This window comes from Silene latifolia, chromosome Y (assembly GCF_048544455.1).
Source record: "Silene latifolia isolate original U9 population chromosome Y, ASM4854445v1, whole genome shotgun sequence".
Taxonomy (NCBI): Eukaryota; Viridiplantae; Streptophyta; class Magnoliopsida; order Caryophyllales; family Caryophyllaceae; genus Silene; species Silene latifolia.
In genome coordinates, this window is record NC_133538.1 from 417,451,489 (window position 1) to 417,523,577 (window position 72,089).

The window sequence follows — 72,089 nt, forward strand, 5'->3', positions numbered from 1 at the left end:
ACCAAAGTGATTCTCATACCGCTTGAAAAACGAATTTGCACTTTTAGATCACTGTGTTGTTCTTAATATGCAGCCCATGTGAAGGTCACGATGGTAGGCAGGAATCTAATGGTTTCGGTCAGTGAACATTGTACATAACCAGTCATTATCTTCCAGTGGAAAATCTGAAATAAGTTTCTACCACTTCTCTTCAAACTCAAAAGGTTCCAATCAGAGTCCCAAACGACAGCGTTGAAGCGAGAAATAAAGTCGGTGTCTTTGCAGAGTGCTGAACCCACTTTGTCTGGGATCTTTTGCGTTATATGCCACATGCAATAACGATGCCGAGCTTGGTTGAAGATAGAGGGGAAGGCCTTTTTTATACCAGGGCATTGATCCGTGATGAGGAATTGGGGCTCCTTTTGACCCATAGCATTCAAGAAATGCTAAAAGGTCCATTTGAACGATTCTTCATCTTCGTGTGACAGTAAACGAGCAGCGAAAAAGACCGACTTTCTGTGGTGATTAACACCCGTGAATGGTGTAAAAACCATATCATACTTATTTGTGCCATAGGTGGGGTCAAAGCTTACAGCATCCCCAAAGAATTAGGGGGCGTTTGGTTCGAAGGGAAGGAATGGAATGATTTGGAATCTCATACCATTGTGGTATGGATTCTAAACCCCATACTTGGTCTATATTGTTTGGTTGAACCTTGGAATGGAATGAAATGTTAAACATTATGGAATGGAGTTAGAATATTGCGTTAAAGGTTGGGTATGAGATTAGAGGGGGTTGGAATGGATTTAGAATCCATCCGGATTCTAACTCCATTCCAAAATGACTAAACCAAACACTAGAATGGATTAAATCCATTCCATCCATTCCAACTTCCCCAACCAAACACCCCCTTAGTAGTTTCTAATGGATGTGGAATCTTCCCAAAAAACCTTCGTGAGACAGTTACACGCGTCAACATCATAGACAAAGTAAAACCGGGGTTGGGTGGCTTTGAGCTTTTCAAGACGATCAAGGAAAAGGTCAGCATCTCTTTCCCTTATATAACACTTTATATCTCTTTGAAAGTTTTCAAAGTCCACCAATCTAGCACCTATATTTTCATACCCATGTAAAAGTTCCTTAACCTGCCTGAAAGTCTTCCCAACCCCGATGTTCAACTTGGAATTGTCCAATATAAGCTGTTTGTGAAACATGTCAAAGGATCTCGAAATCTTTTCGAGATCTCGATTACAAACAGAGGTAAGATGATTGTTATGAAACTCAGAAAAGTCGTCAATTATAGTTGGTCCCTCAATCCCATTAAGAAGGGCAAATCTACCGTAAGCTCTGTAGCCAATTCTTGTGATTTTAACTCGCCTTTTAGATATTTCAACTATGGAAGATCTGTCACCATTATTATGCTCATGGAAAGGACTGTAACGCAGTTTTCGTTTATTTCCTCTAAACCCTTGACGATTGCAAACTATAAATTTTTTGTGTGCTATGCCACCTCGAAGTTTTTTGGCAGTGTATTTCCTGGGAGTAAAACCACATGTGCGTGCGTAAACCCTGTAGAATTCAATTCCTGCCTCAAGTGTGTAATGCCAAGGTTTTCTAAGTCTGTTACTCGGCCGAATATGGCTTACTCGGCCGAGTAAGTGTGTCGTGTGTTTCTAGACAGTTTACTGCCCAAGAATACTCGACCGAGTAGAGGATAATCGGCCGAGTAGAGCATACTCGACCGAGTATCCGGTCTGACGGGTATTATTTCCGCGGTTTGATTTAGAAAGGATTAGAGTTATTTAAGACGCGATTTACAGCTTCTAATCATTTTAACAAAACATAAGCTGTGCAACGTAACTTTAATCCTCTCTAAATCTCTCTCTCATTAGCATGGATCGTTCGTGAGTCTAGTTCATCTTTCCTTGCGTCGATGGTGTCGGTAAGCCTCTGATTTCATAAGTTTCATTAATTTGTCTTTTAGGGTTTTGCCCTAATTTGTGATATGGGAGAAAGGGGTTGTGGCATGTGGTAATTGAATTATGTGATTATAGTGTGTAGGTGACGGTGTCATGGGGAATTGCTATTGATTGCTTGTGTGTGCTTGAATTGAGAAAAAGTAGGGTTTCCCTACTCGATTTACTGTTTAATTGATAAGATTGTGTTGTAATTGTTTGTACGATTGATATCATGATTATCTTCTATTGTTGGATTGGAATTTGGTGGTGGTGTTGTGATGGTTGTTGGTGATGTTCGCGAGGTGCGTCCTCGGCTGAGTGGAGTCACTTGCGGGAGTGGCTTCACGCTCTAGTTTCGCCCTCTGTGGAACCCGCCACAGGAGGGGATGTGCACATTAATGGACAGGGTTATCGCTCGTTGATGAGCGGGGGCTTAGGTGGGTATGGATGCGATCCCCTACTAGCAGGGCTACACACTTTAGTGTGTAGTCAGTTACATGTTGTGATTGGGAGTTGAAGGTGGATGATGATCAGCTGTTTATCTTATCGTACTTGTCTTATTTTGATTATGCAGTAAACTGACCCCGTTGTTGTTTTATAAAATCTGTGGTGATCCATTTGGGGATGGTGAGTAGATTGTACAGGTGATGATGATTATTAGCTTTGGGGACAAGATGGGGAGTCATCACTCGAGTCTAGCTTCCGCTGTCATGAGATTTATCTTAATAGTTTCAGTTGTCTGAGTACTAGTGAACATTGTTTTTGGAATTGGTTTTGGAACATGTAAGCATTAATTCGTTATACCTTAATAATTGTTGTTTTGGAATGGTAACTTTAATATACTAGCCTCGGGAAAAACCGAGATGGTAGCAGTCTCCCATTCTAGGGTGGTCTTGGTCAGGCACCTTGGTATGTGAAGGTGTTACAAAGTTGTATCAGAGAGATAATTCTGGAACCTAAAACCAATGAACCTAATAAACATAGCGAGTCTAAATAAAATGAATCTGGGGAGAGTTGTTTGGAGCTAACGCAAAGACTTGGGAGACGTCCCGAAGTCGCATTGAGGCCCTTACAATTTCTAGCCGGTTAACATGGGGGTGTCTTGGGAGTTGTTATGTGTTTGGAGTAATGTGTATTGTACTTGTAGCAGTGATTTTGTGAAATTGTTGGATAAAATGAGAAAGTAATGTGTGTTGTACTTGTACCTTTAAGTATATGTTGGATGAAGTATATTGTTGGGTTAAATGGAAGTGATTGGAGTATATGTAATTTAATGTGGGGTACGTCTATATGATCATGATGACGTTAATGTTTGGTATGTTGGTAGTAGCATGTGATTAAGGCCATGCGTCTATACATATATAAATGTTGTGTGTAATTTACATATGGTTATGATAAAAGTTCACCTATATACTGGTTTTTTTTTTCAGAAGTATTGAGTTGTTATAGTTTGCCTTATTCATGTTCAAGTTATTTTCTTAAGAAAAATTGATTTGTATGAAGACCGATTATGGAAGGGTTGTCTTAAAACTGTCATAAGTTAATTTCTATAAATGATATTGCAGTAATTCTAATTGGAGATGATAGCTTGTCCTCTTACGACTCTAATGATAGGTCACACGCCCAAAATGACCAAGTAACGAGTGAGATATGACTGTTTTACGAAAACTGGACGTTGCTGAGAACTATGCCGATACTCGACCGAGTAGGCCCTACTCGGTCGAGTGTCCTGTACTCGCTCGAGTATGTCATGTACTCGACTGAGTATCTCTTTGGGCGGTTGTTTTGAGTCGACGGCTACGTTTTTACACATGTCTTGAGTAGTAGGTTATGTGCACATGTATGTTTTGGGTCTTAAAGCATTATTTTATATATATGTGACGGTTTTGATACGTAAGTTACCAGATGCTATGATATGGAGAATGCCGGCTTATGAGGGGTATGTGTTGGATAGGGAGGACATGTGTTATATGTGGTTGTGAGGGATAGTGGAAAAAGAAAGGGAAGATTGATGAGCTAATCGAGGCAAGGGGCATGTTTTGTGAGATATGGTGAGTGATATAGTTGCGTGTCGAGTAATATAAAAGTAAGTGTATATGGGCAAGAGTGATGTAAGTGTAAAGAAACGTGAGAATGAAAAATTGAAAGGAAGGATGTGAATAGTGACAACTTGAGAGGTGTAAGGATTTATAGAGGGAGATGGTTAGGATTGTGTTAGTTAAGAATATATATGTAATGAAAGTTGTTGTAGAGGGATAGAGAAGAGGGGTATATAGTGAACTTAGATGGAGTTATGTCGCAACGTGGATTTGTAGATAATGACTGAGTTTGGGAATTTGGATTATCAAGAGGTGAGCCTAGTGTATAATTCATTGGGCAATAAACGGTATGAGGTGAATGGTTGGTTTTCTAGGGACACGAAGGGGAGATACAACTAATTAAAGGGTAACCGTTAGTTGTGGGGACTGATGACAAGCGTGAGTGAGTCGTATAATGGGAGAGGATTAGTGATAAGAAAGAATGAGAAGATAATGATATAAATTAATGGAATTTGAGTTATGGAGCAGCAAGAAGGTAATCGGATTACTAAGGAGTTAGGTAGAAGAAGGAAGGAGATGAATTATTAATTGGTATTATTAGATGGAAGTAAGTTGGGAGAACGTTGACCAAAGTTACGGAACATGAAAGTAAGAAATCATGGAAATGCACGATAGCATTATGAGAGGGTGTGAGTTAATGGTTATATAGGAGTTCAGGACGACATGATTAACCGTGAGTTTCGAGGTATTAAGGGAGTAAGAAGCTGGTAGAGTGTTTGCAAAACATGAGATTTTGGTGGAGAGTTAGGTGACGATACGATAAAGGATAGAATTGGAAAGAATGTTGAGGTAAATTTTGTTGGCGGATTTGATGTTCGTTATAGGGATGACAACCAAAGAGAGGAAACGATTGTTCTATTAAGAAGTGATAGTGAGAGAGTAGTCACGTGAAGGATGGTGGTATCGTAGTGTTGTCACTAGTGGTTGAGGATGATTTTATATAGGGAAGTTAGTTGTTCTAAAGAGGTTGATTTTGTGGAGGCCTGATTGGTATGTAGGGATGTGAGGGATGTGAGGGAGTATAATATGTGGAGATAGGAGGTGTTTGCTAGTAATTGGGTACTTATGATATGGTTACGTTTGTCGGATGGTGATAATTGTGCGGATGGGAGGACATGTTATGAAAGGCATGTGAGTTAATCTCGGGTGAAAGATATCCTATACCAAGTGGTAACTTACGTGATCAAGATTGGATAGTTAGATTTGTTTATGGGTCCATGATATGTGTAAATGTTTGTGTGAGGTTCTGACCTCACGAGTAATGGTATGGTGTGATAGTTATAAGTAGTTATACGTTATTCCGTGTAATATGTTACGTTGTGATCTAGTAAAGCGGTTTTGAGAAAGTCTTTTGGTCAAGGAAGTTGTACTGAGTCACTGTTATGGGATTGTAAAAGTTGCGATGACTATCGATATAGTTGTTGTGCCTCGAGTGGCAATCCGGGCACGGTTATATAGATTGTTGTTTATTTACTGATAAGACGAACTTTCGAAAGTATATATCAGTTATATAGATTGTGGTTTGTTTACTACTGTTTGCTGTCAGTGTCGGTCTGGGCATATAGAGTGTTGTTTTGTTTATTAATGTTTCTTACTAGTTTCGACTTGGGAGTGAGGGTAGAGTAGCATATGGAAGAAAGTTGCGTATGTTTCCGTTGTTGTCATGGTATAATGATATTCTGTTATTGGGACATAGTTGTGGCAAGAGTTTTGTGGAATGGGTGTGTGCTGAGCTGGAAGCGGCAAGTGGTTCGTGATCTTTATTCGGACAGTGAGTATAAGGTGTTGGGAACTAGTATTATTTTGAGCTATGGATGAGTTTTACGGCAATAAACAGGAGAACTTGAGGATCTAGTGTGAGTGTTTATAACAATCCTGGATCGTGTTATGATTGTGGAAATAAGTGCATGTATAAAGAAGTATATCATTTGGCGGTAATGTTGAAGAGATGGAGTAGTACCGAGGATGTTATGATATAGGTTAGATGGAGTGCAGAATGATTGGAGGCACGAGAACTGTTAGAGAAAGAGAGCCTTGGATATAGGAATGATTGTAGGTATTGAGGTTATAGTGGGTTATCGTTGACATGCGGTGGTAATGAGGATTATGGGAGGTATAGCAAAGGACCTAGTATTAGTGAGTTACGAGGACGTAACATTTATCTTAAGAGGAGTAGGATGCGACAAGATAGTTTGATGGTCATACAGGTTGCAATTGGAAGTTTGAGTGTTGGTGTTGAATAAGGATGGATTTGTGTGATGGTCGATTTTATTACAGGTAATGGCAGTGCTTGTAGTAGTATGATGTTTAGGAGTGTGAGTAAACTTCGATAGTGTTAACAGATTGGGTGATGATGTTTATGTGTGTGAGTAAACTTCGAGGACAAAGTTCGTTTTAAGGGTGGTAGAATGTAACATTGCGTTTTGGTGGTTGATCTTGTCTGGTGGATTATCTTGGTATTGAGTTGCTAGTGAGCGTTATAGAGGTAAGATAGAGTTGGAAACACTTATGTTGTGGGTATTCGATAGTACTATGGAGTTAGTATTGAGAGACTATGCTGTAGTTGAGACGATATCGTGAGCCATATTATGGAAGTAATCGTGGTTGGTGGAGTTAGTGTTAGGTATACATGTTTTATAGTTTGGGTTGGAACTTCGGGGACGAAGTTATTTTTAAGGAGGGAAGACTGTAATACCACGGTTTTCTAAGTCTGTTACTCGGCTGAATATGGCTTACTCGGCCGAGTAAGTGTGTCGCGTGTTTCTGGACAGTTTACTGCCCAAGAATACTCGGCCGAGTATGGGAATACTCGACCGATTAGAAGATACTCGACCGAGTATACTCTATACTCGACCGAGTATCCGGTCTGACGGGTATTAATTCCGCGGTTTGATTTAGAAAGGATTAGAGTTATTTAAGACGCAATTTACAGTTTCTAATCATTTTAACAAAACCTAAGCAGTACAACGTAACTCTAATCTTCTCCAAATATCTCTCTCTCATTTGCGTGGATCGTTCGTGAGTCTCGTTCATCTTTCCTTGCGTCAATGGTGTCGGTAAGCCTCTGATTTCATAAGTTTCATTAATTTGTCTTTTAGGGTTTTGCCCTAATTTGTGTTTTGGGGGAAAGGGGTTGTGGCATGTGGTAATTGGAATTATGTGATTATTGTGTGTAGGTGACGGTGTCATGGGGAATTGTTATTGATTGCTTATGTGTGCTTGGATTGAGAAATGGTAGGGTTTCCCTACTCGGTTTACTGTTTAATTGATTTAAGATTGTGGTGTAATTGTTTGTACGATTGATATCATGATTATCTGTTGTTGTTGTTGGATTGGAGTTTGGTGGTGGTGTTGTGATGGTTGTTGGTGATGTTCGCGAGGTGCGTCCTCGGCTGAGTGGAGTCACTTACGGGAGTGGCTTCACGCCCTAGTTTCGCCCTCTGTGGAACCCGCCACAGGAGAGGATGTGCACATTAATGGACAGGGTTATCGCTCGTTGATGAGCGGGGGTTTAGGTGGGTACGACTACGGTCCCCCACTGGCAGGGTTACACACTTTAGTGTGTAGTCAGTTACATGTTGTGATTGGTAGTTGGAGGTGGATGATGATCAACTGTTTATCTTATCGTACTTGTCTTATTTTGATTATGCAGTAAACTGACCCCGTTGTTGTTTTGTAAAATCTGTGGTGATCCATTCGGGAATGGTGAGTAGATTATGACAAGTGATGATGATTATTAGCTTTGGGGACGAGATGGGGAGTCATCACTCGAGTCTAGCATCCGCTGTCATGAGATTTATCTTTATAGTTTCAGTTGTTTGAGTACTTGTAATACTACGGATTTTATAGGCTGGTACTCGACCGAGTATGGCCTACTTGGTCGAGTAAAGTGTGTTGGGTATTCTGTTTGGCTTCTGCCCAAGAATACTCGGCCGAGTATGGATAATACTCGACCGAGTAGAGGATACTCGGCCAAGTATACCCTATACTCGACCGAGTATCCGGCCTGACGGGTATTATTTCCGCGATTTTGGTTAAAATGATTAGAGGTTATATATAATCGTTCGTCAGTTTCAAAAATCATTTCTCCCCAAAAACATAAACTACGTTCATTCTTCTCTAATCATCTTCATCAATTCCAAGTCAAAGGTCGTCGATTGTGGGTTCTAGCATCTCATTCCGTGTCAATCGTCGTAGTAAGTGTCTTATCCTTGTTCATCTATTGTCATTCTTATAAGTTAACAAACCCTAATTTGGTTAATTTGGGGGTTTAGGGTTTTGGTCATCATATGTTGTTGATTGTTGATTATCGTTGTTGTAGGTGATAATGTGTTACTAGTTGTGCATTTATTTGATTGATTGCAGCGTAGCGGATTGCGAAAAGGGAGGGTTTTCCTACTCAGTTCTGTCTAATTGATTTAAGATGTTTGTGTATTGTGTATGATTGTTGTCTGCTGATCATCGGAGTGTTGGTGTGGTGGTGGTTGTGACGATGTTGTGATGATTGTGGTGGAGTCACTTGTGGGAGTGGCTTCACACCCTCGTTCGCCCTCCGTGGAACCCGTCACGGGAGGGGATGTGCACATTAAGGGACAGGGATTGTTAGTCACTCGTTGATGAGCTGGACTAGGTGAGGATGGGCTGCGGTCACCCACTGGCGGCAAGGATTACCTGTTGCGATGGGTAATCTGGCTGGGCTACACACTTCGGTGTGTAGTCGGTTACTGTGTGAGATCGGGAGACCGGGGATGGAGGATGATCAACCGGTTACATTGTTTGTTTGTCTTATCTTGATTGAACGGTACTGACTCCGTTGTTGTTGTTTTGTAAAACCTGCGGTGATCCATTCGGGGATGGTGAGCAGATTATGACAGATAATGCAGATGATTAGCTATGGGACAGTCATGGGGAGTCATCACTCAAGTCTAGCTTCCGCCGTCAAGAGACTTAGCTTGCATTCTTTGTAGTTGTTAGACCTTTCACAGTTAAACTTTGGTTTAGTGTTGGAAACATGTAATCACTAACTCTTTATACTTTAATAAAGGTTGTTTGGAATTGGTAACTTTGATATACTAACCTCGGGAAACCGAGATGGTAACAGCCTTTCATGCTAGGGTAGTCCTTGGTAAGGTACCTTGGTATGAGGGGGTGTTACAAAGTGGTATCAGAGCCGAAGATTCCGGCACTTGAAACAAATGAACCCAATGAACTTAGGGAGTCTAAATAAAATGAACCCGGGGAGAGTTGTTTGGAGCTACCGCAAAGACTTGGGAGACGTCCCGGAGTCGCACTAAGTCCCTTACGATCTCAAACCGGTCACATGGGGGGAAATTTTGTATGTTTGAGTCATGTGTGTGTAATATTTGTAACTTGAGCCTTTTATAGTTGTTGGATGAAATGAAAGGATCTGACCATGGTGGTATATGGTAAAGGAATTGCGTAGTTGTGTGTGACAGAACCTGAAGCATGTTATGTGGTTACTGCTTGGCTTTTGAAACGGGGTGTGGAGTGTCATATATAGATGGAAAATCTTGTTTAATTGTGTTAACGAAATATGAAATTGGAGTATATGTAATGTGAGGTAGGATGTGTCTATATGATCATGATGATGTTAATGTTTGGTTTGTTGGTAGTAGCATGTGATTAAGGGCATGTGTCTATATATATATATGAATGTTATGTTTACATTTGCATGTGGGTATGATAAGAGTTCAATTATGTACTTGTTTCTTGAAATATTTTGTTGTTGTCATTGCCTTATGCATGTTCAAATTTTTTTGGTGTAGGAAATTTGATTTGTATGATGATCGATTATGGAAGGGTTGTCTTAAAACTGTCATAATTTGAGTTTTAGAAATGATATTGCTGTAATTCTAAGTTGAGGTGATAGCTTGTCTTCTTACGATTCTAACGATAGGTCACACGCCCAAAACAACCAAGTAACGAGTGAGATATGACTGTTTCTGAAAACCGGACGATCTTTGAGAATTGTGTTGGTACTCGACCGAGTAAAGTAATACTCGACCGAGTAAGGGCTACTCGGCCGAGTATTCCCAATACTCGACCGAGTAATACTCTGTGATAATTACGTTCGCTTCTGGGGTTGAAAACTCGGCCGAGTAATATAGTTACTCGACCGAGTATCCTGTACTCGACCTAGTATGCTATGTACTCGACCGAGTACCTCAGTGGGCGGCTATTTTGAGTCGGTGGCTATATTTTCGCCTTAAATTGTGAGTCGGTAACTATGCTCTTACATTGTTTTGAGTTCTAGGGTATGTACACATGTACGTTTTGAGTCTTAACGCATTCTTTCGTATATGTGACGGTCTTAATACGTAAGTTACCCAATGTTATGATAGGGAGAATGCCGGCTTGTAAGGAATACGTGTTGGATAGAAAGGACATGAGTTATATGTGGTCGTGAGGGATAGTGGAAACAAAAGAGAGGGAAGATTGATGAGTTAATCGAGGTAAAGAGCATGTTTTGTGAGGTATGGTGAGTAAGATAGTCATGTGTTAAGTAATATAGAAGTAAGTACATATATGGGCAAAAGTGATGTAAGTTTAAAGAAACGTGAGAATTAAAGATTGAGATGAGGGATACGACTAATGGCATATTGGGATGTGTAAGGATTTATGGAGGGAAACGATTAGAATTGTGTTGGTTAGGATTATATGTGATGAAAGGTCGTTATAGAGGGACGAAAACGAATGATGCGTAATGAGATCGAGTTATGCCGCGTTGTGTAGATAGTGGTCAAGTTTGGGAATTTGGAATATCTAGAGGTGTGCCTAGTGTGTAATTCCTTGGACAATTATCGGTATGAGGTGAACTTTGGGTTCTAGAGATACGAAAGGGAGATACGATCAATTGAAGAGTAACCGTTGGTGTGTGGACTTGTTGGTGACAAGGGAGTGTGAGAAGCGAGATGAAAGGGGATAAGTGATAAAAAAGAATGAGAAGAAATTGATATGAATTAATGGAATGTGAGTCGTGGAGTAACAAGAAGGTAATCATATTACTAAAGGGTTAGGTAGGAGAAGGAATGAGATGAATTATTAATCGTTATTATTGGATGGAAGTAAGTGAGGGAACGTTGACCAAAGTTATGGGACATGAAAGTAAGGAATCATGGAAATGCACGATAGAACTATGAGAGAAGGTGAGTTAATATTTATATAGGAGTTCAGGACAACATGTTGGCCGTCGAGTTTGAGGTATTAAGGGAGTATGAAGTTGGCACGGTGTTTTCACAATATGAGATTTGAGTTAGGTGACGATACGATAAAGGATCAAATTTGAAAGAATGTTGAAGTAAAATTTTGTTGATGGAGATGGTGTTCGTTATTTGGGATGACAACCAAAGAGAGGAAATGGATTGTTATATTAAGAAGTGATAGTGAGAGAGTAGTCACTTGAGGGATGTTGGTGTCATAGTACTGTCACTAGTGGTTGAGGATGATGTTACTTTAGGGAAGTTAGTTGTTCTAATGAGGTTGATCTTGTGGAGGTGATTAGTATGTTTGGGTGTGAGGGAGTATAAGATGTGGATATATGAGGTGTTCGCTTGTAGTTGGGTACTGATGATATGTTACGTTCGCCGGTGTTGATAACTGGGTGTAGGAGAGGATATGTTATGAAGGGCACCTGAGTTAAGTCCGGATGAGACATAGTCATTGTCAAGTGGTAACTTACGTGATCAGGATTGGCTTCTTAAACTCGATTATGGGTCCATGAGGTGTGTAAAGCTTTGTGTGAGGTCCTGGCCTCACGAGTAATGGTGTGGCGTGATAGTTACGAGTCGTTATATGTGTGTTCCGCGTCATATGTTATACTTATATGTGTATGTATGATATCTGTAAGTAATGGTGTGAGGTTCCGGCCTCAAGAGTCATGGTATTGATAATATTCATAAGGTTGGTATTTGTGATCCCGTCTATTATGTTGCGTCGTGATCTCGTAGAACAAGTTTAAGAAAGTCTTCTGGTCTAGGAAGTGGTACTCAGTCAGCGTTACGAGATTGTAAAAGTTGTGATGGTTATTGATATGGTTGTTGTGCTTCGAGTGGTGATCGGGGCACGGTAATTCGTGTTGTGATACGAGTATTTTCGTGTTATCATAAATTGTTGTTTGTTTACTGTTGTTACTTGTCAGTGTCGGCCGGGGCATATAGACCGTTGTTTTTGTTCCCGATGTGTCTTACCAGTGTCGGTATGGGTATTGTTCTGTTGGTTTTCATAGAATATGATATGAAAAAAAAAAGAGTTGGGTATGGTTCTATTGTGGTCATGGTATAGTAGAAATCTGTTCGTGGGACACAGTTATGGGAGGTTGTTAGAGTACTTTTGAACTTGTTTTAGATGAGGCATTGGTGGACATAGTTGTGGCAAGAGAATTGTGGAGCATGTGTGATATTGAACTGAAACTACATGTGGTTTAACACCTTTTCTTGGGGCAGCGAGTACGGAGTTTTGGGACTTAGTATGATGTTCAATCAAGGGTGAGTTTGTGGTAATAAAGAAGATGAACTTGAGAAGCTAATGTAAGTATGTGTAACACTTGAGGATTGTGAGATAATATTGTGGAGATGAGTGTATATGTATATAGAAGAATATCATGTTGTGGTAATGTAGAAGAGATGGAGTAGTGGCTATACTGAGGATTTTATGATATATGTTATGGGAGTACCGAATAATTGAGGCACGAGAACTGTTAAAGAAAGAGAGTCATGGTCATAGGAATGGTTGTAGGTGTTGAGGTTATAGTGGGTGATCGTTGACATGCGGTGGTAATGAGGTTCATGGGAGGCATAGCAAAGGGCCTAGTATTAGCGAATTACGAGGGTGTAACACTTATCTTAAGAGGGTAGGAGGAGACAAGAGAGTTGATGGTCATACGGTTGCAATTGGAAGTTTGAGTGTTGGTGTAGAGTAAATGATGGATTCGTGATGTGGTTGATTTTATTACAGGTTATGGCGGTGTTCGTAGTAGTATGATGTTAGGAGTGAGTAAACTTCGAGGACGAAGTTCGTTTTAAGGGTGGTAGAATGTAACATTCCGTTTTGATGGTTAATCTTCTTTTGTGGATTGTCTTGGTATTGAGTGCTATTGAGTGTTATGGAAGTGAGACAAGGTTGGCAACATTATATTGTGGTTATTCGATAATATTATAGAGTCAATATCGAGAGGATATGTTATCTAGTAAGCGTGGTTAGTGGAGTTGGTGTTAGGTGTCCATGTTTTATAGGTTGGGTTGGAACTTCGGGGACGAAGTTCTTTTTAAGGGGGGAAGACTGTAATACTACGGATTTTATAGGTTGGTACTCGACCGAGTATGGCCTACTCGGTCCAGTAAAGTGTGTTGGGTATTCTGTTTGGCTTACGCTTCAGAATACTCGGCAGTATATGGGTAATACTCGACCGAGTAGAGGATACTCGGCCGAGTATACCCTATACTCGACCGAGTATCCGGCCTGACGGGTATTTTTCCGCGGTTTTGGTTAAAATGATTAGAGGTTATATATAATCGTTCGTCAGTTTCTAAAATCATTTCTCCCCAAAAACATAAACTACGTTCATTCTTCTCTAATCATCTTCATCAATTCCAAGTAAAAGGTCGTCGATTGTGGGTTCTATCATCTCATTCCGTGTCAATCGCCGTAGTAAGTGTCTTATCCTTGTTCATCTATTGTCATTCTTATAAGTTAACAAACCCTAATTTGGTTAATTTGGGGGTTTAGGGTTTTGGTCATCATATGTTGTTGATTGTTGATTATCGTTGTTGTAGGTTATGATGTGTTACTAGTTGTGCATTTGTATGATTGATTGCAGCGTAGCGGATTGCGAAAAGGTAGGGTTTTCCTACTCAGTTCTGTCTAATTGATTTAAGATGTTTGTGTATTGTGTATGATTATTGTCTGCTGATCATCGGAGTGTTGGTGTGGTGGTGGTTGTGACAATGTTGTGATGGTAGTGGTGGAGTCACTTGCGGGAGTGGCTTCACACCCTCGTTCGCCCTCCGTGGAACCCGTCACGGGAGGGGATGTGCACATTAAGGGACAGGGATTGTTAGTCGCTCGTTGATGAGCTGAACTAGGTGGGGGATGGGCTGCGGTCACCCACTGGCGGCGAGGATTACCTGTTGCGATGGGTAATCTGGCAGGGCTACACACTTCGGTGTGTAGTCGGTTACTGTGTGAGATCGGGAGACCGGGGATGGAGGATGATCAGCCGGTTACATTGTTTATTTCTCTTATCTTGATTGAACGGTACTGACCCCGTTGTTGTTGTTTTGTAAAACCTGGGGTGATCCATTCGGGGATGGTGAGCAGATTATGACAGGTAATGCAGATGTTTAGCTATGGGACAGTCATGGGGAGTCATCACTCAAGTCTAGCTTCCGCCGTCAAGAGACTTAGCTTGCATTCTTTGTAGTTTTTAGACTTTTCACAGTTATACTTTGGTTTAGTGTTGGAAACATGTAATCACTACCTCTTTATACTTTAATAAAGGTTGTTTGGAATTGGTAACTTTGATATACTAACCTCGGGAAACCGAGATGGTAACAGCCTTTCATGCTAGGGTAGTCCTTGGTAAGGTACCTTGGTATGAGGGGGTGTTACAGTACTAGTGAACATTGTTTTTGGAATTGGTTTTGGAACATGTAAGCATTAATTCGTTATACCTTAAAAATTGTTGTTTTGGAATGGTAACTTTGATATACTAGCCTCGGAAAACCGAGATGGTAGCAGTCTCCCATGCTAGGGTGGTCTTGGTCAGGCACCTTGGTATGTGAGGGTGTTACAAAGTGAGCTGAAAACTATATCAATTGTTGGTATGAACTTGCTCTCAACTACACGAATCCACCGGTCGCTTCCATTTGGTGTATGAGACAAAACAAGCTGATTATTTGGTTGAGCATTAGAGTGATGTTGTGCGATTGGCGTAGAATGGACCGGATTGACAATACTAGATTCTGTAATATGAAAGGGAAAGGGGAGTATTATTGATATAAATAGACGAGCAAGACTGCAAAAGGAAGTAATGTTACAGTAACACTGTTACTGTCACAATATAAGTGCACAAGAATTGACACCAGAACAGAAATATGGCGTCTATTAACAGTAACAGACTCTGCAATTTTAAAGTGGGAATAACACTATTATTCAGCTAAAACTTCATCAAAAGAAGGTAGTGACAGAGTTATATAGTAACACTGTTCCACAATGATTTCAAATAAAGTGCTGACAGCAAGTGTTAATGTTATATAATGCAAGTACAGTAACAAGTGACGAATATGTAACGTACGCTAATTTAATCCACAGAATTACTACAGTTTTCATGAAAGCAAATAAAGGTTTGAATGTGACTATGTCAGAACTCTGTATTTTTTTTTTTTTGAGAAACACCCAGAACACATATAATCTAAATCCCTCTAAATTCATTGACCTGAGATTCAGTTGATGTTTAAAAATTAATGTGAAATAGGAGACAAATTACAAGTCAGAGAAACTCGCATGAGAAATTGAAAATCATAATTGCAATTAAGTTGTATACCTACATCAATTCAATCCAAACATTGCATACGAGCAGGCAAAAAATCTATATCTGGTGCGAATAAGCGAATAAGCGTAATCTCGAGTTTAAATAACAGAATTCAACACGATGTCGCACGATTGTTGATGATAAGTGAAACGTAATAGTAGCTATAAAAAGTATCGACAGAAACTGCATTGCGAAATCAATTTAACATCATTGAAACATGAAATCGAAGAACGAAAAACTTAAAAAGCAAAGGATTCATGAAATTACCTGCGCGCATGTTGTTCTCTGTAGAATCGGAATCCATAATAGCAACAAAAAAGCCAAAAACAAGCAAAAAGGAATTGTATGAGCGGACTGAATTCGAAAAGAAAGTGAAAATCAAAATTAGGTTGATTGAATTGAACGATATGACAGAAAATTGATTGAAATGTTGAATAAGAATTGTTGAATAGGAATTGATTCGTGAATTTGTTGGATTTTTGTTTACGTGAGAACAAAGAAAGGAAACAGAGAAATTCGTAGAGAGAGGAAGAGAGTGAATGAAGAGACAGAAAGTGAACGCGTGATTATGACTGTCATTGCTAATAACGTAGGTTATATACTTGGTTCTACATTAATCTCAGCCGCTAATTTAATCACAAATCTAATGGTGGATAATCACGGGACAGATTCGCCTAATATACATAGACTCACCGGTTGCATATATATATATATATATATATATATATATATATATATATATATATATATACACGAGTATATATTATGATTGATTGATGGATTAATATCTTAATATTATTACTGTAAATAAAACTATTGCCATGTGAGGCGATGGAATCATCTGTGACCATGTTGGATGAAGATAAATCGAGTTGTATTATCAATAACTCTTACCGTAGTACTAGCAAGTAGCAACTAGCAACACATGAAACACGTGAATAAAGAAACAAAACTGGTCCGAGTGAAGTGCGTCGTTTCAAGTCAATTCATCAAATAATAATGATAAAAAAATGAAAGGAAATCAATCCTTCCTGTATATAAAAGACACAGTCCCTCTCATTCCCAGGTATTTATTTCATTTGAAGCTACAAATCTTTTGGATAAACCAACTTGCAAAAAATAATACACAAACAAAAAGCCTAGTAAACCTTAATAGAGAGATACTAGTTTTAAACCCGTGCAAAATTGCACGGGTATGTATTTGGGCCAGTATTAATGTTTTTTTTTTTTTTTTTGAGGTGAAAACCCGAAGGTTTTACTATAATGACGATAAATCAAAAGATACAGCATTGTTCGCGATCGGCGGTAGTATATCCGACCACATGACTCTCCCAACGACTCTAGGACTAACATGAGCTAAAGCATGAGCTACACTATTGTTTATCCGACTCGTAAACGACCACATTACTGAATCAAAAAAATTACATTCATGAAAAATATCATCTAACACTAGAGCTAGCATACTCCTTCCTTTCGACTTCCGTTTCAGAGCCTCAATCACCGGTGCACAGTCGCTTTCCACAATTATGCGTGTATGGCCTCTCCTCCTCGCTTCCTTGACCCCTTCGAGAATCGCCACCGCCTCCGCCACTGACACTTCCCATAATTGTTCCTGCACATAAGACAAACCCCACAAAACCCGGCCATTCCCTTCCCTGCATACAATCCCAAGACTCACGCCCTCACCCTCCTTCACCCCGGCATCTGCATTGATCTTCACGTGCCCATCCCTTGGCGCCGTCCAGCCCGAGCTCCTCTCCCTGCCCCCTCCTCGTTCCCCTCCTCCACCTTCTCGCCTTTGAATCACACCTCCATTATCGATCTCGTCCAACACGTCCATGGCCCGCTTAATGATTCCCCTCGGGTCCGTCTCCCTTTGTTCAAAAACAACCTTATTCCTGTGCTCCCACAATGCCCAACACCCCACCATAAACTTCGCCTGCTCCCTCAACCCGTACTCCCTCCACCTCGCTTCCACCCAATCCCTAAGACCCCCTCCTTCATCCTCCTCACCATCGAGCCCAAGCCCCTCCCAAACCCTCTTGGCAATGTGACAATCACGAAATAAATGAACACTGGTTTCATGAGAAGAAGAACAAAAAGAGCAAAAAGAAATCTCACCTCGCACCCGAGTGGCGATGTTCGCTCTAGTCGCTAACGCTTCGCTGCACAGCTGCCAGAAGAAGAGCTTCACTCGAGGCCATACCGGGACATTCCACAACCTATTCCATAACCATTTCTCCCTTTCCCAATCCGACGCTTCTCCCCATTCAAGAGCATCCTTCTCCCCTGCCAAAGCTCTATAGGCGGATTTAACCGAATACATGCCATCCTTCTCTCGACACCAATACCACGCATCACACGGCCTATTCCCGCTGAGCCTAATGCTACGGATCCGTTCTCTTTCGAAAGGCAAGAAAAACGCTGTTAACATATCCTCCCTCCAACCGTTACTATCAATTAATTCCGCCACCAAAAGATTTTCACGCCCAGGACTGCAAGGAGAAATCACCCTTCCTGATTGCGAGCCCGGAATCCAAGCATCCGACCAAATCCTCGTTGACAACCCATCCCCCACTCGCCTCCTCAACCCACCCTCAATAGCAGCTCGTGCCTCAATAATACCTCTCCAGGTGTAGCTCGGGTTGTACCCCAGCCCCGCCGTGGCAAATGACCCGTTTGGGTAATAACGAGCTCGCATAATTCTTGCCCACAATCCTTCAGTCTCCGTCGTCAGCCGCCACACTTGCTTCCCAAGCAAAGCCAAGTTAAACAAGTGGAAATCTCTGAAACCCAGCCCACCCATCCCCTTCGGTAGGCACATACGTCGCCAGGCCACCCAACTTATACCTCTCTTGCCTTCCTCATGCCCCCACCAGAATCGGGAGATCAAAGACCGCAGCTCATCACAAAAGTTGACGGGAATTTTAAAAATACTCAGTACATAGGTAGGGAGTGAATTGGCCACTGCCTTTATGAGAACCTCCTTACCAGCCCTAGACAAAGTCTTTCCACGCCAACCGCTGAGTCGCTTGCTTAACTTGTCTCGAAGAATATCCGTTAAGCATTTCTTTGATCTTCCTACCACCGTAGGAAGCCCCAAGTACCTGGAGTGTTCCTCAACCTCAGTAATGCACAGCCGGGTAGCAAGATTACTCCTCTGTTGTATCGGCACACCCTTGCTAAAGGACACCGTCGACTTATTCGATCGACAAGTGGCCCGATGCCTCCTCATAATTGCGCAGTATAGAGTTGATCGTGTCAGCCTCACCCAAATTCGCTCTCGCAAAGAAAATGCTGTCATCAGCAAATAAGAGATGCGAAACAGCCGGCGCATCATGCGTAACCCGAATACCGTGAAGGCTCCCTTCTTCCACCGCTTTCCTCATCAGCCCGGATAGCACTTCAGCGCACAAGATAAAAAGATATGGCGATAATGGGTCTCCTTGTCGTAATCCTCTTGTTGGCCGAAAACTGTGAGATGGGGTACCATTAATAAGCACCGAAAAAGAAACCGTCGTAACACAAGCCATAACCCGGTCCACCCAATTTCGCTCAAAACCCATCGTGTTCAAAACCTTCTCCAAAAAACTCCATTCAATCCTATCGTATGCCTTAGCCATGTCAAGTTTGATAGCCATGAACCCCTCCCTATTTTTCGAGTTTTTCATAAAGTGAAACAATTCGAACGCAGTAAGCACATTATCCGAGATAAATCTTCCTGGAGTAAAGGCGCTCTGGTTTTCCGAGACAATGTCCCCAAGAAATAATTTCAGTCGATTTGCTAAAACCTTGGACACCAATTTATAGATAACATTGCAAAGACTTATCGGTCGAAAATCGCTCACTTTATCCGGGGCTTTCTTTTTGGGAATTAACACGATATTGGTTTTATTGAACTCCGTTGGCATCCTATTCCCACGCAAAATGTCAAGAACTGTACTCACCACCACCGAACCCACTGAACCCCAATAAGTTTGGAAGAATAACCCATTCATACCGTCCGGTCCCGGCGCTTTTAACGGGTGCATTTGATTCAATGCCTCGATCACATCCTCTTCTTTATATTCCTGCCTCAACATATTATTCATATCCTGCGACACCCGCTGCCCCAAGCTCTCCAAGACCTCAAAATTTCGCGGGTTAGACGACGTAAACAGGGACTGAAAATAAGCCATAGCCACGCTCGAAATATCCTCATCTCCTGTGTGAACATTCCCGTCATCATCAACTAGCCTGTGAATGGTATTTTTCCTCCTCCTTTCTCCAGCTCGGGTATGAAAAAATTTCGTATTCCGGTCACCATCTTTCAGCCAAAGAGCACGAGATCTCTGACGCCAATATTGTTCTTCTTTCCTACGGAGCTCGGCCAATTCCGCAACTAACTTCCTCCTTTTCCGAACATTATCCTCCGTCCTCTCACCTTCATTCACTCTAGCCAATTGTTTACATTTCCTCCCAATGTCCCGCCCAATGTCAGATATCCGCACCCCTTTCCACTTCCCCAACTCCCTTGCGCACTCAGACAGGACACGACCTGCATCCTGCCCTCCCCTCTCTATCCCACGTTCAATAGCCTCACTACAACCCTCATCACCCACCCACGCCTGTTCGAACCTGAAAATTCGTGCAGCAGCTCCACGGACCTCCCTTCTATCGAGATAAAGTTTAATCGGCGCATGATCCGACCATTCTCTATCTAAATAAACAAGCCTTGCGTAAGGGAACATATCAATCCACTGCGACGAACACATAGCCCGATCGAGCATACATTGTCTATTATCCTCACCCACTTGACCATTATCCCACGAAAAATTATAACCTTCCCATGGTACATCTCGAAGCCCGCAATCATCAATAGCATTCCGGAAATTATTCATTTGCCACTGTTGACGCTGTCCTCCTTTCATTTCAGTTGAGAAAAGGACCTCATTGAAATCCCCAATACACACCCACGGCAACGTCGATTGTCTTCCAAGTAAACGAAGAAGCTCCCAAGATAGATGACGATCCGCCACATTGGGCCAACCGTAGAACCCCGTTAGTCTCCAACCCCCTCCTTCACTTCGGATTTCACAGTCCAAGTGATGTAAAGACGATGATTTAAACGTACAATCGACTTCTTTCTTCCACAACAAAGCTAACCCGCCAGCTCTCCCTGCACTATCCACCTCCAGACCGTGATACCCATCTATCCTCTCCCTCACCCTCCTCATCTCACGACCACTGAGTTTCGTTTCGCACAAAAACACAACGGCCGGGGCCTCCTTCCGTACCAAGGTACGGAGCGCAAGAACCGTGTCGGGGTGGCCCAAGCCCCGACAGTTTAGGCTTAAGATATTCATTGGGCCTGGCGGGGTTGACCACTGTCAACCTCCGCCTCAGGTATTAAGACGCCCCCGTCTATCGTAACTTTCATCCTCTTCTTCTGCCCTACACCACAAGAGTTATCTTCCCTACCTCGTTTCTCCCCAAGCCCCTGCCCAAGCTGCTCCCCCCCGTTGTCCTTCTCCTCTCCCTCCGCACGCAATAGTCTTCTCCAACTCCCACTGCCCTCGACACCACCCGTCACTTTGCTCCTCCCTTCACCCCCATCTTCTATTCCACTCACGATCTCATCCCCCTCTTTGTCGAGCTCCATAGTTTGAACCCAACTGCTTCTCCTGTCCGTAATCTTCCCTTCCTCAGAAGGCTCAATCTCATTAAATTGGACAAGCTGTCGCCCTGTATCATCCCCCACCTCTCTCCTTTCAGACTCACCCCCCTTCCCTGCACCTTCTCCATCAGATCTCGTTCTAGCCTCCGCTTTTTTATGCTTTAGGTTGATAGCAATTGCTTGCAATTTACTTATCATGGCTGCAATTGCACTCTCCGAATCAACTTCCTTCCTAGCTTCGGCCTCAAACTTTGGTCGTAGATCCCTCGCCGCCTTTCCCACCCCCTCCTTCACAGTTTTGATTACTTTCCAAGGCGACGCTCGTAACCAATCCCCGAACTTGAGATCATCTTCCTCGTACGGCCCCTCTTCGCAATCTTTCTCCCCATGTCCTATGAGACCACACCCATAGCAATATGTCGGAAGCCGTTCGTATTTAACCGAGAAATTAACAGTTGCACCATTCTTCATACGGACTGGAATAGCAGCTTTCAGAGGTACGTTTATATCATATAACACACGAACCCTAATTGCCCTATCCAGCGCAGCATTAGGACCATGTTCAAAAGCGACGAATTTACCCAAACAATTTCCTAATCTCTGCGCATTTGTCAAGCTCGTCCTACCCCCAATTGGCAAATCGTAAATCCTCGTCCAAATCGGAAAAAGAGACAAAGGGACATCCGTGATTTTACCTGAATCATTCGGCTCATTGAAACACCACATGAATTTCTCGAAATGCCATGGTTGGCCTTCGAGGACTCTAGCCTTATCTCGTTCTGCCCCAAACCGGAAAACGAACGTCTTCTCCTTTGCGTCGACAACATTTCCCATTATTTCCTTCGATGGATTCCATAATTTGATCATAGTCTCGATGGCTGCCTTCACATTGATTGCCCTAGATGCCCACAATTTCCCTACAAGAATCAACTCGTTCAACTCCGCCGTTTCCTCCTCATCGTCATCCCATTCCACAGAACCACCGTCACCACCCATAGGTTGCTTCCCTTCCCGGTGATGGCCCCTAGATCCGTTCGACATCTGACACCTGCACAAGAAACAAAAAAAACGAAAAGAAACGAAAACCAGAAAACGAATCTCGCGATAAAATCACGAGATAAGCCTCGAGCGAGAGGAGAAAATCGAAGAAAATTAGACAGGAACCCTAGGAACCCTAGACATCAATAATTTATATGTATAATCCTTCCAGTATTAATGTTTTTGGATGTATATTTGTTTTTGCATTTCTAAAAACAACATATTTTAAAGTTTTTCGACCGTTAACTTATTGTGTTGTTATTATTAAAAAAATATTTATTACAACAATTGTGAATTATTTATTAAAAAAAAATTATTACAAAATTTTTAATCACTTGTAAATTAAATTAAAATTTATTTGTTTTTTTAGAGTAAAAAAAATTAAAATTTGCTTTAAATGCTAGTTGAAGACTAAATAAACTCGGTTGCCTATCATTGTCACCTACCATTTTCGGTGTGCGCGGCTGATAGTTAAGTTGCCGAGTTTTATATTCGAAGTAAATACTCCGTCGTGATTGATTTTTTAAACAAAATATTTTTACCATGTAGTTTTAAAAAATTATGTTGTTATGTTGTTGCTGCATGGTACAATAATAATAACCAAAATACATGAATATTTTATACGCCAAGTAAATACTCCGTTAAGAATTATTTTTTAAACAAAAATTATTGTACCATGTAGTTTTAAAAAATTATGTATGTAATTCATTTGCGTTTTATGTTCTATCCCGTATATAAATGTAATTCCTTCTCATAATTATGTAATTTTATTATAATTTAATTTTGTTTTAAAAATTATGTAATTCAATTTCATTTACTCCCATTTGTAATTCATTCTGCGTATATGTTATTAATTTTATTTACACGGAATGTATAAAATTATTTCATAATATTAATTCATAGAATTTTTTCATAATATTACTTCATAGAATTTGTTGCAAGACGGAATTTATCGCATGTTTGAAAAGACGGAAATCTGAAGAAATAAATACATTGCACACTAACGGGTCCCACCATAACATGAATTTCCAGAAAAAAAAAAAAAAAAAAAGGTTGCATTAATGACGTGGCGCGCTGAAGATTGAGTATTGTCTTTTGTATTAATATAGATAAGATGGCATCCATCCCCAACTCTAAGGTATAATTTTCTTCATTGCTAATAACTGCTTTTAATTTTAGGCTAAAATGTAGAAACACCTTGATTATAATCTTATAAAGAGTAATTAATTACTTCCTCGGTCACGGTCCTTTGCTTACTTAATTATTGCATTTTTTAGTGTCTTATTCTTTTCTTTACCTTTCTATATTAAAAATATTTTGATCACAAATTCTCATTGAAGACGGGCACTATCCGTCACAAGCTCAAGACGGATAACACCTCTCTCACAATATGCAAGTGGCACTATCCATAGGGCGCTCCATTTCCCCCCACTTGCCCTCCCACTTGTCTTATTCTGAGAGAAGCAATATCCGTCACAAGCTTGCGATGGATAGTGTACGTCACAAGTTTGTGATGGACGCTTTGTATTTTGATAGGTAATTTGATGATCATACATATTTATTATGAGCCACATTATCATCCACCAACAACCACCACAAAAATTACCGGAATGGATGGAGTAAAAAGTTAGAGGGTGTTATATAAGTTCACTTTCTTCCCCTAAAGTTAGGGAGTACTAATTTAGATGCTAAATAAGGTTTTAAATAACTGAATTACAAGCTAACTTATTGCTCTTTACAAAGTATTACATGTCAATAATTCAATCCATCCAAATGACATATATTAAATCTCTAATTTTGTTGTTTGTTGAGTATTAAATCTCTTTCTTTCCAGATTTTTTTTGCCTTGTCCTAGTTTTTTTCCTTTTCTTTTTTTTTTTTTTTTTTTTTTTTTTTTTTACAGTAAGAGAACTGGGGTGAGTCTCTAGAGATTAGAGGAGCAACTACTTTCGCCTTCGTTCTCGGATGAAAGCTTGAAAGGCAAGTAGTGAAAGGCTATAACTATATATTAAACCACCTCGAAAAATTAGGACACCTGAGTCGAAAATGGCCATAAAATTAAACTAGCCAACTTATTTGGCCTTGTGATGCCGTAAACAAATACTCCCTCTGTACCATACAAATGGTAACGTAGTAAAAAATAGGGTTTTTAAGAAAAGAAGGTAAAAGAAGGGGTAAAGAGGGAAGAAAATAGGTGGGGTATGTAATTGTGAGTTTAATTGTGAGTTGGTAGGTGAAGTATGTAGTGACATTTTATGTAAATATCAAATGAATATAAGGATAATTTGGTAATGTTGCGGACCAAATAAGGAATGTTACCATTGGTATGGTACGGGCATATTAGGTAAGTGTTATCATTGGTCTGGTACGGAGAGAGTAATTAATTGAGATCGGATGTAGTATTCAACTTGAGTTACAATTTTAATTAGCTAAACATAACTTGCCATTTTAATCCTTGATAATTTGCAGTTGTCGGGTATATCAAATTTAAAAACACGTACATCTCGTGACTCAGTTCAACTAGCTTCGTCATTGTACTTGCATTGTGACAAACTCACAAGCGTGTCCGTTTGTCCTTGACTTTCTTTTTTTTTTTTTTTTTCTTCACAAATTCTCATTGATGACGAGCACTATCCGTCACAAGCTGAAGACGGATAGTGCCCCTTTCACAAAAAGCAAGTGGCATTATTAATGGGTGCTCCATTTCCTACCCACTTGCCTTCCCACTTGCTTTATTGTGAGAGGAGGAGTATCCGTCTTCAGCTTGTGACGGATATAGTACGTCACAAGCAAGACGCTTTGTTTTTTTGGGATATTTTCTCGTGTACCCCTGAACTTTCTTGTTTTCTAAGGTATACCCCTCGTTTTTCACAAAAAAAACTTTGACCGACAATAATTCTCTGTTACGAGTTCCGAAAATGGTAAATTTTTTTTCAAACAAATTATCTCGTCAAGGCCTTGAATTTGAAAAAAAAAATCACCGCATTTTGAACTCATAGCCGGTAGTTATGGTTGGTCAAACATTTTTTAACGAATAAACTTTGACCGATCTTAATTCCCGACTACGAGTTGAGACGTCGGTGAATTTTTTTTCTCAAACTGAAGATCTCTTAAAGACGGTCAATGTGGAAAAAAAATTATCGTATTCTGAATTTGTAGCCAAGAGTTATTGACGGTCAAAGTTCTTTTGCATGAAAAGAGGGGTATATCATAGAAAATGAAAAGGTTAAGGGGTACACGAGAGAATATCCTTTTTTTTTCTTTTATCGTTTGGTTGGTTTGTCTGACCATTTTTTAGTTATGGAGTACTCCGTATTTATTTATCTTTTATCGTTTGGTTGGTTTGTCTGACCATTTTTTAGTTCACAAATTCTTATTTGTGACGGAGGGTATCCGTCACAAATAAGAGACGGGTACCATATTGTCTCACAAAAAACCCATAGGAGATGAGAGAAGGAGCACATGGGGTGGGTGCCCACCTTGTCCCCTCTACCCATTTTCACTCACAAAATATCCGTCGCAAGATCCGACCCGTCACAAGCAAGACTTATTGTTTTTAGTTATGGAGTACTCCGTATTTATTTATGTACCGTGACAAAGTCACTTGATTAGCAAGTTTTCAACATTGTTCGCCGTTTTTAGCATTAGCAATTACGGAGTAGCAGCGATAGTCCAAATAGAGCTGGTATAATAAACCCAACAATAACAACATCAACAACATTAGAGCCTTAGAGTATCCATATTGAAAAGGATGATGCATCCTTTTAACACCTTTTTTTTTTTTAAAAAAGATGTCCTTTTCAATGTGGAATCAATTTGGATATCCTCTTTAAAAGGAGAAAGAGGAAGACTTCTTCTATTTTTAGAGGAAGTATAACCTGGGCCCTTGTACCCACTAGTCATCCCTCATCTACCAATCTACCATGTGTCACATAATTTGTTTCTGTTTTATTTTTTAGTCATCAAAAATTTGAGAGAGGATGATTAACATGATCATCTTTTTTTTTTTTTTTTGGTGCGAATAAGAAGATCATCTTTGAGGTGGGAAAAAAATAGAAGAAAAGTTAGGAGGAGGATGGAGATAGTGGGAAAAAAGATAGAAGGAAAAAGAGGAAATAAAAGGAAGACGACATACTCTACAATGTGTATGTAATCCCAAAATGATTTGGGGTTGGCTGACATGAATATTAGAATATGAAAATATTCTTTAGAATATCTAAATATTCCCTGCCCATATTTGTTATCTATTAACCTTAATAAGTTATCAATTAGCAATATAATTCTTTCATGGTATCAGGTTCAACGACGATCCTCTAAAAACCTTGCTTCCTTCTCCTTTCTTCTACTCTCCTACCTTCTTTTCTCTTCCTTTTTCGCATCCCACCATGTCTCCCTGTGCCGAGTCCTCAAAAACGACCCATTTCCATCCTGCTTTCTCCGTCTCCAATATCAAGAACTATGTTCAAATCACTTTGGAAACCGAGAATGTCCACTATGAATCGTGGGCTGAGTTGTTCCTCAACACAGCTCGTGCCGTCGACGTTGCTGATCATGTTGCTCCTCCCAAAGAAGAATGAGCAATGGGACCGTCTCGACGCCATTGTAAAGCAATGGATTTACAACACCATCTCTCTCGATCTCCTTCATACTATCTCACTACAACGAAAACGCGAAAAACTGACAGACAAAATCTGTGAGTAAAGGGCAAAATCCGTCAGTAAAACAAAATTCCTGACGGAGTTTCCGTCGGTATGGTACGTCAGCGTTTATCGTCAGTAAAATACCTCTCCTGACGAAATTTCCGTCAGTAAACAGAAATAATGACGGATAACTGACGGAATAACCGTCGTCTAATACCAGCATACAACTGACGGCATTTCCATCAGTATTCGGATTTCCTGGCGGAATTTCCGCCACAGGCTTGACACGTGGCATATTTGGCGGGTTTTCAAAAATTCTGTAAAAATGGGCCCTGACGGACATTCCGTCAATATTTTGGTCAATCCTGATGGAATTTCCGTCAGTAGACTGGACACGTGGCAGTAAACTGTGATTTCTGGAAAATCTGGAAAAAAAGCCTTGACGGAAATTCCGTCGGTATTTTGGTCAATCCTGACGGAATTTTCGTCAGTTTTATTAAAAAACAGGGGCCGGAAAAAACAGCTTGCTGCCCAGCCACGATGCGTTTTTGCATCGTTTCAAATACAACCACGATGCCTATTTGCATTGTTTCAAATACAACCAAAACCTGCAAAACACATATAGAATCGTCGACCGCCAAGCGGGAATCCATTTTCACGTCAACCGCTATTACGGGAATCAAGAGAGGCAACCAAAGAGAATTGAACGCAAATTTTTTACATATAAAGTCGGTCAAATTCGTATATTGTCTTACTAATTAAACACAAATCACCAATGTTTTTTCATACTCCCTACTAGACGACAATACTAACCTAACTAAAGGCTATAACCTACAGGGGAAATAAAACTACCACCTCCAAACCCGTGTCCATCATCCGCAAAGTCGTCCCGCCTTTGTGGATTAAATTGTGAACACGTGTTTGGGGGTTGGGATGCTTGCATATCAGCACAAGCCTTTTGCATTGCCGCCATTTGTTCGACCTGTTCACGAACGGTTTTTTCAAGAGCAATTCGAACGGCTCGCTCATCATTCATTTGGGTGGAAAGCTGTGAAATCATGATAGGAGCATAAGAGAAAGACCGACGACCAGCTTTGTTAGTAGGAGGATTATACCATATTTCGGCCCCTTTATCTCCGGTCCCAAATATCCGGTTTTTCTCGTCAAAGCCCTTGACAGTCTTGTAGTACGCCCGGATGTCCCAATTATTTAACAGCTGTTCTGCATAACGCTGTGTATGAGAGTCATCTGACGGGAATTCCGTCAGTAATAGCATAATATTGACGGAATTTCCGTCAAATGTTTTTTAGCGCCATTGACTTAGTCAACGCGCCAATTATAGCTGACGGAATCTCCGTCAGGAAACAGAAATTCAGTCAGAAATCCATCAGTTTCCCGTGTTTTCTGACGGCTTGTTTTTTCCGTCAGTATGTCCGTCACTATGCCGCGTTTTCGTTGTAGTGTCTTGGAACCAAGGCAACGGCTCAAGGCGCGTGGGATCGTCTCAAGGACATCTTCAATGACAACACAAACTCAATGGGTGTATTCCTTGAACAACAATTTTCTCAAACTCATATGGATAATTATCCTAATGTCTCTTCCTACTGTCAGGCATGTTGGCCGATCAATTGGCTAACGTCGGCGCTGTTGTCTCTAACAATCGACTTGTTCTTCAACTTGTCGCCGGTTTATCGGATGGGTATGATGGTGTTGCTACTATCATTAACAGAGTGACCCCCTCCCTCCGTTTTACAAAGCTTGATCGATGCTCACACTCGAGGAATCTCGCCGTGCTAAAGCATCTTCTTCTTCAACTGAATCCGCGTTGCTTGCCTCTCAGACCGACTCCAATGGTGATTCTAATAACCCGCCCTCTAATAATAACCGCGGTAATAATTCCTCTCGTTCTCACAACAATAAGAACAAAGGGGGACGTTATCGTGGAAATTATCAGGGCAAAAACAATGGCAATGGAGGGTCAAATAGCAAACATGGTGGCGGATCAACTAAGCAGCAGCAATCCCAATCCCATCCCAGGGACAACAACCTTCACGGACATGGACTAATCCTCCTGCACCAAGCCATGGACCAGGTATTCTTGAACCTAGGCCCCAGCAGGCTCCACAAGCTTTCATCGCTCAACCTTCCACCATCGGGACACCGCAAGGAGCTTTTGTCCCTAGTGATATTACAGCCGCAATGCAAACTGTTACGCTGCAACAACCTGATGACAATTGGTATATGGACACCGGTGCCTCGTCCCACATGACGTCGAATCAAGGTAACCTCTCGTCTTATTTTAATTTGAGCGATAATCGAAGTATTGTAGTCGGAAATGGTACCGAGATTCCAATACTCGATTGTGGAGCTAAGACTCTTTTGCCTCCCCATCCCCACTCACATTAAAAAATGTCCTTCATGCTCCACATATATTAAAGAGAACCTGATCTTTGTCAAGAAATTAACCACCGACAATAATGTTTCTATCGAATTTGACCCATGACCCATATTTGGTTTTACTGTGAAGGATTATCGGACGGGGAAGGGCCTGATGAGATGGAGTAGTTCGGGCGATTTATATCCATTATTCACCACGCCCTCCCCTGCCTCGATCTCACCACAAGCTCTTGTTGCTGTCTCATCACCTACTTGGCACGGACGTCTTGCTCATCCGGGCCATGCTATCTTTAATATTTTATGCCGGAATAAAGCTATTTCTTGTTCGAGTTTGAAAAACTCTTTTATTTGTCACTCTTGCCAATTAGGCAAACAAATTAAATTATCGTTTTCACCTTCTAATTCCACTTCGGTATTGCCCTTTGATATTGTGCATAGTGATTTATAGACATCGTCTGTTATAAGTTGTATGGGTCACCGTTATTACGTCTTATTTTTAAATGACTCCACAATTTTTTTGTGGACATTTCCCATCACCAATAAGTCTCTCATATCTTTACCATTCCACAATTTAATTAAAACTCAATTTGACAGTCCTATAAAGAACCTTCAATGCAATAACGGTCAATGCAATAACGGTCGTAAGTTCGATAATTCTACTTTACACGGTTTTTTCAAACAAAATGGAATTAGTTTTTGCTTCTCTTGTCCCCATACCTCTCCTCAAAACGGTAAGGCGGAACGAAAGATCTGTACCATACATAATATGGTTCGGACCCTTCTCCTGCACGCCCAAATGTCACTATCTATGTGGCACCATGCTCTTTCTGTTGCTACATACATTCGTAATATCTCACCTAGCAAAGCAAATCGTCTTATTTCCCCAACCTCATCTCTTTACAATCGTGTCCCTTCTTATGGTCACCTACGCACATTCGGTTGTCTTTGCTACCCTCATTTTCCCTGAACTTGCTGCCCGTTCTAGTGCTTGTGTCTTCTTGGGCTATTCGTCGAACCATCGAGGATACAAGTGCCTATTTATCCTCACGGAAAATCATTATTGCTCGACACGTGACGTTTGATGAGTCGGTCTTTCCTTATGCCACTAACCAAAGTCACCCGCCCTCCACCTATTCCTTCCTCGAAACTGACACAACCACATCACCCTACCTACCCTACCTGACTCACCACCCACACGGCCAGCAACCAACCAAACCTTGACCCCAATACCACGACCTCACAACCTGCTTCCCCACGGTCCCCTACCTCACCACGGTCCCCTGTCTCCCCGACAAACAGCCTAGCCAACTCAACCTAGCAACCTCGCCTATGTCGAGCACATAACCGTCACCAGAACAGTCCCCACCAGTCTCGGAACAGTCCACCCCTCCACCTCCGTCTCCTTAAATGACAACCTGAGCCCAACACGGTATTTATAAGCCTAAACCAATTTTTGACCTTTGTGTCACTACCAGGCTTTCCCCGATACCAAAATCGCCTATAGCAACACTTAATGACCAGAATTGGAAACTCGCCATGATCGATGAAATCGATGCTCTTTTTTAAAAATAAGACTTGGGTCCTTGTTCCCATTCCCCCTAACGTTAATATGACTCGGTGCATATGGCTCTTTAAACATAAATTCAAGTCTAATGGTGATTTAGAGCGATACAAAGCTCGTCTTGTTGTCAATGGCAGGTCCGAACAACTGTGACGAGACCTTTAGTCCCGTGGTTAAACCCGCAACAATACGCACCATTCTTAGCATGGCTGTTTCTAAAAGGTGGTCCATTCATCAACTCGATGTGAAGAATGTCTTCCTTCATGGTAATCTCGCTGAAACTATATACATGTATCAGCCTCCTGGGTTTCATCATCCTCAACGTCTCGACCATGTGTGCCTTCTTCAAAAATCTCTATATGGCCTTATGCAGGCTCCCCGGGCATGGTACAAGAGGTTCGCTTCATATGTCTCTACCATCGGATTTCATCATAGTAAATGTGACAACTCTTTATTTATCTTTCGGGCTGGAACAAATATTGCATATCTTCTATTATATGTCGATGATATCATTCTTGCCTCTTCGTCTTATCTCTTGCGCACACAAATTATTGACAAGCTTCGATCATAATTTGCTGCTGCCATGACTGACCTTGGTCCGTTGAATTATTTTCTCGGTGTGGCTGTTATTTGACACAAAAATGGGTTGTTTCTTCATCAACAGAAATATGAAAATGAGATTATTGCTCGCGCCAACATGTCGGCCTGTAAACCTCCTCAAACTCCTGTCGATACAAAGTCCAAACTCAGTGCCTCTGGCGGTAAACCTGTCGCTGATCCATCACTCTATAGAACTTTAGCAGGTGCACTTCCATACTTAACCTTTACACAGCCTGATATATCATACGTCATTCAACAAGTATGCCTCTATATGCATGATTCCTGTGAAGCCCACTTTAGTGCACTGAAACGAATAATCCGCTACATTCAAGGGACTTCCTATCACGGCCTTCACCTAACACTACTACAAAAAAAACATAGAGAACTGTTGAAATAGGCTTTAGAAAACACCCCATAGGCGTTCTCCAACTCAGCGTTCTCTAATTTATAGAGAACGGGTGGGGAGGCGTTTTATATGTTAAACATTAGAAAACGCCTGTAGAGGAAGGCGTTTTGTTTTTATGCGCTATAGAGAACCCTTACTAATGGGAGGCGTTATGTTTCTCCTACTTTAGATAACGGTTATCAACGACAATAGCTCTCTATCAAATATAATAGAGAACAGTCAAGACAGATCACAGTTCTTTAATTTTTTTTTAAATAAATAAATTTTAGTATCATTTACCCAATGAAAGCAATATACATATATAATATAAATTAACAAACACAAATCTTACCATGAAAACAAATTTTGAAAAAGTAGGCATTTTTATTACTTGGACAAATACACTGTATCAGTTATAACCATTAAAGACACCCTTCTCTACATACAAAAAGATATACTTTATACCAGCGTCTATTTACAAATGCAACAAGAAGGAACAACTATGCCATTAGCTCCAATTGAAGCACCCCTGGTACAATGCTTTACTTTCTCGAGCTAAAGCATCATTTGAACTCTTGAGCTCTGTTGCGTGTCCTTTTTTATTCCCTAAAACATGGCTTCAGGTCTGTGCAGAACACTGCAACCTGCAACCATACCTCTGCATGCATAGCTGATAATTGTAATGAGGCAAAAACAAGGGCGTCATGATGCCACTTACTTGGAAACAACTAACTATAATGTCGTGACTCGTGAGCTAAATAGATAGTTATAAGGTGTACTGATTCTTGATCAGAAGCAAAATACACAAGTTGTAATCGGGCATAGTATATGGTTCTCAAATTAAATTTACCAAGGCAAGCTCGCCAGTCGCCATGTGTCAAAGTTTATAAAATACCTTAGCTTGGCAATACAAAAGCAAATTCAACTGACTTCAGCAATAATATAGTCAACGGATTTTTTCCAAGAGCTTACAATTATATTGCTTGATATCAAAGGATGATTGGCTTGGCAGTACATCCTTCAAGTTACTGAAAAGAAACAGAATGTTACGTCGATGATTCTAGTTGTGACATCCGAGGCTTCTGAAGCTGTTAAAAATTAGAGTGACAAACATGAAAAATAGAAATAACTTTTACAAAATAGAAGCACTTGGCCAACTCTGTCATAGAATGCAACAATCACCCCATACTTTTGCGGATTGTGTTGACATCTAAACATACCAAAGCAATCAACGATGAAAAAGGTCGCACTATAACAGACTTTGACATCTTTTGAACAAGAGTAATACAAACAAAACACCACATACTTGTTACAGATTAGGGCTAATACTATAAATCAACTCATACTTGTAATAAATTGGGTACCTTGACATCATTTCCATCAGATCTTGCAACTTCCATGATCAATCACCGATTCTTATTTTTTAACCTACCTGGGTTCAAACCACAATCGCTCTTAGCAAATTATATAATCTTTGAGTTATACACCATTAAGTCTTTGGATCAATATGAACTACACATTCAGGAGGGGTAAAAGGCAGAAGAAAAAATAGATAGAAAATTGAATAAGACCCGTTTCAATCAATAAGCAAGAGTTGAAAGAAAACCATACATCCAGTATGAAAAATTACACAACAATCATCAGCGAATATCACACCTCCTATTCATCAATTACAAAAAAATTATATCGAGGTAATAGCTAACATAATCATAGGAGACAAATAGTCTGGATGCCTTAATTAATATAAAACAAAAATTAACATATACGAAGTAAGATCTATTAAAAACGCCAAATTTCATCATATATACGGATTACTCAAGAGAGAATATGAATACCAATAGAATTGAATGCAAGGGGTGTGAAAGAATAAGACAATTACCAATTCTATCAATTTTCGTTGACTTGCACTTTGGTGTTATAATCCCCAATTTCTAGGGTTTATCACAATAAGGACCTCATAATAGCAATACCAACCTGAAATTATCAAAGAAATAATTAAGTTTCTCTATTTATCAGCGCAATTTAAACAGAAAATAAAAAATCCCTAATTGGAATCTGGTTTGCAAAACCTAGAAATTTTGAATCAGATGAAGATGCGGAAAGCAGTGATGCACGGTGGTGATGCGTCCGACGAAGTAAGTCGGTTGGCAGCAGGTCTCAACCGAAGGTGGGTATGGGTGGTTTGTGAGAGTGAGGGAGATTAGAGAAATGAAAGAATAAAGTTATGCAGTAAAAAGAAATGGAGTTTGTAAAAGGTAATATTGTGGTTTTTAGTTTTACTTTTTTTCAACTTATAAATTTACAGTACTTTAGAAATTTTTTGAGAGTGGCGGCCTGGCGGGTGAACAAATAGGCTTTTCATTATATATTTATATTTAAATTTGAAATTTTAGTTTAAGAAAATTGCAGAGAACGGGTAAAATAAGAGGTGTTCTCTATTCTTCTTTTTACATAACACCTATTAGGAAAAAGCGTTCTCTTTATTTCTAGAGAATGATTATTTTATTTGACCGTTCTCTATTATGCGTTACTTATTCATCTTTTTGTAGTAGTGTAACGTCCTCCTCCGCCAATACTTTGACGGTTGGGGAGGGTGCCCAAACACAAGGCGCTCAACTTCTGGTTACTGTGTTTATTTAGGTGACAATCTAATATCATGGTCCTCCAAAAGACAAGCAACAATTTCCCGTTCCAGCGCCGCAGAGTATCGCATCGCGGTGTAGCAAATGTTGTACCCGAGTCCTGTTGGCTACGGAACCTCCTACTTGTACTTGAATGCCCTTTATTCAAGGCAACGATTGTATATTGTGACAACATAAGTGCCATATACCTCTCTGTCAATCATCATTGAACCAAGCACATAGAGATGGATATTCATTTCGTTCGGGACAGGGTCGCACTTGGCCAAGTTCAAGTTCTCCATGTGCCCTCACGATACCAATTCGCTGATATCTTCACTAAAAGGTTACCAAAAGCTCTCTTTGACGACTTCCGCTCCAGTCTCAGCATACGATCTCCTCCCGCTTCGACTTAGGGGGTGTATTAGAATATGAAAATATTCTTTAGAATATGTAAATATTCCCTGCCCATATTTGTTATCTATTAACCTTAATTAGTTATCAATTAGCAATATAATTCTTTCAATGAATCATCCTTTGGGACCGTCCATGGGTGAACGCACACCTCAATGCGAAAAAATAGAAAAGAAGACGTGAAAAACAAAAGGGGAGTGAAACATAATACAAAAGCCGAGTAAACTTATTGGTTTTAAAATCGAATTCCGGATTTCTTTTATAAAAATTTAGAATTTAAATCGAGAATAAAGACTAAAATAATTTTGAAAACCGAAGTAAAACTTGAGGTTCCGGAATACCTTCAAAGTGAACCAAGTATTAATATACAATAAAGTTATTGGTAAAAAGGTGTAATAAATCCGAAAAGAAATAACTTTTTTAAAAATTATTGGTATAATAAACCCAAATTTGAAAGGATGGTGATAGGGCGCCACCGGGTGGCACTAAATCTCGGCGCCACCGTAATTTATTGAAAAAGAAAAAGAAAAAATAGAATATTAATTTTCGTTTTTGCGCCAAAGATTTAAGGCAGTCACGGAAATTTATATCTATTCAATTAAAGTCAAATACTTAAGGACTTGTTTGGTTGACATAAGGGAACTAAAGTTCCCGGGAACTTCAAGTTCACATGAATTTCCAATTCATGTGAATTCCCAAAAAGTGTTTGGTTTGCATGTGGGAAGTTAATTCATGTGGGAAGTTCCAATGACCAAGGGGGGGCTTGGTGAATGACTTCCCACATAATGGAGGAAGTAGATTCATGTGCAAAGATGTTAGGAGTACACGGGGTGTACAAGGCCTTTGTACACTGACTAGTAATAATGCGACACATGGCAAGACCAATAAAGATTCCATCTTTTGTTTGGAGGGAAACTAGGAGGGAAAATTTTCCTCTGTTAGAGGGAAAATTTGGCTTTGGAGGGAAAATAAAATAAACTTATACTTTTAGAATATTACTATTTTTATACCAAAAATATTATATCATATACAATTAAATCAAACTTTATATTATTTCATATATTTACATATTTATTCACATGACCCTTCTTCTCCCTCCCTAACCCAATATCAACAATTCAACCACCCATGTCCACCGGCCACCACCACAACCATCATCCGACGCACCACCCAACCACCAGCCATGAACCATCGCCTATAGTCGACGATTTCGACCACCACCAGCCACGATTTCGACCACCACCCAACCAACAGCCACGATTTCGACCACCACCCAACCACCAGCCACGGTTTCGACTACCAACCAACCACCAGCCACGATTTCGACCACCACCCAACCACCCAGTAGTCGACGGCCACCGCCAGATTCGTTTGAGATCTACAAATGGTGGTGTAATGTTTCGTTTTCAGATCTACTAATGGTCCATCAAAATTTTTCATTAATTTTTGGCATTAGTGTTCACATGTTTGGAAGGTCTTTTAGCCATGAAGGGTGGGCAGTGGTCGTTGTGGAGGTTCCGTTGGCGGTGGGTGGCTCGTAGAGCGGTGGTGGACTTAAGAATGTTGCCTAACTTGCCCCTCCCTAAACCGCAACTTCAATTTAATCAAGCTTTACGATTTCGACCACCACCGCAACGATTTTATTAAGTAAATTTAATCAAGACTTCGTCATTTGTATATTTTTTTTTCTTTTGTCGATCGATAAAAGCGGTATTCTTATTATTAATTTAAGTTTAATTGAGTTTAAGTTTATTTAATTAACTAAAGTTAATTTGTGCTAAATTAAATCAAATTCATGTATTGTATGACCGGAATACTCAAAACACGTAATTAAGTCACCTAAATCACTCTATTTGTATAACGTATAGTTGTTCTTAATCAATCTAACGACAATTTGCCTCAAATGTATACCTTCTAAACTGGATGTACTTAAAATTGTTGTTAGGATGACGATGTCATCATTTACTTAAGTCAATTACCGAAAATCATTTTTTTAATATCCGATTTATCATCCGTTCTCACTTATCACTATTTTTTCGAATGTCCCAAATTTATCATTAGTGAGGCAAAATGAAAAGAGGAAAAGAAGCCACTTATTAAGGAGCTCCAGATAAAAATGAGCAAAGTTAATTTAATATAAGATAATTAAGGGGCTTCAGATAAAAGATGGGTAAAAAATGATGATGAATTGAAAATGGAGATGGGAAACGATGGAGGTCAGTCACCGTGAGCATGAGAATAGAAATTTAGGATGAAAAATCATTAAGAATACAAAAAAAATATACATGGTACCCCTAATTATTGTCATTATCACTCAATTTTTCGACTTTCTACATGATACCCCTACACTTTTTAAAACATACATGGTACCCCTAATTATTGTCATTATCACTAAGTATACCCCTAAACTTTATTTTCCATCAATTAAACTCAGTTTTAGATGTTAGGTAATGACTTGGACGCGTAACCAAACTTGTCATTTATTATCCCATGACATAAGGACTCTATTAGGCTCAATATCCATCTCGATCCTAATATTTATTGATATATATGGGCTAAAAAAATTTTGACGGAAAGTTTATTGATTTCTTGCCAAATTATCACGTCCAAAGATGGATATTGAGGCCTAGTAGAGTCCTTATGTCATGGGATGATAAATGACAAGCTTGGTTACGCGTCCAAATAATCACTTAACGCCTAAAACTGAGTTTAATTGACGGAAAATAAAGTTTAGGGGTACACTTAGTGATAATGACAACAGTTAGGGGTATCATGTATGTTTTAAAAAATGTAGGGGTACCATGTAGAAACTCGAAAAATTGAGGGGTACCATATAGAATATCCCAAAAAAATAAGAAGTGAGTTATACTCAGAGGAAAAAAAGGTAGAGATTAGAATATGAATTTTTGGCTTCGGATGAATAAAGGTAAAATTCTACAAAAGTAGTCTTATACTCTTATGTAAGGTTGAGCCAAAAATCCGATTATTCAAACCGATCCGACATTCTATCCGAATTCGATCTAAAACTTTGGATATCCGATCAAAAAGTTATGTTTGGAATCGGATATCCGATCCGAATCGTTGGTTTTGGTTCAGATATGGATATTGCAATTAAAACAATTAGATCTTATCTGATTCGAAACTATAGTTTTGTAGTATAATTTCGAGAAAATATAATTTTATCTGATACAACAACTTATTTAAATATTAAAATATTAGGAAATTTGTAAGGGGTATGGCTAGCTTAAATAAAAAATTAACTTAACTTAACTAAAATTAACTTAGCTAAATTAAAATAGTTAACATGACTAAATTTAAGTAAAGTTAACTTGACTAAAATTAAATTTTATTAAACTTAACATGACTTAGTTGATCTTATCTTATTGTAACTAAATTAAAAATAACTAACTAAGATGAATTTGGCTTAACTTAATTTAACGTAACAATAACAACGATTATATTGAAAGTAGTAACGGGAACAATGAATTTTCACAACTTTAAAAAATATCATACAAAAATGTATCATAAGTGGTAAATGAATGAATTAGACAAGTAAGATTTTGATAAAAAAAAATTAAATAGAAATATATGTAATTCAAACCGAATATCAAAATTGCTTTTCATTAAACAAAGTAAAACTAATTAAAATAATGTTGTTATCAAATGGGTGGAAGGGGAGGTGTGGACTGATGATATGGCCTACTACCAATGGGTGAAATAAGATGGTGTGGATTGATGATGTGGTGGTCTATTAATGGGTGAAATGGGAAGGTGTGGATTGATAATTAAATCTAGCTATGCTTTAAATTAACTGAGGTTAATACTATTGGGCGAAAGGTGGAGGTGTGGATTAATGACGTGGTGGACTTCTAATGGAGGAAAGGCGGTGACGCGGATTAATGACATGGCGTGCTCTAGGTAGTGATACAATTTTTATGGGTATGATACGAGAGAATAATATATGATACTAATTTAATCACTATGGTAACAAACAATTATCTGTATAACACTAAATAAACATAACTTAACATAAATAAATTTAATTGAGGACTTTTACAATCTTACCATCGATCTTATACGATTATGTACGATCAATATGTTCGACTAAATTGAACTAAATTAAGCTGATCAATACGAGAAGTAGTAGCAGAGTTAGACCGAATTGAATCGCATGAACTGAATCAACTCAACTAAATGAAGTTGAATCAATCGAACCGAAATGAGTCAACTTAGGTTCAAGAATTTGATTAAGTTAATTACAAACTCATCTCTACACAAATTAACTCTTACTTTAGTTCAACTTCATTGAGTTCGATTCATTCAACTCATGCTATCGCTTATCTTATAGATCAACTTAGTTAAGTTAACTTTAGTAAATTCAAGAATAACCAAGTTCAATGTTGTTAAAACGTGATCTAGATCGTAAAATTGTACGATCCCATGATCCAAAAAGTGGAAATGATACAAGTCATCGTAGGATCGTTTTGGTGGAAAGATCGGGTAGGATCACATATTGATCATACATAATCGTATACGGTCGATGATAGGATAGTAAAAGTCTTATTTATGTGTGTTCTAATTTTGTGAGGTTGTTGTTTCTTTGTACTTACAACTCTAACTTAAGAGGCACTACTACAAAAAATGTCAAGGAAACCGGTTGAAAAGGCTATAAAAAACCAGTTTATAACCGGTCTCTAGCTCACAGGTGTCTTAGCCTAAGAGACCGGATATGTAACCGGTTTCTTTGGTTAAATCAAAGAAACCGGTTATCACCAAAAACCGATTTCTTTGATCGCTGACTAAGACACCTATTATTGGCCAAAACCGGTTTCTTTGATATTGTCTTTGAAACCTAGGTTTTGGACTAAAACCGGTCTCTTTGATATTATCTTTAAAACCAGTTTTGGACTAAAACCGGTCTCTTATATTTTATTTAGAAACAAAAAAAAAAATAGAAATTAAAAAAATTCGAGACCTGTATAAAATTATAATCGCTAAAATATACAGTAACAATTAAATTACATAATTAGCATCAACTTCACAAGCAACCTATCTTACAATTATATTCGAATTCTTATAAACTAATCTCCTATTATATAATCTCGCAAAATAACAACTCTTGAAGTTAACTTTGACGTTGAAATCATCATCTTATTTGTAGCCAAACTCGAAGTCATAAAACTCGCCTCACACCTACACAAAAGGGGACAAAAACAACCAGTAAAAACTCCCTGAAAGTCAAGGTTATACACAAGGTTTGAGCAATTGACATTAGTACAGGCATCTCTCTAGCTCTTCGAAAGGCTAAACAATATTAAAATAACCAACCATAATTAAAAGACTAGTTGTTAACCAACAATTGTTTTATTTCTTAGATAAGACTAGTTGTAAAGACATGACCCTAGCTTCCTCAATCATTCTTTGACGGAATACTTTATTGTCCTGTGCTCTACACACACGGTGCATAGTGGTAATGGAGTTACTCTAAAAGGTTTTCTTACACGAAAGTGCCATAAAAAAAAGATAGGGAGATTACATAATACCCGAAACAAGTAGATGTGACTCGTAACATCCCGCCAATGTACAAGTCTGATCCTGAAATCAGATTTCAAGAGATATTATTAGAGTATTTTTGGCACATTGACTTATCCCGCCAATCCACAGGCACAATGCGAAAACCACGTCACGTGTTATGTAAACGTAACCAACCAGAAAGCCAACTAAAGAGTAAGATAATACAACAATAAGCACATTGACTTATCTAAAATACTTCTAAGATTTAGTTGAGACGGATGTAGTTCATCGCTATTTATTCAGCATAACATCAACATTCTAGAAAGCCTGCACTCAAAATACCTGAATTTTAGACAACCATGCTTGAACCCGACTGTCAAAATTGTCATATTTTGTTGAGCAATCAGCACTTTGCAGTGACTTCTGCACAAAAGGACTAACAGAAAGTAAGAGATCAATACAGATCAGTTAATCATATGATATCACATACTTTCACTTGTAAATGAAAAAGAGGGGGCTGGGGGAGGGTGTGTGGGTTAACAGAAAGTAAGCGATCAATACATATCGCTTAATCAAATGATATCACATACTTCACTAGTCAATTGAGTGACGAGCTTTTTTATTTGCCGCAAGCTCTAAATACTTGGATGTCCGGAATTTACACAATTGCAAAGTCAACAAATGGAGAATAACCCATTGATTTAGTTCCATACAAAAGCGTTATAAATATTATTCACTAGTATTAATTAAAATTACAAGTCTCATGCCCAAGCAAAACCAACTCTTGTGACCGATTATTACCAAAACTCCCGATATGACTTTAAAAACCAGTATTGTTTAGTATTTGAAACAACAAACCCAACATAGATACAGCGCCTTGCTCATTTGAAATGTATAAATTAATACCACTAAGAAGTCAACATAAGAAAATTATGACAAATAAAGGAGTCATTATCGTTTGATCATATAAGAGTAAGTCTCCATTAATCCGTCTTAACATTAAAACGGGTCAAGTATCATCTCACTTGTGCATAGAAGATAAATAAATTGTGATTCCCTAGGCAATATGCTTTTGTCTTATTCTAAATACTTGACCCGTCTTAAGCTTAAAACGGATATACCCGTTCTTAATGAAAATTTGTAATCATATAAAGTCAGTAATAATAGTAATAACGATGGTATTCGGAGCCAAATAATGGAGTCAACAATTTAATTTGAAAGCTGCAAAGATGGTAAAACTATTTTCATGCAAACTGTGATCTTTGAGGTCTGATATAAGTATATAACCAACAATGAAACAACAAACAGTTCATTAAACAAAACTCATAAGACCGCCGTTTGCCTAATAAGTTTAATTGTAGGAATGCACTATGTATGAGGTATGTTCTTTGATGTTTAACCTCTCCATTCTCCAACCACTCTTGCACATTTTCTGAATGGTTTCTTCGATAAAGGTCGGGCATAAGACATGCATTGCAAATATTTGTCAAAATTATCTATGAGAGTTAATAGGAAAAGAACAGCAATTATGCAAATCAACGATTGTATAATCACTAATTCGCATTCAATCATATAATTAAGGACGATTAAAGTAAATGATTACAGATGAATCCAAAACACTTATATTGATCGACCCTAATTAGCAAGTCTAACCAATTAAAGTCTGATACTTCAAACACAACAACAATAAAGCTATAGAAATTGGCTGGAAGGACAACAATGAAAATCCTACAACAACCTAATTACGAATAGATCGAATAATTCATAAACCCTAAAAAAATTAAAACAAAATTGATGAAAAATGAATACCTATTATCTAGGAACCGGGCCGGAAGGAGGAGCAAGTGATAGTAGGGGGAGAGCGATTGATGGTGGCTATGTGCGGCGACGAGGCGAGAAGTGGGATTCTAACGTGATAACTCGGACATAAGGGTGCTAAGAAACAAAAACAATAAAAATGGAATAAAATGATATAAAGTCATGATTGAGGGAATAAATCCAAAAAGCTAAGAAACCGGTTATAATTCAACATGGTTTCTTAGTTTATTTTAAGAAACCGGTTTAATAAAATCAACGGTTTCTTATGTTTAGAGACCGGTTTGAGAATATAACAGGTTTCTTATTAGTGATCTCTTTGCTATTTTTTGTAGTAGTGAGGATATGTAATAATTTATATAAGATGTAAGTTATATTAACTTAAACCATACACTTATATTAATGTATGAGTACTCATGTTTAATTAGTATCATACACATCATTGCTCCGTATCACATTGATTAAATTAGTATCATAAATTCGTCTCTCGTATTATGTACATAAAAATTGTATCATTGCACAGTGTCTGCCACGTCACTAATCCACGCCACCGCTTCTCCTCCAATAGGAATCCGCCATTTCAGCAATCCATATATCCACCTTTTGCCCGTTAGTAGCCCGCCATGTGTTTGGAGGGAAAGTTGGAGGGAAAATTTTGTTATATTGGAGGGAAAATTTTGGATTAGGAGGGAAAGTTGGAGGAGTTTTTATTAAAATCTATAATCTTTTTCATGTCATAATAATATTATTAATCCATATTTTATTCAATAATTTATATACTCTCATATCATATACTATAAAAATTTTATTTACAAAAAAAAAAACATTTTTATTTACTTTTTCACATTTTACCTCCAATTTAATTTTTAGGGTTTTAGTGTTTCTATGTTTGATTTATTTTAAGGTTGGCTGTTTTTAGAGTTTTAGTATTTTTAGGTTTGGTTTATTTAGGGTTGGTTGTTTTTAGGGTTTGTTTTAGTATTTTTAGGTTTGACTTATTTTAGGGTTGGTTGTTTTTAGGGTTTGTTTTAGTGTTTTTATGTTTGGTTTATTTTAGGGTTGGGTGTTTTTAGGTTTTGTTTATTTTAGGGTTGGTTGTTTTTAGGGTTTGTTTTAGTGTTTTTATGTTTAGTTTATTTTAGGGTTGGGTGTTTTTAGGTTTTGTTTATTTTAGGGTTGGTTGTTTTTAGGGTTTGTTCTAGTGTTTTTATGTTTTGTTTATTTTAGGATTGGGAGTTTTTAAGGTTTTAGTATTTTTAGGTTTGGTTTATTTTAGGATTGGTTTTAGTGCAACTACGATAGACTCGTCAGGAGTGAGGACTTTATTTAATATATTTACTATTAAAATAAGTTATTGTATAATACGGAGTATGTAATATTAGTTTTAGACAAAATAACGATATTACGTTTCGGATGCGTATTATTGAAACTCATATCAACTTTAACTTGTAATTAAATAGTTGATATGAGTGTAACTTTATATTTGAATAATGAACTTTATTGAATCACTTATTATATCTAAATTATGTTTATTTAGACTTAACAAATTTTAGGTTATTCAAGTATAATTACCTTAAATTTAGTTATTAACTTTGATTATATTTGAATAATGATGTTAAGTTATTAAATCTAGTTAACTAAGTTTATTTAACTCTAATTAAGTAAAATTTAGTCAAGTCCAAGTAAAGTTAATTATATTAAGTTTAATGAAATTTTGATAAATTATGTTAGGTTTAATTATGTTTAGTTAGAAATTAATGAATAAAATTAAAATATTATTTGTTAAGTAATGTTTGTATAATTTTATAATCGAATTAAGTTATGTCTAATTAAGTTAAGTTTACCTTAATTAAATTAACTAAAGTTTAATCATGTTCTATTTTAATCTAAAAAAAAGTCATGTTCTTTTTAACTTGAATTAAGCTATCTTTAATCAAATTATACACAATCACGTTAATTATAATTAATTTTGATATCAATTGATTAATCGTTAATCATAATCATGATAAAATTATCTAAAAATGTTTTATAAATAAATACGTACGTAATTAATAATTAATAATATTAATTATTAACAACTTTATTAAACAATACGGAGTACGTTTTTCTCGCCGTCCTCCAACCACCACTTTCCGATGAAGCTCGAAAGCAATGGCACCACCACAATTTTTTTCTTTTTGGCCTCCTCCCTCACCAACCCTACAACCGCTGGCATCACCTCATGACTACCGTGCCATACTCACAACGACCGAGTCACTGCCAACCACCACATGTCCACAATATCACCACGGAACTTATACATAAACATCACAACAGCCACGATAAAAACCCTACATCTCCGTTTCCGTATTATTAGTTTTGCAATATTTACAACCACGATTAATATCGTATATTTCCTAGTTTTGTGAATATCGTATCAATATCGGATCTTTGGGATATGACCAAGTCTTAACCCAGCAGCTTGTACATTTTTGTATAAAAATCATATCATCGGCAGCCATTAAAAGGCAAATACACAATAAATATTTCTTCTCCATCTTGTTTCTTAATCTAGCATCCGACGAGTAAACAAAACCTATTTTGGCTAATCAGATCCGGTAGTGTTGGTGGCGGCGGCTAGGGGTATTGGGCGGCGGGTTAAAGTCGCGCGTGAGGGGCGTAGGAATGTAAGGATGTCGGAGCGATGATGGTAGGTGGTTGGTTGACGGGAGGTGTTGGGTGGAGGTTGGTGGTGGAGAGTGATGTGAGTTATTGAGTAGGAGAAGAATGAGAGCAATTGAAAATGTGTATTAGGTAAAATATTCCCGGCATTAAGCATGGTGGTGACACGTTTTCCCGGTGGTGGGTGCAGTGGTGGCCGGAAGATGGCCGGACGGTGGTGGAGGGATTTATGGGTGGGATAAAAAAAAGGAGAGAAGATGGTTGTGTTTTGGGGAAGAAAATGTGTATTTACTAAAAATAATATTCATAAAATAAAATATAATATAATATAATTTTTTTTTTTTTTTTTGTAAAAATAGATAGACTAATAAAAATAAATGACTCTTCAACTCCTTCAAATTTGAATTTCAAATTCAAAATATTTCAATTTAGGTAGTAGAATTAACCATTGAAAAAGATTCCATATGGTCCCTACCACTTTCCACGTGGCACGTTACTACAGGCCTGTGTACCAAGGGGTTTGTACACCCCGTGTACATGTAGCCTTTTCGATTCATGTGGGAAGTTCTACTTCCCATGATTTTGGCAACCAAACAACATCATGGTTTTACACTTCCTAGGAAGTTTAAAATCCCATGATTTTAATTGGCAACCAAACAAGCCCTTAATAAATCAAAATTTCTAAATAATATTTTACGCCAAAAAAGTTAATTTAATATTTCATCTTGATCGATAATTATGTTTCTTCATGATTGTATTGGGTTCTTCATCTACTACGTTTTTCATCTACTGAGTTTTTCATCTACAAGCGAACGAAAGAGAAAATTCAATACGATTCATGATGAAGAAGACACTGTAAAAACTCGAGCGGGTCGAACTTATTGTCGGACATACTTGATAGGTCTGCACGCCTACGATCACAATCTCCCTTAAACTAATTTTAAGTCTTGTTTTGTAGTAATTTGTGCACATAAATGCATAATTCAATATTGATCATATTCATGATCTATAACTAGAAAGATTAGACGGTGGTCTTCTTTGTTTGATGAACAGCTTCCAAATTGTTACAAATCTGACGTGAATTACGCCTAAAAGTTTTCTTTTATGGTTATAATAATCATAATAATTAATTGATTATATAATTCTAATTTCCTAAACTACCCTTTTTTTTAATTAGTTTGAAATTCAAAATGCAAGGGAGGGAAATTGCAAAATACAAGAAATTTACTATTATGCCCTGGGTGGCGCTCAGTTTAAGCACCACCCGGTGGCTCTATCTCATTATTCAATTTGAAAAATTAATCAAAAATATTTAAATTCACATCTGATCAAATAACAAAAATGATCAACTAGAATCACACCTAAAACTTAGATGAAACCGAACCGAACTGATTTACTTGAACAAAAAGTCGTATTTCTTTTACATAAACACCATTTTACTATAATCTTTAGAGTTATTGCACGATTCAACCTTATCAATTTGAATATTTTAAACATTAAATTTTTAATGAAAAACATTTTAATTGTCGCCACAAGTTGCTCACATATAACTAATGATGTCCAACTCTATTACTGAAGTCTCACCTGAACCGGCATTGACTCGAATCAAAACTGTACTGGCCTGAAAAAGTTCAAACCAGTTAAAACAGTGGCCGAAATTAACCTGAGCTGAATGAACTAAGATCGAAATTAAGGCTTACCCAAATATAACTGATCTGATTTAACCTGACCCGTAACTAAGCTGAATGACTAGTTTATCAGCTGACAGGTGACCAAAATGAAACCAAATTATCAAATTAGTTAAATAAAAACATTATCAGAATTGTTTTTACACGTAAGATCATTTACAACCTGATTGCCCTTGTTTATTGAAGGATAAGAAGAAAAGCATCAACCATTCTATGCTTTTATGCTGCAAAGTCTACATTTCTGAATCACGCAACCAGACAGCCCTTGATGCGATCGAAAGAGCTGCTAGACTTAATCCAGAAACTGCTATTGTAAACAGGTTCTCAGATGGAGTTTATAACAGAGCTAATTTCACATTAGTCTCATATGTCATCCATGACAGTACCGGGAATCCGATTTTTAGCCCACTTGTTTAAACCGTCGTTGACATGGCCGATGCTGCCTACCAGGCCATAGACCTCCAGCTACAATCGGGTACTCACCCGAGGCTAGGCGTTGTAGATGATATTCTCATTAATCCTCTGGCTCGATCTTCCCTTGATGAGGCAACATGGCTAGCTAAGACCGTTGCCAAGGAAATTGGCAACCGATTTCAAGGTAATTTGCCTAACCTTAAATGCCCTTTCTAACGTTAAGACATTAGCCGGCGAGTATACATAAGGTGGAAAAAAACAAAGAAAGATAATGTCGCATATGAAAACTCTAGCATAAAGCGTTGCACTAGTAAATATTTTCCATAAACCTAACCCACAACTGGTCACAGTGCCAGTGTTCCTCTACAATGCAGCACACCCAACAGGTCAGGCCTTAGACACAATAAGACGACGACTAGGCTACTACAGGCCAAACTCCATGGGTCATCAATGGGCCGGTTGGTACCAACCAGAAACCCTATCAGAAGTTCCAGATGAAGGGCCAAGGCAGGTTTCACGTTCTCGAGGAATATCCATGATCGGAGCTCGACCATGGGTGGCATTCTACAACTTACCCATCATGTCCACAGACATATCAGCAGCAAGAAGGATTGCTAAAAGGGCGAGTGGTCGTGGTGGTGGTCTCCCTACTGTACAGATGATAACGTAAAACTAGGTGTCGTAAAAAGCTAGAATTAACCTATCAAATTAACAATTTATAAACCAAACTCAACTCTACACTATGCTATTAAGGGTAGTAGTAAAGGGAAGTAAGGGTCGAACCCAAGAGAAGGGGTTTAAGACTAAAAACTTGAATTGTAAGCTATTGACTACTAAGTAGATCTCTACTACTAATCAAGATCCTAACAACAATGTAAACTTAACAAAAGGTAATACACAAACAATGGCTATTAACAAAGATCAACTAGTAGGAAACATAGATGGAAAAGGATTGGTTTTGGGAAACAAACATGGGAAAATGAGTAAAGATTGAAAATCTTTCTATTGAGACAATTCAACAAACAACTAGTATGCAAGATTCAATATTAAAGGAAAACTTGATGTAATTCTCTCTTAGTAACCCAACAATGGTAAAGCTTGACTCTTTTTTACTCTCTTACCAATATCTACCCAATACTATCACCTCAAGATGTTGATACATGCAAATTAAACCATCTACATATACCCTTTAAACTCAAGCAACAATTCATTAAACCATGAAAAAAGACTAAGCATGAGCATTAAGAATTTAACCAAAAGATGAAACTAGGATCAATTCCTCATAAGATTAAACCATACAAATGAGCAAAAGACATGAACTTTCCTATTTGTTGTAAGAATCCTTTAAACCAAATCAACAAACAACAAACTTGCTTCAACAATCCCAACTAAATTAAACCATTTCTTTAGGATTTGCACTAGTCAAGTAAATAACATGCAAGGATGGCCAACCCAAACATTCAATTACTCAACATGAGAAATTGAGCACAAGAAAAGAGCATTAGATAAATTAAGAGAGGTTTAAGAGTCTTACAATACCAAAGTTGGATACTTTGATCAAATTACATCAAGCAAAGGGAAGATTAGCCTTCCATCTTCTTAGAAAAACCCAAGAAATGAGGAAAAATTAACATCCAAAGCTAAAAGATTACAACTTTTACCCAAAATAAAGTGTTCTTCCTACTACAAGTTTCTAGAGATTATTCAATAATTAGATGATAACTAGGTCTTCAAACATGAGGAGTATTTATAGGGTTGCACGAAATTCTAGGGTAATACGGAAATTTGGGCTTCCATTTAAACCAACGGGCTAAACAAAAGTCACGAGTACAGGACATCGGCAGAATGCCGGCTGAATGGCAGACTGCCGGATGGATGGCAGACTGCCGTGGCAGACTGCTGTGGCTGGTGGCAGTCTGCCAAAATGCCTGAATGCGAATTATTTCTTCACTTCCTCAACACGAGTTCTCCACTACTTAGCCTTCATGCTTCCTATCAAGGAATGTCGGCTCCGCAACTGGTTCATGTAAGGTCGTCTCCGCGTGATTGCTTGTCTACAAGGGTGGCTAGAGGTTCGTGCTCGGGATTCCGGGTTCTCTCCTCATACCAAGCTCCACACATGAATCAAGAGGCATTAGTTATGACAATCATCGGGACGGGAAGATTAACTCTTTATTCCGACAAAATGACCCTTAATTAAGACATACTTGGCCTAAGAAGGCCCTAGTGACTCGACACTTTTTGACTCTATCAAACTCCCCCACACTTGGACTTTTGCTCGTCCCTTGTAAAACTCAAGGAAAGCATTCGGCAAGTCCATAAGGGGGTGTGGGATTGAATGATCACTCTTCACTCACCTCTTCCTTCTTATATCTCTCTCTTGAACTACCACCAATTAAAGAGAAAATCTAGACTCAAAGGTGACACAAACTCTTCTCTCACTCACCCTCCTTATATCATCCCTCACACAAGATACGACACGACTCCAACTCCGACTCATCACGCAACTCCACCCTTCTTATATCACCAAAGTAGAAGTGGTCACTCTTGCCTTATCCCAAGGCAATAGCAAAGTGACCCAACCAATCCTCCAAATCATTCATCTTCTCCTTATCTCAGCCCCTTATCACTCCAAACAATGCAAGTCATGCTACTAAGTTGGCCAAACACCAACAAAGATTAACAACCTAGTAGCCAACATGAAAAACCACCAATTTGAAACACTTTTCTTTGACTCAAAAAGAAATTAAATCCTAAATCTAACCTCCTTCCAAGACCCTCCTTATTGCTCCCTTCTTATCCCTCCATCTTTTTTGGTGTTGCATTTTTCAATTTTTCGATTTTTTTTGTTTGAAAATCCCTCATTTTGCCTAAGGTGCTCTTTCGGGTTTTCACCTTAGCTTTTTCCTTTCCTCTCATCGGTGGCTCGCAACTCGATTCTTCATTTTGCCCGGAATGCCCTTTCGGGTTTTCATTCCGTTCTCGGCCACCTTTTCCAATCTTGCCTAGGTGCCCACCCTTGTGGGTTTTCACCTAGCCGAAATTTTCAATCTTTTTTTTTTGTTTTTTTTTTTTTTTTTTTGCATTAAACAACAAGAAGTTTACATATATTACAATTCATATTCCTCCCCCACACTTACATTCCACATTGTCCTCAATGTGGAGGAGGGCACAAACTTTGCTTCAAAATTGAGAACCGGAGGCACCCCCTTGATCATCGGTGCCTTGGTTCTTCCATCTTCTTTCTCTTTCTCTTGTGGCCCGGGCATAGCTTTGGTCCACATCTTCTTGGGTGATAGAAGGTGGGATTGTTGGGTTAAGAGACATACCAAATAGACCACTAACTATCCCAAGTGTGTCTTCTTGCGTCCTTGCATCGTAGTATGAATCTTGGACATACTCTTGATATCTTTCATTTTGGACCCCAAATTGGTGGTCCATTTGGCCTCTCCACTCATTTTGCTCTTTCCACATATTTGCATTGGCCGTCATTGTTTGATCAAGTTGTTGTTGCCAACGACGGTTAGCCTCTTGGTTAGCAATCATTTCCCTCATCAAGGCCGTTTGATTTGTTGCGGCCTCCTCTATCAACTTCCCTCTATCATAAACCACACTTCTCCATTGATCTAGATTCTCCAATCTTGGCGTTTGTTGTTGTTACCAAGAATGGAGATTCTCCACACGCCCACTTATGGTAGTGAAAACCTTTCTTGTCTCTTTGAAATAATCGTACATGTTTTGTTGCCAAGGAGCAACCGGGTCATGAGAGCCCTCTCTCGGTTCATACATAGGGGTGTCCATGTCCACGGGAGGGTCATTTGGTGCCTCCTCTTCGTCCTCATTAGAGTCAAAGTCCGATATATCCATACGACAATAGAAATTCCTACCATGGGTACCACTTGGCAAAGGAGAGTTTTTAGGCCTTGGTAGCCTCAAGTACTTTTGCTTGTCGGGGCCCAACCAATACCCTTTAAGGGGGTTTTCCCTCACTTTCTTAAACATCTTGCACTCCTCAAGAACAATATCATTGTACAAGGGAAGACCTTTAGTCTTGAAAATGTCTTGGGATTCATCAATGTCCCCCTCAAAGTGTGTAACAAAGAATGTGATTGCCCCCCCGCAATTGATACTCCCTCCCGAACTTTTGGTCTTGTGAACCATGCATGCATCAATAAAAAGTTGTACCCAATCGGGCACTCCTACCCCCTCCGGAGCATGGTCCACATGGTAGCTCGGATCTTTGAGTTGACCTTAGTGGGCTCTCCTATGGCATAGAAGATGGTGGTTATGAAGCGGGTGAGGAGTTGTACCACGGGGTTGGTGCAATAAGAAATCATGTTGTCATGTTTAACATTCTTTGTTCCCACAATCTCGGTCCAAGCCGCATCACTCCTTTGCCCGAGCATGAGAATGGGATATGGGGTTTTGGAAATGGACAAGACCTCCCTCACTTGAGTATGGGTAAGGGTGTGCCACTTTCCATTCACTCTAAACCGGATTTTTTTCTCTCTTCCCTCCGCCACATTACACTCCGTCAAGGTAGAAAGGAACTCTCGGGTGTAGGAGGTGTAGGTGTAATCCCATAACTCATCATCAAAGTATGCTTCTAGGCCCACCTTAGCAAGCATAGCCCGGATTAGGGTGCCAATGCCTAGGGCATTTAGGGTGTGGGGGGCAAGGAAACGGGTGGTTTTGATTGGTTATTTTTGGTGTAGGCCGAGTTTTTGAAAGATTTTTGTTTGGTTGGCATCTAACCCTTCCTCCCCGGTAAAAATTGGTTCCTCCACATTTTCGGTCTCCTCTACAACTCTTTTCTTAGATGGCCTTCGGAATGGGTTTAAGCTTGACATTCTTGTACCTACAATAAAGTTGATACAACACAAACAACACAAAATATGGCACTCCAAAAATTTTTCACTCTTTGGGACAACTCACCAAACACTTGGTGTGCACTAGCTCAAGAAGGTTTTCAAAAGCTTGTGTTTGGTGTTTGTCTTGCCTCACCCAGAAAATTTTTACCACCAACAACAACTATAGCAACAAGAGACAACTGCTAATCCAACTAACTCACTTAAACAAGACTAATTCGGATTAAAAGAGCGCAAGAAATATGAAAGTTGAGTTTGGTTATTATACCTCCCCGAATTCCACAAAATAATGCTCCTTGTTGCTCCTAGTTGCTTAAAAACCCGACTTGGACCCTTGAATTCCAATCCTTTCACTTGAAAATTGAAGTCTTGAAAGATAGGGTTCTTCAAAAATTTGGGGAAAATTTATGATTTTTGGTGGAATCAAAGGTATTTTGTGTTTGTGATGGAAGGATTGTTGCCAAAAGATTGAAGGATTGAAGGTTTGATGAATGTTGGGATGAGTTTTGAGTGATTTGGGTGGAAAAATGATGATTGAAGGGATATGGGGTGCTTGCCTTGCTCGAAATTTCTGAATTGAGGACCAAATAGGGGAGTCTCGTGTATTTGGCTTGAGGAAAAATTACTGTTCAGCCAAAACGACAGACTGCCGAGGGTATGGCAGACTGCCGAGGGGTTTGGCAGTCTGCCAAAATTCCTGCTTCCCCATTTTTTTTCGTTGGCTAAATATTTGATATTAAACCAAAATTTAGCTAATGACGCTTCACCTATTTCTTGCTCTTTCCCTTAACATACTCCCATTCAATTTCCTTTCCACATTTCCGTCACTTCACCAATGACACGCTTTCCGAGGTTGTATAAAAATCAACTTCAAACTTCATAGGAGGATTAGTAACTTCATGAATGTTAATGCAATTTATTAACAAGAATGTAAATGACGTGAATTTAAATTATACCTATAAAAGCGGGAAATTCTACACTAAAAAGGGAATATTTACAAATTTGTGCCGTATTTTTAACGTCGATGGCTCGACTTAGTGCTTCTCATGATCATGCTTGGTAAATGGGGTCTTCCAAAGTGACTTGTTCAACGATTTGTGCTTCCATGCCTTCATGATACTCTTTAAGTCGTTGCCCATTCACCTTAATTGTCTTTCCCGTGCTCGGGTTCTCAACTTCGACCACTCCATGAGGGTGGAATTTGCTCACAATGAATGGTCCAACCCATCTTGATCTTAGCTTGCCGGAGAACAACTTTAACCGGTTTTTAAAAACAAGAACCTTGGTGCCTTCTTTGAAAACCCGCCGACTTATCATTCGATCATGCCATATTCTAGCTTTGTCTTTGTATATGGCGGCATTATCATAAGAGTCAAGACGGATTTCTTCAATTTCTTGAAGTTGAAGCTTCCGATGGAGGCCCGCATCATCTATGCTTTGGTTGAAAGATTTGATGGCCCAATAGGCTCTATGCTCCACTTCCAAAGGAAGATGACATGCCTTCCCATAAATGAGTCGGTACGGGGACATACCAATTGGTGTCTTGTAAGCGGTGCGGTACGCCCAAAGAGCGTCATTTAACCTTTGACTCCAATCTTTCCTATCCGGGTTCACTGTTTTTTGTAAGATATTCTTGATCTCCCGATTGGATAATTCCGCTTGCCCATTGGTTTGTGGGTGGTAGGCGGTGGAGACTTTGTGCACGACCCCGTACCTCTTTAACAATCCTTCCAAAATCCTATTGCAAAAATAAGTCCCCCGGTCACTTATCAACGCCCTAGGATAGCCGAACCTTGAGAAGATATTGTTGTGAACAAAGCTTGAGACCGTCCTTGCGTCATCATTCCGAGTTGGTATAGCCTCGACCCATTTTGAAACATAGTCCACCGCCAATAGGATATAGAGATACCCATCCGACTTGGGGAATGGGCCCATGAAGTCTATCCCCCACACATCGAAAACCTCCAAATAAAGCATCGGTTGTTGGGGCATTTCGTTTCGTCGTGAGATGTTGCCAACCCGTTGGCATTTGTCACAAGTATTGACGAAAACGTGAGCATCTTTAAACAACTTGGGCCAATAGAACCCGCACTCAAGGATCTTACGTGCCGTTCTATGAGGCCCAAAGTGACCCCCACAAGCGTACTCATGGCAATGTTTGAGGATGGAAGGGATTTCTACATCCGGTACACAACGTCGGATGACTTGATCTTGACACATTTTCCATAGATATGGGTCATCTCATATATAGAATCTAGAATCGGACTTGATCTTATTTCTTTGACTTGATGAGAGTGAGGTGGGAAACTTCTTGGTTACCATGTAATTGACAAGGTTGGCATACCAAGGCTCAACGGCCTTCATAGAATATAGAGATTCATGTGGTAAGCTACCGTCAACTACTCCCATGGTCTTCACGAGATCCTCATTGATGTGAAGCCTACTCAAATGGCCGGCCACCACATTAGCACTTCCTTGCTTGTCCTTGATCTCGATGTCAAACTCGCTTAACAAAAGCACCCATCTCATTAGCCTTGCCTTGGTGTCTTTCTTGTCTACAAGTTGCCTTATAGACTTGTGATCGGTATAGATGATGACCTTGGCACCCAAGAGATAAGCCCGGAACTTCTCAATGGCATACACCACCGCTAAGAATTCCTTTTCCGTGACGGTGTAGTTCCGTTGAGCATCATTCAAGAGTGAAGAGGCATATTGTATCACATGAGCAATCTTCCCGTCCCTTTGGCCTAAAACCGCGCCAAGGGCATAATCACTCGCATCGGTCATGATTTCAAACGGGAGGTCCCATTTTGGAGCTTGAATTATCGGGACCGTTACAAGCTTTTCCTTCAAGTTATCGAATGCCAACCTACAAGCATCATCAAAAACAAACTCCACATCCTTGTGCAAAAGCTTGCACAAGGGGTAAGCAATCTTGGAAAAGTCTTTAATAAATCGGCGGTAGAAGCCCGCATGTCCTAGGAACGACCTTATCTCCCGAGTATTAGTAGGATATGGCAAGGTTTTTATCACTTCAACCTTAGCCACATCCACCTCAATCCCTCTCTTTGAGACTATGTGACCTAACACGATGCCGCTTTTAACCATAAAGTGACATTTTTCGGAATTCAACACAAGGTGTGACTCCGTGCATCGTGATAGGACCATATTTAGGTGGTCCAAATAAGCTTCAAAACTATCTCGATGGACGGTGAAGTCGTCCATGAAGACCTCTAAGACTCTTTCTACAAGATCCGAGAAAAGACTCACCGTGAAACGTTGAAATGTACCCGGAGCATTACATAAACCGAAGGGCATCCTTCGGTATGCGTATGTTCCGAAAGGGCATGTGAATATTGTCTTGGATTGATCCTCCGGACGTATGGGAATTTGAAAGTATCCGGAATATCCGTCCAAGAAACAATAGAATTCCTTCCCTCCTAATCTCTCTAGCATTTGGTCTAGAAAGGGTAGAGGGAAATGATCTTTGAAAGTCACGACATTTAGGCGGCGATAATCGATGCAAATTCTCCACCCGGTTTGAATCCGGGTGGGAATTAAAGATCCTTCCTTGCCCTCGATTACCATCACACCACCCTTTTTAGGTACACATTAAGTGGGACTTACCCATTGAGAGTCGCTAATGGGGTAGATGATTCCCATTTGGAGTAGTTTGATGATCTCTTCCTTCACCACTTCCATCATTGGTGGGTTCAATCTTCTTTGTGGTTGCCGAACTGGCTTTGCTTCCCCTTCTAACCGGATCTTGTGCATGCAAACGCTTGGGCTTATCCCTTTTAGATCCGCAATGCTCCACCCAAAAGCTTCCTTGTATTTGTGCAAAACCTCCACCAATCTCCTTTCTTGATCCCCCTCAAGTTGGTTTAAAATTATGAGGGGGAGAGTGTTGTTTACCCCAAGAAACACGTACTTCAAGTGGTCGAGGAGTGGCTTTAGATTGTAGGTGGGTGGCTTAATGATGGATGGAAGTGATCTTTCAAGGGAGGCTTCTAGAGGAAGGAATTTGGGGTAGCTAGGACTTGTCTTTAAGCAAAACAAGTATTCGTGGAACAGGGGATTTGGCAGACTGTCATGGGGCTGGCAGACTGCCGTGGCAGACTGCGGTTTGTCCAGCAGACTGCCGTGGCAGACTGCCGTGGGGTTTGGCAGTCTGCCGGATTCCCTAATTCCGCCCTCTTTCTTTCCCATTTGATCGTCTTCAAAGGTTATTTCCTCTTATAACTTGTTGACATAATCCTGCACATCATTAGACAACAAAAACCACAACCCTTATTTCTCGACATTGTTAGTGAGGGCCACTTCAAGTGGGTCCTTATGACTCAATTGGTAAACTCGATTTGCCAAAGGTTCAATTTTATCAAGAAAGTAGCAAAAACTCAAATCATCGGTCTTTTTCATCGTCTCATACACATTATACTTCAAAACTTTCCCTTCAAATTCCATGGTCAAAGTTCCATCATACATGTCAAGTTTGGTTTTGGAGGTTCTCATAAAAGGCCTCCCTAGCAAAAGGGATGTAACCTTGGAGTCCGGCTCCTTGTCCAAAACATAAAAGTCGGCCGGGAAAACGAATTTATCAACCTCTACCAACACATCTTCTACAAGACCTTTGGGGTGAATTGTAGAGCGATTCGCCAATTGGATCACAACATTGGTCTTAGACAAGGGAGACAATTCTAAGGTCTCATAAATGAAATAAGGCATGACATTAATAGAGGACCCCGAGTCTAGCATAGCTCTAGCAAAAGCTTTGCCTCCAATTGAGCACGGTATAGTTAGCATGCCCGAATCATCGCACTTTTTGGGAAGATTTTGTTTGAAAATTGCCGAGACATGCCTACTAACCGTGACTCTTTCAACTCCTTTCCTTGGTTTCCGTTTAGGGGTGCAAAGTTCTTTGAGGAACTTTGCATACCTTGGAACGGTGTTAATGATAGTAAAAAGAGGGATGTTGACCTCACATTTCCTAAATGTCTCATAAAGATCGGAGTCTTTATCAAACTTCTTGGGACTTGTGAGGGCACTTGGAAATGGTACCTCCGGTTCATATTCTTTTTCAATCTCTTTGAGTTGATCCTTTGTGTTGGTGCTTCGTTCCTTTCCTTTGTCAATGCTCAAAGGACTCCTTCTTTTTCCTCATTAGCTTTTGAAGATGATCCTTTCTCTTGTTCAACCACAAGCTCTTCTTCAATTTGCTCTTCAACCTCAATAACCCTTTCTTGTGACTTGCCCCTTCTCTTCTTCTTCGGAGGGGATTCTAAAGTTCTCCTCTTCCTCAATGTCATAGCACTAGCATTCTCTCTAGGAGGAAATGTAGTGGATGGGATAGAAGTTGAGTTCCTTTGATTTTTCTTGGCAAGTTCTTGGGCAATTTGGCTAAGTTGGACTTCAAGGTTGGCAACCTTGGCATCACTAACACTCTTGTCGGCATCAATCTTGTCAAACCTCTTGTTCGTTTTGACTTGCTCTTGCAAAATGTTCTTAAGTAAGTACTGAACACTTGGTTCCTTTTGAGAATTGTTGTTGTTACCTTGATTGCCAAATTGGGATGATTGACCTTGGTTTTGGTTTCTACCTTGGTTGTTGATATTCCCATTCCCATTTCCTTTTTGATTGAAATTCCCATTCCTATTTCCTTGAGGATTTGAACCTTGACCTTGTCGGGAATTTTGGTCCCTCAAGTGGTTGAATTGACCATTCACAAAGCTCTTTGAGGTGTCACCACCCCAACCAAGGCGAGCATTGTTCCTACTCCCAACATTGTAAGTATTTCCACTAGGGTCATAATTGTAGTATCCTCCTCCGGAAGGATTCCTAGCATTGTAATTCCCATACCCCATTGCACTTACATTCTCCACTCCAATTCCTTCTTCAATCATGATGGGGCAATTTTCCTCCAAGTAAGGACCTTGACAATAGTTGCAATCCACTTGATTCCCTTTACCCCCATCTTTGTTTGGATTGTTCACTATCATATTCTTCACTAAGTGAGTAAAATCATTCACACTTTGCTCAAGGTTTTGAGTAGATGAGGAAGAGGTTCCCATTGAAGAAGTATTCCTTGTTCCCTTTTGAGTTCTTCCATAATTCCTCGTAGTAGAGGCAAGTCTCTCAATGATTTCCTTGGCATCCACTATGGAAAAATTCTCCAACCCTCCTCCGGTAGCGGAATTGACCATTCTTTGATCATCTTGGCCTAACCCTTCATAGAAGTTCACAAGAAGATCATCATCGCTCAACCCGTGGTATGGGCATTGAGCTACCAACTTTTTAAACCTCTCCCAATACTCATACATGGTTTCACCATTGAGGTCTTGTTCTATGGTAGTAATGGCCTTCTTAGCACGGTTGTGATGTGCATCGGGGTAGTACTTTTCAAGAAAAGCCGCCTTCATTTCCTTCCAAGTTATTATAGATCCTGGAGCAAGATAAAAGAGCCAATCTTTGGCCGAATCCAACAAAGAAAATGGGAAGGCCCATAGTTTGAATTGATCCTCCGTCACCCCATTCGGAATGGCACCTTCACACATCATGTGAAATTCCGAAAGGTGACGGTTTGGGTCATTCCCCGCATGGCCATGGAACTTAGGCAAGTTATGGATAAAGAAGCCTTTGAGTTCGAAATTTGCATTGGCTCCTAAAGGGGGATAGGTGATACACAAGGGTTGCTCATCATAATTCCTTGCTCGTATCTCCCGGATGGTTCTCGTGTCATTCGCCATAGGGGGATACTCTACTTCAATTGGATTTACTTCAATAGGTTCTTCTAAAGGTGCTTCTTCTACTCGATGTTCTCTTTGTGCTCTTTGGTACCAAGGATTAGTAAATAACCACGAATATGCTCCAAAAGTGTCCTCTTCCACGGGGGTTGATTCACCGTGTTGTGGAGAACTAAACATAAACCTTCATACTACACACACAAGTTAGAACTTCCACTTACTTATCAAAACAAAGAGAAGAGAAATAACTAACATGCAATTTAACAATCAAGCCTTTAGCTATGTTGCCCTTCCCCGGCAACGGCGCCAAAATTTGATAACGTAAAACTAGGTGTCGTAAAAAGCTAGAATTAACCTATCAAATTAACAATTTATAAACCAAACTCAACTCTACACTATGCTATTAAGGGTAGTAGTAAAGGGAAGTAAGGGTCGAACCTAAGAGAAGGGGTTTAAGACTAAAAACTTGAATTGTAAGCTATTGACTACTAAGTAGATCTCTACTACTAATCAAGATCCTAACAACAATGTAAACTTAACAAAAGGCAATAAACACAAACAATGGCTATTAACAAAGATCAACTAGTAGGAAACATAGATGGAAAAGGATTTGTTTTGGGAAACAAACATGGGAAAATGAGTAAAGATTGAAGATCTTTCTATTGAGACAATTCAACAAACAACTAGTATGCAAGATTCAATATTAAAGGAAAACTTGATGTAATTCTCTCTTAGTAACCCAACAATGGTAAAGCTTGACTCTTTTTTACTCTCTTACCAATATCTACCCAATACTATCACCTCAAGATGTTGATACATGCAAATTAAACCATCTACATATACCCTTCAAACTTAAGCAACAATTCATTAAACCATGAAAAGAGACTAAGCATGAGCATTAAGAATTTAACCAAAAGATGAAGCTAGGATCAATTCTTCATAAGATTAAACCATACAAATGAGCAAAAGACATGAACTTTCCTATTTGTTGTAAGAATCATTTAAACCAAATCAACAAACAACAAACTTGCTTCAACAATCCCAACTAAATTAAACCATTTCTTTAGGATTTGCACTAGTCAAGTAAATAACATGCAAGGATGGCCAACCCAAACATTCAATTACTCAACATGAGAAATTAAGCACAAGAAAAGAGCATTAGATAAATTAAGAGAGGTTTAAGAGTCTTACAATACCAAAGTTGGATACTTTGATCAAATTACATCAAGCAAAGGGAAGATTAGCCTTCCATCTTCTTAGAAAAACTCAAGAAATGAGGAAAAATTAACATCCAAAGCTAAAAGATTACAACTTTTACTCAAAATAAAGTGTTCTTCCTACTACAAGTTTCTAGAGATTATTCAATAATTAGATGATAACTAGGTCTTCAAACACGAGGAGTATTTATAGGGCTGCATGAAATTCTAGGGTAATACGGAAATTTGGGCTTCCATTTAAACCAACAGGCTAAACAAAAGTCACGAGTACAGGACATCGGCAGACTGTCGGCTGAATGGCAAATTGCCGGATAGATGGCAGACTGCCGTGGCAGACTGCTGTGGCTGGTGGCAGTCTGCCAAAATGCCTGAATGCGAATTATTTCTTCACTTCCTCAACACGAGTTCTCCACTACTTAGCCTTCATGCTTCCTATCAAGGAATGTCGGCTCCGCAACTGGTTCATGTAAGGTCGTCTCCGCATGATTGCTTGTCTACAAGGGTGGCTAGAGGTTCGTGCTCGGGATTCCGGGTTCTCTCCTCATACCAAGCTCCACACATGAATCAAGAGGCATTAGTTATGACAATCATCGGGACGGGAAGATTAACTCTTTATTCCGACAAAATGACCCTTAATTAAGACATACTTGGCCTAAGAAGGCCCTAGTGACTCGACACTTTTTGACTCTATCAACAGACTTTAGGGCTTGCCCATGGGGAGGAACCACTGAGATAGCCTGCATGATCCTCGAGCCTAACCGGGTTGGAGCTGACCGTGTCCAAAATTGGGTCGAGATGTTAGCTTCCCAAGAAGGCTGGATGTGGAGAAGGGTTATTTTACTGATATTTCGCAAGAGATGCTTGTTGAAAAATACCTTCATTTGGTTTCTATTGATAGGGAATTGTAAAGGCACAAGTGTGTAGCTTCAGAATTGATTTTTCGTTCAAGGTTGTTGACAAGAGTGTCAACCAATGTGACAGTTGCCTCGATTGTAGGTGAATAAATTTAAGGGTTTTTCTATGGTGTACCCTCCAAGTTTTAACTTTTTTATTGTATACCCCTACTTTTTTCATAATCTATCATGTACCCTTAAACTTCATTAACTAGTCCTAAACGTGCCCTTTTGTTAATAATCTGTCAACTTACCATTAATTCCGTCAAGCTTACTTGGCATGACTTGGCCTTTATTATTGCTGACTCACCCTACACATATATGGCTGACTCCCACAAAGCTTTTTTTTATTTTTTTTTATAGAAAATGCTTTTGAAATAATATGAAACCCTTAAACTCCCCCTGTTCTCATAATCTCAACTACCAACCTCTTCACATTCACAAATCTTTTCAGAAACCCTAACAAGCTTCTCAAGTTCATCGCAGACAATCTGCCTTCATCCATCCGCCTCCATCTTCAGGTAATGTATTGTTTATGTCAACTACAATCCTAGATTCTTCTTCATATTTAGTTGAAATGGATGTTGGTAGAATATCAAAGATTGAATCTTTTCTTGCCTAAGATTATGTATTGTATCATTACCTCATTTTTAATTGATTTCTGGGTTTTTCTACAAGAATGAAAGATAATTACTTTGATTTTTGTGGATTATTAGCATGAAAAAGAACTTTGATCAAATAATGGTGTTGGTGTTTTTCTATAACATGTGCACTGTTAAGACGATAAAGTTTCATGCTTTGTTATCATGAATTTTTTTCTTGATATTTCCTTTGATTATTTGTTAGTTGATGAATTATAGTTAATGATTATTTACAAAATGGAGAGTGTTGTTTTAAAAATAAGTTTCAGGGGTGATTATGTTGATGTCAATATAAATACACTCACAGATGTTTGTTAATTGATGTATTGACCCAGCTTGATGAGGCTAAAAAGCACAGTGTCGAACTGTAACACCCCCATAAGTCAGGATCCTTCCTCAAGGCAATCCCAACGCATGAGAGCGTCACAAGACTTGATTTCCCAAGCTTGTAGTGCGAACAAACGAGTAAAAAATAATTTAAGATGATAAACATAAATAGATAAGTTGTTGTTAGATAATTAGTTACATGTTAAGGGATGCAAATACCATCCCATTTAGTTCAACCCAATCGAAATGAAAGTGGAGTTTAAATTGTCAAAAACTAGACAAGCATAAGTGATGACAATTAGCGAAGACCGCTCCCAAGCATCCACGTATAATCAAAGCTAACATGTCAAATCACTACACCCCATATGGGCGAAAATCACCATATAGTTCACCACAGATATTTAAAAACCCAAGTGTTAGCTTAATAATACAAATGCTTAATAAATGCAAATGGGAAAGACTAAATGCTCATGTGATAAATGTTAAGACAACCGACCATGAATCCAACAAGTATATGAGATGTATGACAATCATTCTCCAAATTTCTCATCTCCATAAAACCGGTGACCGGGACACGCCCATGACACCACATACCCACACTAGGAACTCGGAAGACATCCGTGGTACCGGGCCCGAGAGCGACTTAAGTCCCCTGCCAGACAGCGTGCCTCAACCATACGAGTCCCTTCAAAACTCAAGTACTAAATGTGCACATCCCCCTTGGAGTGAGAAGATCTAAGAGGTGACTCAAGCGGAAGACGGTTTTCCAACCGCCTTCCGTCTCCATAACAACAACCAAAAAACCTCCATCATCCACCATCACCAATCAAATAACAACCAACACAATCAATGTCCAACAAGGATAATGATGTAATTACACCAAACATAACATGTATCAAAATATTCAATCCTTCATTAATTCACCTCTGTAGATACCCAGGATCTGCTGAGACTCCAACAAACACCCGATGATTATCGGGCTACAACATGTTTTGGAATCACAGGCGTTTGATCGACAGTTTGTGTACAACTTTACGTAGGAAAACTTAAAACGATTTCGAAAATAAAACATTTCAAAACATTTCAAAAATACTGAAGTGTTTAATGCACGACGACGGGGTCGCAATGACATTAACTAGAGTCAAAACCGACACCGGACCAAAAACCGACTCAAAAATTCAAAATCCCGACTCTAACAACGAGTCAAACCGAGTCAAACACAAAAAACCAAACATTTCAAACCTTCTACCTTAAGTTTTCCTGGATTCATGAATGGTCATGTACAAAACATGTGACTACAAAACCTAGGATAGAACAAATCAAGATTGCGTTTGTTGTGAAAGTGACAACACAGCTCGAAGACCCGCGACGTGGCTCGCGCCTCTTTGAGCAGCCCAGGTGGCCACGTCGCTCAAAACTCACACAACCACTCACTCTCCTATAAATACCCCTAAAATGCCACCCATTTGAGACTTACGCGAGTGTCCGCCCCCTCTTTTTTCCCTTAAAATTCTCGACTCGACTTCTAAAGTCACAATCCGACGCGTGTTTAAGACCTACAGATCGTAAACACAAGCTTTACACATTGTTTGGTACCGTCATCGTGCATTAAACCACTTGACCTACCACTTCGACCACTACACCATCACTACTTTTAAAACACTCTTTACTTACCAAAACGGTTTTAAACCGAGTTTTTTCCGATCAAACAAGTTGTTACACTTACGTCGGTCACTCGCCATAATCAAACATGTAAGTATGAGGGTGTAAAAATCCTCTTTTATTATGTTTTCATTTGTTTCATGACTCTAACATGCTAAAACATGCATAACATGAACCAAAACATGGGATAAACGAGCCAAAACCGATTTTTGGTCTGAGGCAGAAGCCCCTTAGGTCGCCAAATGGCTCGCGCCTAAATAGGGTGCTCAGACCAGAGATCAACCGTGTTTGTTCTCGTCATTTCCCTCAACCCATTTTTCATATTTGTAATCGGTTTTTACCATTTCAAGTATTTTCGAAACCTTTTTGTTTCATTTCACATGTTTTAACCATAAAGCATTTTTCACCCTTGGTTCTTCATACCATGACGGTTAAATCCGTGTTTTGGTTATAATATTTGGTTAATGACATTTAAAAGGTATTTTAATGCCTTTTATTTCGTTTCTTTACATTTTCAAGCAAACATATTAGTCACCAACACAAAATCATCCTTGGTTCTACATACCATGCCGGATTTTAACCCGGGTACGATGACGAGTATCGACTAATTACATTCAAAATGGACTTAAAACAACTAGTCCACAATAATTTTCAAAACTATTCATGTCAAGTTTGTCAAATCGAACCCGACACCGAATATTATCAAATAATGATGATTATTCGAGTCTAGTTATTCAAATCGACAAATGCGGTCTAAACGACTCTTTCAAAACCAAACCGGGTTCAAATACCCTTTTTTAACACGTTTTATAACGTTTTCTAAAAAGTCAGAACACGGCATACAACCGTTGGCTAACCCGCGCCTCAAGCAGGCCTTTTCTTCCTCATTTTCAAAACCAGAGGGAGGCCCCTTAAACCGCGGGTTGGCTCGCGCCTCTTATAGCCGTCTGGTACAAGGCCTGTTCCCTTCCAGCATTAGTCTAGGACGATCCCGACTCCGGTTAACCCGGATATAGGACGGATCAGATGACTTTTCGATTATTCAAATCCATATTTGCAAAATGCCTTACCAAGACAAATGGACCATGTTATGCACCCTAAACCTAATACGGTAAATGGATGCTTAATTTCCGTCTTGCATGCAAATCAACCATTAATCCAACTCGATATCTTATACTTGATACTTGGATTAAATAAACCGACTTAGAAAGCTCTCACATGTTAGGTTTAAATTATTGGATGCGCAGTCATGCATTTAAACCGTTTTATCAACTTTTGCATTCAACCAACCAAGATCGATCAGTAGAGGCCGCTAAACGCGGGCGGGATTGGGTGTCTGATTAAAGGGCTTCCCAATATGTACCTTCATCTCTTACTCAGAAACTTTGGATAGTGGACGACCTTATCCAGGGCGTACGAGAGTCATTCTAGAGATAGGATGCTAAAGAGGGACGATAGGGACCTTATCCAGGGCGTACGAGAGTCATCCTATGTCAAACGCTACTTTGTGCTTTGATTTGACCGAGGTATAAAGTGGAATTCGAACGGGTTCCAGGCATCCCACAAATGCTTGGTGGCGACTCCGAACATCTCTAATCGTTTCGAGACCCTTACCGAGACGAAACCGACCGATCTAAAATGATCCGGTCGAAGGCATTTTTACGCCGCCGAGCGTGGCTTTCAAAAGACCGCTATACGTCCACAGATTGGCTGGGCGTGTAGGTGGACCATGTCCACAGATTGGCGACTCCGCTGGGGAAAACTAGGACACTTACGTCTTTGTGATCCCTAGATGGTGAGACTCGAACGAGGTTTTGGTTGGAATGCATTAATTGATATTACGGTCACGGTCGGGTTCCTTGTCCCGGCCCACAACCTAACACTTTTCGACCAATTGGCTCATCCTGTTGGCGTGAGTTTTCTCATCCCCGCGTTTGGAATGCCGATTGAGTCAAGCATATCCTTGACGTTACACATTTCTGTTTCGTCAAAGAGCTTTCATCACTTTCGAGCACGAGGCTAGGGCACCCTCCTTACACATTTTGTTTGGATTGGTATCCCTCTCGCAAATCGGGGTTTGATTGCTTGGTGTGTAACCCACCCTTCTAAGCCAAAACCCGTGTCAGCATGATGCATAATATAATGAACTGTGAGTGCTTATGTGCTATTTGATCATAAGTTCTTCCGTGTCATTTTCAAACTTTCAAAACCCCCCTTTTTGTGCCGTTATAATGGCCATTTCAAACCTCGGTCTTTCGCCGACCGATGCACGCCTTTCTAGGCCGTCGTAATGACGATTTTCAAACCCGGTTTTGTATAACCATTTCAACACGCCTTTCTAGGCCGCCATAATGACAATTTTCAAACCCGGTTTTGTATAACCATTCCAAATCACCTATTTACGCCGTTATAATCGCCGTGTCTAGACACGAAATTTACCCCGTTTCGCGCCGACAATGGCTTTCTTTCAAAACCCGAGAAAAGCACACACCCTTTTCTCGAGAAACTTTCGGGATCCCGAGGACCATGCACCGTCCCCGAGACCTCTTCAAACATTTTAAACCCGATTTTCAAAACATACAATTTTGAATTTCAAAACCGTCTTGGGAAACAATGCACTGTCTTCCGAGCCGACTCAAACTCAAACCGTCTTTTGCAAATAAACTTAAGACAAACCCTTTTCAACTGATCGACTTGCGGAGATTTCTATCTTCGGAAGCCGCTCATTAAAGCGACAAATGAATCTTTTTGAAAATTTCTATTTTCGAAAACTTCAGTCCACCATTCCAATTCCGCCTCGTGTCTATCGAGTCAAATCAAACGTACTTATGGGTCTTTACTTATGAGTCGTCTCACCACGAGACCCATCTAATGGCGTCGCGCCGTCATGATTGGACTCATGTCAAAGGTTCGGTCAAACACCGTCACGTCATAAATAGAGTCAACACCGAGGGACCACACACGGTCACCCCGTCTTATTGAGTCGATCTTTGTCTCGTCCAATGTGTTGTCTGCGTTCAGTCTTGGAACCGTGTCAGATTGAGTTGTAATGTGAGCCGTTTTTCTGCCTCGGAGCCATGGCCCCGTCTTCAACTTCGTCTGTCAACCACAACAACAATGATAACAACAGAGATGTCACAACTGATCAGCTAGCCAGCCTGCTTACCGCTCTTAAGGTCACCCTGAATCGCGTCGAGATCCCTATCGACGCCCTGGAAAACAAAGAAATTGGGGAACATAATACCCCACCTCTGACTGAAACTGAGAAGAGGCTGAAACTCTTGGAAGAACAACTCCTAGCCCGGGGTAACAACATCCACCTTGAAAATAACCGAAGGTTCGAGCCTGTTGGGGACCAGTTACACGACAACTTCACCCCGACGATGTGCCTAAGTTCAAGGGAGTGGAGGACCCACTCAACCACATCCGTGCTTTCAAAGACTACATGGCCATCAAGGGGGTCAAACAGAGCTTTTTTTACCGAATCTTCCCATCCTCCTTGGAGCCGATTCCTCGCCAATGGTACTACTCCTTGGACCCGAAAAACCTTACCACTTGGGATGAGATCGCAGTTGAGTTTGCCAAACAGTATGCCGACAACGTCGAAATCCAGGCCAACACCCATACTCTCGAGGTGTTAACCCAAAACGACAAGGAAGGATTCACTGAGTTCCTAACCCGTTGGAGGAGGGTGAGTACTCAGTTGGTCAGTAAGCCGAGTGAATTAACTCTGGTGGAAAAATTTGTCAACAACCTCCGCCCGGTTTATGCCAACCTGCTGAGGTATCAAAATATCAAAACTTTTCAAGATCTGCAGATTCTGGGGACACGTATTGAGGACGACCTCCGAAAGGGTGTTCTAGCAAAGACCACTGGCAGGGGTTATCAAGGATCCACCTCAACCAGATCTCGCCCTTACGGTCAGACAAACAAGATTGATGAGGTCAACCTCGTCGAACCATCTGCCAAGAAAACTGAACGCCCCCAGAGAGTGTTCACCAACATAGGGTCGACTTATGCAAGTGCCTTGAAAAGGCTCATAGACCAAGGGAAGTTACAACCGATCGGGCCCACCCCGGACCCGGCCGACGCCAAGAAATCCCGATTTTGGAACCCCAATGCCTACTGCCAGTATCATCGAGGGAAAGGGCATGATATCGAAAATTGCTTCAAACTCAAGCACCTCATTCAAGACATGATTGAGAAGGGAGATTTGCCTATACCCCCACCAACTAAGCCGAACAACAAGACGAATCCCCTGGGAATTCACGCCATCTCTGACGATGAGCTGACCCTGGACTGATCTCACCTCATCTTGTCGATTGACGACGAGGTGAATGTTCTGGAAAAGGATCCTTCAAACGGAGTGTTTGTGTTCAGTGCTGCCACCATGCTCACAATGTTTCAACAAGTTGAGGAGGCCATTGCCAGCCTTTCTGAGAGAATCACCCGACTCGAAGACGCCTACCATCGACTCGTCTTCAACCCCCCGACACCACGCCCGAGGGAGAGTTCCCCAAACATTCAAAACTACCCACCCCAGGATGGATTGCTCCCGCGACCATTATGGCATAGACCTCACGAAAATCACCTTCAAAATAATCACCCTCAAAATAATTACCCTCAAAATAACTACCCTCATAAAAATCCCCCTCACAAAAACATTCCCCACAAGAACTACCCACCGAGGAATACCCCTCCAAGGTATCCTCGAGACCCTGAAATTAACGGCATATGGCGGGATGATGTTGAGGATGTCTATATCCTCCCAGGGAAGGAGAAGCGGACGAAGAAAATCGGACATCTCACCCGATCCGGACGTCCCTATCAAAATCCGAACAATCCAATGGTCATTCCAACAACGAATGACCAAATCGTCCCAGAGGGGGACACTCAACCAAAGGCTCCCGAGAACTCAATCCTGAAACAGCTACAGAAAGCAAAAGCCGAAATCTCAATTTGGCAACTGATCACAACGTCTTTTGAGCACCGACAAGCCTTACTGCAGGCCTTGGGAAAATTAACAGTGCCCTCCACCTCTTCCCTAGAAGAAATAGTGGCGCACATGACAAGGGACGCTCCTGATCTGAGTAACCCGGTCGTCTTCTCCGACCAGGATATCCCTCTGTTCGGAGCCAATCATAACCTGGCTCTATACATCACCATACAATGCCTCCAGAAAAATATACCCATGGTCCTCGTGGATGACGGTTCCGCCGTGAATGTCATTCCTCTCAAAACTGCCCACAAGCTGAGCATCAAGGAATCTGATTTGATCCCAACAAATCAAGGAGTACGCGCTTACGACGGCACTCGTCGCAAGGTCACTGGGCTAATTGCCTTGGCCGTCGCAACCGGAGCACTAGAAAGACGAACTAGTTTTCAAGTGGTCGACATCGATGCGTCATTCAACATGCTCCTGGGACGTCCCTGGATTCACCCCGTTAGGGCAGTCACCTCGACTCTCCACCAGAAGATCAGGGTCCCCTTCAACGGGAAAACAATCACGATCCCCGCTTCCCCAATCAAAGCAGTTATGAGAAGAGGGGTAGCCTCCCAAGCCATTGAGGAGGACGATAATAAAATGTGGGGTTTCCAAGCCGTAAACGCCATAACTGATGAATCGGCGCCCTCTGACTATGACCCGTTCACCAACATCACGGTCAACCATATCATGCTGCATCAGGGTTACTTCCCGGGTTTGCCGCTCAATCCACTAAAGGACCCATTGCCTCCCTTGAAACAGGCTAAGGTCCCCAACATTCCCTTTGGACTGGGATACGAACCTACAGACAAGGATGTCCGGGAGATGAACCTCCTAATCCGAAAACGCAAGAAGCACGGGGTTATCCTCCATCTCTACCACCTGACCCTCAACGGATACTTTGTCCCCGAGGGAGAGTCCGAGCTCTACCATAGATTTCCGGAACCAATCTATGACTCTGTGGCGAAGGCTAGATACCCGGGAGTGTAAGTCTTTCAAGACTGCTACTTATCCCCGACAACATCGAAGCTGCATCAACTGAGTCCAAGCCGTCACCATGCCTTGACGGACAAGCTGTCACACTCCTCTTCGGGGAAGATAACATCAAGCACCTCGACTAAGAGGACATCATCAACATCACCCTGAAAGACAACCAATTTGATCCAACCGCGTTGATCTCCGATACTGACCCGGAGAAAGTCACCCAAGGCTGGAGGAAAACCATCAAGTGAACCGATCGCCAAGGCCACATTCTCAAGATAACAACTGGAAAAGGCCCTATATTCAAGAAGGGAAGTGAAGAAGGATCTGAGTCTGAGTCCGAGTCTGACTCAGAGTCAGAGTCTGTCATAGCTCCTAACACTCCGGATGTCCCAGTCAAGTTCCCCTTTCCACTGTTTTATCACAAAGTCGTGGCTGATTCAGAGGCTGAGTCTACTAGGGTCACCCCCACTCCAATGAAAGGTGACAACCTAGAGCATGTTCCAGGGGCCACTTCCTCTGTTGTGTCGCCTCTGACTGACCACGCGATGTCTGTCCTTTCCGAGCTTTTCGCTCGTGTCAACTTAATGAACGCTAAGTTTGCTTATGACTCGTCTCAATTTAACTGCAATGCAATTCTGAATGATTATGAGGAATTTGACTTGAGTGACTACCCACCTCACTTAGCCAAAGAACTTGACAAACGGGAAACCAGAACCCCCATCATTGAGGAAACCGAGCCTATTAACGTAAGAACCGACAATACACCTCAAGAACTTAGGATAGGGATAACCCTGGACTCCTCGGAAAGACAATAGTTCATTAACCTCCTCCACGAATACAAGGACGTGTTCGCCTGGTCTTACAGAGATATGCCTGGGATTCACAGAGAAATTGCAGAGCACCGGATACCCATTAAACCCGGAGCTAAACCTGTGAAACAGAAGCTACGCCGGATGCGTCCTGAGTGGGCCCTAAAAATCAAAGAAGAAGTGGACAAAGAGTTCAAGGCTGGGTTCATCAAAGTGTCCGAATACTCGGATTGGGTGGCCAACATTGTGCCGGTACCAAAGAACGACGGAAGAAATCAGGTTTGCGTCGACTTCAGGGATCTGAACAAGGCGAGTCCAAAAGACGACTTCCCTTTGCCACATGTTGACATTCTGGTAGACAACACCGCCGAGCATGCTCTCTTATCATTCATGGACGGGTATGCCGGGTACAACCAGATTAAGATGGCTGAGGAAGACATGCACAAAACTGCGTTCACTACACAGTGGGGTACATATTGCTACACGGTCATGCCTTTCGGCCTCATTAACGCCGGAGCAACCTATCAAAGAACCGCTACCACTCTCCTACATGATATGATGCACAAGGAGGTAGAGGTATATGTCGATGACATGATCGTCAAATCAAAAGAACGGGACGGCCACATCAGTGCCCTCCAGAAATTCTTCGCTCGTCTGCGGAAATATAATATGAGACTAAATCCTCAGAAGTGTGCATTCGGGGTCACCTCCGGAAAACTCTTGGGACATGTTGTTAGCAAAAGAGGCATTGAGATTGATCCAACCAAAATCAAAGCTCTTTAACAAATGCCTCGGCCTAGGAACGAGAAGGAGATTCGGGGATTTCTCGGTCAGGTCCAATACATCAGCCGGTTCATTGCCAAGCTCACTATGATCTGTGAACCGATATTTAAGAAGCTTCGCGCCTCCGATCACACCGATTGGGACGATGACTGTCAGAAGGCGTTCGACAGGATAAAGGAGATCCTATCCAAACCTCCTGTCCTCATGCCACCTCAACTGTGGATTCCTCTATCCATATACCTGACTGTTACCAACACAGCCATGGAAGCAATGCTAGCGCAAAGAGTCGGCAACGAGGAGCGAGCCATCTACTACATTAGCAAAAAGTTCATTGAGTACGAGACGAGGTATACCCAACTGGAAAAGACGTGCCTTGCCTTAGTATGGTCAACAAAGAAGCTCCGGCATTACATGCTCAGCTACTCGGTCCACATCTACTCCAAGATGGACCCGGTTAAATACATATTCGAAAAACCCGTACTAAACGGAAGGCTGTCTAGATGGACACTCATGCTGTCCGAGTTTGATCTCAAGTTTGTACCCCTCAAGGTTATCAAGGGAAGAGCATTCGCTGATTTCCTAGCAGAAAATCCCGTCAACGAGGATCCAACGACCGACACATGGTCACTTCCTGACGAAGACATCCTTTGTGCCGACTCCGACGCATGGGACCTATACTTTGACGGTGCATCTAATCTGAGAGGCTTCGGGGTAGGAATCCTTCTAATATCACCAGAGGGAGACCATGTTCCGATCTCGGTCAAGCTGGACTTCGCCGTCACCAACAACGCCACTGAATATGAAGCATCTCTCATCGGCCTACAAGCAGCCATCACACTTGGCATCAAGAGACTGAGGGTCCATGGCGATTCCTCACTCATCAACAGTCAGGTATCCGGATCATGGAAAATCCGATCTGACAGCTTAGCTCCCTACCGAGCAAAGATCAATCAAGAGGCCGAGTTCTTCGACCAAGTCGACTACTTCCACTTGTCGCGAAAGGAAAATCAATTTGCTGATGCCTTGACAAAACTTGCCGCGCTCGTCAACATACCTGACGACAGGACATCGATGCCCCTATGTGCCGAAAGACGGAGCAAGCCAGCTCACATTTGTGCCATTATCGACGACGAGGAAAGCCATGATGAACCTTGGTACCAAGCCATCCTCAATTACAAAACCAAAAACGAATTCCC

At 40.2% G+C, this 72,089-nt stretch overlaps 3 long non-coding RNA genes across 5 annotated transcripts; 1 reads left to right on the plus strand and 2 right to left on the minus strand.

Moving 5' to 3' along the window:
- Window positions 1-23,389: 23,389 nt before the first annotated feature.
- On the plus strand, window positions 23,390-47,651 carry LOC141626502 (uncharacterized). Its single transcript, XR_012536082.1, has 3 exons — window positions 23,390-23,416; window positions 46,758-47,169; window positions 47,336-47,651. It is a non-coding gene; the product is annotated as an uncharacterized LOC141626502 (long non-coding RNA).
- LOC141633123 (uncharacterized) lies at window positions 32,226-34,087 on the minus strand. Of its 3 annotated transcripts, none has more exons than XR_012537925.1 (5): window positions 33,931-34,087; window positions 33,741-33,835; window positions 33,226-33,293; window positions 32,834-32,949; window positions 32,226-32,519 (listed from the first exon to the last, which is right to left on the minus strand). It is a non-coding gene; the product is annotated as an uncharacterized LOC141633123 (long non-coding RNA). The 3 variants fall into 3 exon arrangements; XR_012537926.1 differs by having other exon boundaries at window positions 32,393-32,519; window positions 32,834-32,889; window positions 33,931-34,039; XR_012537927.1 differs by having other exon boundaries at window positions 32,449-32,531; window positions 32,834-32,889; window positions 33,931-34,039.
- On the minus strand, window positions 39,852-40,866 carry LOC141626500 (uncharacterized). Its single transcript, XR_012536081.1, has 3 exons — window positions 40,750-40,866; window positions 40,437-40,488; window positions 39,852-40,086 (listed from the first exon to the last, which is right to left on the minus strand). It is a non-coding gene; the product is annotated as an uncharacterized LOC141626500 (long non-coding RNA).
- Window positions 47,652-72,089: the final 24,438 nt, after the last annotated feature.